The 72,089-nt window shown below is 43.0% G+C and overlaps 1 protein-coding gene across 2 annotated transcripts in view; it reads right to left on the reverse strand.

Annotated features, from left to right (window-relative positions):
• Window positions 1-25, reverse strand: part of MAP1B (microtubule associated protein 1B) — a 73,119-nt gene extending 73,094 nt beyond the window's left edge. For both annotated transcript variants that reach the window (XM_086628939.1, XM_086628938.1), the window contains exon 1: window positions 1-25. This exon is cut by the window's left edge and continues 151 nt beyond it. The gene's annotated coding sequence lies outside the window, so the exon portion shown is untranslated.
• Window positions 26-72,089: the final 72,064 nt, after the last annotated feature.

Here is a 72,089-nt window from a genome sequence, read left to right on the forward strand (position 1 = left end):
CCACTTCCACCACCACGGTGGCCATCGCCGCCGCCCCGCTCCGCCCCGCGGCGCTGAGGGAGAGGGCCGCTCGGCTGCGGCTCCGCAGGCGGCAGGGAGGGAGTGAAGGCGGGCGGGGACGGCGGCGCTTTTATACGGAGACGGTGCAGGGCAGGGACCTGGCGAGGAGGAGGAGAAGAAGAAGGGGAGGGGGAGCCGACGCATCTCCGCACCGCCACTTTTCCAGTATCCACAGCTGATGTCATCTGCGGCAAATCCTCCCCGCAGCGGCCCCCGGAAGCAGGAAGGATGCGGGGGCGAACAACGCCTCGAGGGGACGCCGAGGGGTGCGCCCCGGGCCCGCTCCCGGCCCCGGCGCCGGGACCCCTCGGCCCGCGCTGCCCCGGCCGGCGCAGGTCCCGCGCCCCCGGTCATCCCGCGTCCCTAACTCCCCGTGCCGTGCCGCGCCGCGCCGGGGCGTCACCCTGCCGGGCCGCTCAGCCCCGCGGTCTGCCTCCGCTGCCTCGGCTCCCCGAGGCTCTCCCGGGGTCCCAGCCTTGAAGCGCGGCGGGGAGGAGCCGCAGGTGATGCCCTGGCAGACCCGGGAACTCATCTGGGAAAGGCGGTGTCGGGGCTCCAGCCGCAGCCCTGTTGCCGTCGGATGAAAAAGCAGTTCCCGTGTGCGAGGCCGAGGGTCCTGCCTCGCATCTCGCTATGGCACTGCAGCAAAATTTGAGTCATGCTTCCCCCTACACTCAACCAGCAATCTGGGCGTTCTTGCTACCTTTGTTGATTTGAAAGCAGTTCACTTAATAAGATACTTCATCTATAGACTTCCTGCACATATTCAAGGCCCATGGATATATGACTTAACCAGAAAAGCACCGGTTTTGAACTAGCTGCTGAAACCCACGCTCTTAAGGCTCTAGAAGTTCAAAGCGCTTTGGGTATCTAATTTTGACCAGGCTCAAGCAACTCCAGGGAGCAACGGTATCGGAAAACATCTACAATTACAAAAACAAAGGTTCCGTTCCTCTCCATATGAAAGTCAGATGTCTGCTCCCCCATAGTCACTGAGACTCACTAAAGAGATAAACTCAATCACCTGCTAAAAATGTTTCATCCTCTCCTAAAATGAGATAGAGCAGTCAGATAAATCCACCTTTCTGAGATGTTCCTCTCACTTTGCTGACAGAAGCAAGGCCCTGATTTACGCTAAGCCCCTTGTTTATATGGCTAAAGTGGTGTGGGAGAAATCTCACTGTGACCGAGGAAAGGGTATAAACTTTTATGGCTTTGCGTTTAAGATAACCTCTGGTCCCCGACTGAGAAGGCTCTTCCTTGGTGTGTAGCTCCTTCCGGTACTGACTGCTCAAATTCACTGCCTGCTGCTCAGAAACAGGGAATGCTTGCCTGGATGAGCCGATACATCAGTCCTGTTTTCTAGAATATGTACTTTGTTCCGGGGCACACTGTACTCATCCTAATTGACATGCATTTCAGGTTGTCGCTACTAAGTTATTTGTCTTACCTGCCTAGAGGCACCCACAAAGATTGAAACACTATTGTTGTAGGTGCTGGTCCATAATGTTATATCTGCCTATAGCACCTAGTGTTTTTAATATTAATAGTTCCTCTGCATAAACATGTGGACAGCCTTGGCTAAAACGACGTGATGCATTTGGGTGTTGCATCCAAAGTAGACTGTGTTCCTGAGGTGCCTTATTCTGAAGGTTGCAGAGTGTGGACAGCCGTTTTTACAGCCAGGTCAGGTGGTTGAGATGACAGAGTGATAAAGAGCAATGGTGCTCATTCTTCACCAGAGCTGACACCGCTGATACAACAGATGCTACGGTGTAGATCCTGAAGAACTAGCAGCAGTTTCTAAAGTTCATGAGGTACTTGTTGGTGCAGAGTGTTGCTCTTTGGGTACCCCGTTCCTCTGAGCCCAGCTTTGACTTCGGCGTTCCCTTGCTGTTCCTGGCAGTTTCTATGGGGTAATGTAGATGCATACCTAGAAACAAATGTCCACTCCCCTGTGACCATATGACCTCCACCCTAATAGTCTATTCCAATTATAGGTACCTTCAAGACTTGCCACAAGATGCCTGCTGGAGAAAGCCAGCTTCTGACTTCTCCCACTGCAGTATAGCTTTGAGATAAGCCTTTATTTCGATGACCAGCAAGAGCAGCTGGTCTCTGGAGCATGGAAGGGGCTTGCCAAGGGGACTTGCTAACTGGTTGCAGAATAGACTGGTAGTGGTTTCCGGACATAAAGCTAAAATTACTTGCCTCACAAGCACAGGTTTAAATGCATTTCTCTCAGAAATGCACATCAGTACACAAAATGCGTTATGTGTGCTTTTTAGCACTTTTCTTATTTTAAGAAAAAGTGAAGACATACATAACTGGAAAAATGCCTGTGAATTTGTAAAGTAAGAGGTGGAAAGAATGTATTGTATCTGAGAAGAAAATGCTTACATACAGGTAGGTAATACAGATATGTTTGAAATAGCCTGCTGAGGTAGTCTCTATTTTATATTGTGCTGTAAAATAATATGCAGCTAGAACATGGTGTGATAAAAGGTGAACTGTTAGAGCCATACTTTCTTGTGATGGACGTTGTGTCCACATTAAAACCCTAAGGACAAGCAGCCGCCTTTGGAAGAAAATGGTCTTGTGCTAAACTCTTGAAGGGATGCAGACCTCTGCCCTCATCAATTCACAAGCAGGTGCCGCATCATCTGAGATGGAAGTTGGACAAGACAAGGTGCTTAACCTCCTGGATGTGCCTCTGAGGAAGCTGCAGGTTCCCAGGTGCATGGTCGGTGTTCACGCTGTGACTTGCTCTGTTGGTATCTCACTCAGGTAGTTTTTGTTTGTCATCATCTTTCCCTATCTGGAAACCCATTTATATTCTGCAATATGAAGCATATCAACACATCTGCTGCTGGGTGAAGTGTGGAGATATGCTCTATAAAACTGACTCAGTGTCATGTGACCCTGGCTGTTTGAAAGTGATACAAGCTTCGTGGCTGCAGCTAAATTGCATAGATACACCACTTCAGCAGAAGAAACAGCAAAACTCATGTGGACTGTGGAATGTGTCTTGCTGTTTTAAGAGACGGTGATTGATACTGCTGCTGTCTGGCTTTCGTTTGCCTTGTTTTGATTTGATTTCGTTCCTTTAGTGTGTTCAATACAAAACTGGTGTTTCCCAACTGAATGTGGTCAAACATGACATGTAGACTTGTATTTTTCTTGTGGCTCTAGTATTTTTCAAAGTAAATAGGCAGTTTTAAATAAAGCGCTTGAAGTCTAAAACTAGAACATACTTCTCGGTGGTGTGTGCCATTCGTTACCCATCACCTGGTGACCAATGCCCAGCCCTTTCCTGAGCAGCGATCTCTTTGCCCCTGGCCAACTCCTCAAGTTTATATGTTGAGCATGACATGGTATGGAATATCCCTTTGGTCAGTTGAGGTCAGCTGTCCCAGCTGTGTCCCTTCCCAACTTCTTGTACACCCCCAGCCTCCTCGCTGATGGGGTGGGGTGAGAAGCAGAAAAAGCCTTGACTCTCTGTAAGCACTGCTCAGCAATAACTGAAAACAGGAGTGTGTATCAGTATCGTTCTCATACTGTGTCCAAAACATAACACTGTACCAGCTACTAAGAAGAAAATTAACTCTCCGAGCTGAAACTGAAGCAGCCACCTACAGCAGGTTGCTCAGAGCTCTGTTCAGTCAGATTCGAGTGTGTCCATGAATGGAGACTCCACCACCTCTCTGAGCAACCTGTGCCAGTGCTCCACCACCCTCACAGTGAAAAAGTGTTTCTTGATGCATGATGAAGTCAATAATATTCCACCAATATTATAGCAAATAATACCCATAACATTTTGTACCTTATCTGATGCCCTCCCAACGTGACCTACTGTCACTCTCAGTAACCCACACTCCCTGTTTCCTGCAGTCAGCAGTTCTGCCATTCCAAGATGGTCCAGCCTTCACCTGCCAGAGTCTCCTCCGTGCGTTGCTCCTTTAGGGCACAGCAGCAGAGCATACAGCAGCAGCAGCGCAGGCACAGAGGGACAGGTAGCACGTCGCCCTGACCTCAGCAGAGCAGAAGTGTCATCCTGCAGCCACTGGCCACGATATGACTAGTCAGGAGCTCCACATGTCCCTGCAAGAACCTGGCTGTGTGGTTCATAAAGATGACTCCTCTTGCCTTCCTTCATTTTTTTTAGGCAGGAAGGCATCCTCACCCCTAGCATCCTCAAGCTGGCACTGCTGGAGGAACTTCTCTACAGCAGTGATATGGCACAAGGCCAGGGACACCAGAGAGAGCTGACCTGAGTGAGAAGCCAGGAACTTGGACTACAGGAGAGACTCTTTAAGAGTGGAAATACTTACTTTACTTTTTAAAATGGCAAGCTTTGTGTTTAACTACCCACCAAATAAAAATTACTTGTCTGACATACATTCCAGTCTTTTTAATTTACTACTTCAATTTAATGATTACTTTTTAAACAGCAAAAGACAATTTTTTATTTGCTTGTGTGAAATATCCGTTTTAGACAATATTTCAGTAGTTTCCCACTCCTCTCACTTTCCTCATAGAAAAGGGGGAGTAATTTTTTTTTTTTTTTCAAAAAAGTGAGGAAAGCAACACTATTGCTTTTAAAGTAACACTTTCTCTCACTTTTTAACTTTCTATTTTGAAGTGAGAGAAGATGACACCAAGTAATATTTTGCTTTAGTAACCAATAGAAAAAGTTAATAATTTTTTATGAGAGTGATTTCCCTCTTTTTGTTCAGTGGAAAAAGCAGTTAGAATTTAAAAAAAAAAAAAAAAAAAAAAGGAAAAGTACATTATTTAACTTCAGTGAGAATGAATGAAAAAAAAAAAGAATTTCCTCTTGATTTAAAAAAAAAACAATTTAGAAATTAATGATTTTGACTAAACTTATCCTGAAATTTGCTCTGAAAAAACACATGGTTTTGCATGAAAGTAAAATGATGCTTCTCCACTGTTGGAGAGAAAATAGAGCAGTTTTAAGTAATTAGATCCTGTTTACTAATTAGGATGGCACTTAATATTCAGCAATAAATGATAATAAAAACATTGAAAGCAATGATACTCATCGTACTGCAAAGCTGGATGATGTATAATTAAAACAGCACCAGCAGTGAAAACAACGGTAAGACATTGTGAAATCGGCATCAGGCAGTAGTTTTGAGCTTCCTTTGAGAAGTTTTGAACCCTTCCAAACAAGAGAGAAAATGATCGACTCATACGGAATATAGTTTGGGTTTCAGGAGGTGAGTTCTGCAGGTTTTCAATTCTTTTGAAGGAATGCAAGTTACAGAATTACCTTTGGCTTCTAGGGACAAGGCATAATTTATCTCCTACCACACCAACCTGAGGAGACCTGCAGTCCAGAGGCTCGACATACTCTTCCTTTCAAGCCAGTTTTAGAGCTCCCTCTTGACTTAAGAGGAAGATGAAACCTCTCAAGCCATGGGCCTTGAAACAACTGTATGTACACTATCATCAGCTTAATTTGGGGGGCAGCTGGAAGCTGAGAGTTTCCACAAGATGCTGTTGACTGCCATAACACCCACCTATGTTCATCCTGGGCGTGGGCTGCCTAAAATCTGTCTGCCCTGGCAGCACTCTCTGTTAGCTGGAAGGCATCAGCTGTCTTGTGTGTCAGGTGCTAGTCTTGTAACTCACTGCAAGTGCAGAGGAGCAAAGTACATACAGGCTGTTGATCACACATGGAAGTGCTCTAGAGCAAAAAGTTTTTTGTTGTTTCTTTTTTTGTTTTCTCCCCAACTGAATCTTCTAAAGCTGCCTCTAGGAACCCAACAGCAAGCAGGTATTTTACATGATGTGCTCATCTAGCTTTAAGGACATGCCTTAAAATACTTTGCAGAGGTTGCCTAGCTCTGCTCGTTCTGTAGTATTAAAAACTGATTATTATTATTTTACAAAGCTCCATTTTCATGTTGTCTTGAGCACATTACAATAGAAATGATATATTGCTACTGCATATTAAATAGGAAGCAAGATTGACATCATCTACCTGACTTGTCCAAAGCATTTGATACTATCCCACACGACATCCCTGTCTCTAAACTGGAGATACTGAATTTGACAGATGGACCACTCAGCGAATAAGGAATTGGCTGGATGGTCGCACTTAAACAGTTGTGGTCAGTGGCTCGATGTCCAAGTGGAGCTCAGTGACGAGTGGTGTTCTTCGAGGATCTGTATTGGGGCCGGTGCTGTTTAACATCTTCGTCGGTGACATGGACAGTGAGATTGAGTGCACCCTCAGCAAGTTTGCAGATGACTCCAAGTTGTGTGGTGTGGTTGATACCCTGGAGGGAAGGGATGCCATCCAGAGGGACCTTGGCAGGCTTGGACAGGTGAGCCTATGCAAACCTCATGAAGTTCAACAAGGCCAAGTGCAAGGTCCTGCACATGAGTTGAGGCAATCCCAAGCACAAGTACAGGCTGGGTGGAGAATGGATTGAAAGCAGGCCTGAGGAAAAGGACTTGGAGCGTTCGTTGATGAGAAGCTCAACATGAGCCGGCAATGTGCACTGGCAGCCCAGAAACCAGTGTATCCTGGGCTGCATCAAAAGAAGCATGGACAGCAGGTCGAAGGAGGTGATTCTGCCCCTCTACTCAGCTCTTGTGAGAGCCCACCTGGAATACTGTGTTCAGCTCTGGAGTCCCCAACACAAGAAGGACATGGAGCTACTGGAAGCGGGTCCAGAGGAAGGCCACGAGATGATCCAAGGCCTGTAACACCCTCTGCTATGAAGACAGGCTGAGAGAGTTGGAGTTGTTGAGCCTGAAGAAGAGAAGGCTCCAAGGAAATCTTACAGCAGTCTTCTAGTGCTCAAAGGTGGCCTACAGGAAAGCTGGAGAGGGCTTTTTTCAAGGCATGTAGTGATAGGACAAGGGGCAATGGATTTAAACTGAAAGAAGGCAGATTTCGATTAGATATAAGGAAGAAATTCTTCACTGTGAGGGTGGTGAACATTGGAACAGGTTGCCCAGAGAAGCTGTGGATGCCCCATCCTCAGAAGTGTTGGAATCCGGGCTGGATGAAGTTTTGGGCAACCTGGTGTAATGGAAGGTGTCCCTGCTGATGGCAAGGGAGTTGGAACCAGATGCTCTTTAAGGTCCCTTCCAACCCTAACTATTCTATGATTCTACGATTCTAAGAAAACCAGGTAAGCATTATTTGTAGAGTTCACGGACAGGCTTCTGAACATGGAAACTGGGGAACTGCTGCATGTGCCTATTGCAAAGGTCCAGCAGACCATGGTCTTGCATTGGGAACATGCTAGCTTTTCAAGGCCACGGCGATTTTACATATTTCATAGCTGCAACCAGAGTAGCACATAATTTTACACCCTTGCCCAGGATTTTTGAGCATGCAAACTATATTTCTGCAAAGGTCTTCATAGGGTCTTTCATTCTAGTTCTCTTTTAGCCACTCCAGATTTCACGTAAAAATGTGCAATAAGTTACAATGAAATGTGACCTGTTCCTACGAGGATATTTTGTGACTCTGATACTGCAGGTTTTAGTCATTCTACTGGTGTACCCTTTAGTCTTACTGCCACAATAATCCAATTCTTTAACCATTTCAACTACAACGAAACCTCATACTTTTTGCATAGAACTTGATACTCCCACAGGATAAACAGTAGGAATGGTTAGCTTCATTTTACATGTATCTCAGAACAAATTCCAGAGTTGTCCACTCAAACCACCTACCAAGACTGACCATCTGCTTCCTTGCCACCTTCTTGCACTTTCTGTTGTGGCTTAATAACAACATCGCTATTGGTTCAATTTTGCAGCATCATTTGGCTTTTTTTAGCTTCCTTTTGCTTTCTGTCTACTATTTATCTGTCTGCTTCCTGCACTCCAATAAGATGGTGCAGAGTAAAGATGATTTAGGATGTTTTTCCTTTGATCTTTTCTTTCTTTCTTTTCTTTCTTTCTTTCTTTCTTTCTTTCTTTCTTCTTTCTTTCTTTCTTTCTTTCTTTCTTTCTTTCTTTCTTCTTTCTTTCTTTCTACTTCATCTGTTCTTTAATTTGTCATTCCTAGTCATCTACATTTTCCAGTAGGTTGGGATGTGCTGACTAAGGGTCACACTGCAGAATTTAGTGGATGGCCTGAGTGGAGATCATGCAGCGGGGCTGCCAGAGAGGGCAGCAAGCTGAGCATTTTGCTAAAGGGCTCCTGTTTTGGGAGTAGGCAGAGACCACCACCATTGTGTATACTGCTATACAGGGGGTCATCATCAATGTTGCCTGGCGTCTATGGGAGTGTCTACTGGACCCACCACAGTAGTGCCTCAGGAATCCTTGTGGAGCTGGAACCATGCCATGGGACAGACCAGGGTCTGCCATGATTCCTTCCTAAGAACTGTCTGGATTTTTGTCAGGTGTCCTGTTTGACAGATGCTGCATGATAACTTCTTTGGGTAATGCTAGAGTCCTGTTATTGTATTTCTAAAATATGGAGAAGTTTTGTTCTTCTTCATTACTTGCAAAGGCAGTGGGCAATGATGTTAGAGCCGTTGCTGAAAGGTATGCCTTCCAATCCAAAAATATAGATCCACAACCAAGCAAATTTCAAATGTAGAAAAGGAGCATATTTTTAATGTTATTTTTGAACTGTTCTATTCAGTTTTACTTAAGATAGCTTGAACTTCTTAGGGTTTTGGTTTTTTTTCCAACTTCTCCTTATGCTGGTTCCAACAACTTTTTGGATTCCAAATTTAAAAGGTCATATTTAAGTCTTCAAAACTGAAGGAAGGCAAGATTTGTATTAGCCAGATCTGATTATTCTACTACAGTCACCCTGCATACACACTTTTGAGATAGCAGCTATTATGTTGTCATTATGTAGCACAATAATATGTATTTGTACATATCATGTGGATTATATATGTAAAGCCTCTTTCTCCTCCTAGTAATTCTGCAACTACAACTTTTTACATACAGGAATAATTTTTTTCAGCACTGAAACGCTGCTATTTCTGGGATAACACAGAGTATGCTGCAGTTGCACTCAGTTTTGTGAAAGGCGTGAATAAATGTATCCTTTCCAAGCAAAGTCATGGAATTACATTGCACAGACAGAATGTAATCTCCATTTTCTCAGTAACACAAAGGCTCTGGATTTTATTAACACATGATCAGAGCTGTTTTTTCACATTTCACCGAGAAAATCCCAGTTCCAAAAACTATAATGTGTCAATTCTGTAATAGGAAGTAGGTTTACTAATAAATTGAGGGAACAGTGCTATTTATCTGGACATCCTTACCACAAGCACCGCATGTTTTCTTTGAAAGATTTGTACTGGATAAGTTCAGTCACAGTAGCTTTTGTTGTGATTGAGAAAAAGCACTCAAACAATTCCTTATGACCCACAGACCATAAAGTTGTTCATTGTTATATTCCTGCATTCACGAGTTCTATTTTTAACAGCATTAAAATTATTGTAGATGGTTCATTCAATGAGAAGTTTTGCTTATGATTATCTTCTCATTTTCCAGCATCTCAAAGCTGTAGGCTCAGGCTTCCAGTTTGGCCACAGCATTTTCCTTGGGTTCAATTAGTGTCTCAGTCTCATTTGATGAGTATAAAGCAGCTGTTCATGGCCACTTTTATAGAAACTAAATTAAGACCATGGTAGAAGGACCAGTAAAACTATCCGTACAAGAAAACTGCTAAAACCACCTTATGGTGCAAGGCACTGAGAAGAGTCCTGAGTAGAAGAAGAAAAGATTGGGAGACAAAGTACAAAGGACTTTGGTCAAGTTATAACAAAATGGACAAGGAGCTATTTTTTTCCCTCAGAAACATTCTCTGAAGTCTAGGTTTTGGTTTTCTGCTCCAAGCATGATCGGAGTGGATGATAAGCTTTTTTGACATTGTCTTTTCAGAAAGTCGAGTTAGGCGACTAGCGTGCCAGTCTGGCTCTGAAAGGCATTGCCAACTGGCAAAGCCCATGCTCTGCTAGCATCCAGCACAGAAAAGAGGTAAACATCAAGGACTGTGAAATATTTTTAAGAGGAAAGTTTCTGACTAAGAACATGAAATCAAGGAAAGAGTCATGCTTATTTTGGCTGAGAAGATGCTCCAGATATCGCGCATCTTTCTGTGATAATACTGATTGATACCTTCTTTAAGTCTGTGGACTCTGGGGGGGGGAAAGTAGAGCAAGAGCAAAGAGGTGACCAGCAAGAAGGCCATGGAACTGTCAACTGAATTTGGAAAGTAATTACATAAATAAAGGATTGGCAGCTGTAGGAAGAGATTTTGACAGATGTAGAAGAAATTTGAACAAACATTAAACCTTATAGCTTCTCTTCCATGTGCTCTCCTTGGGAAAATCAATGTCCCATATGTGGGATGGAAATTAATTATTTAGGGAAAAAAGGTGGAGAGAGTTGATTCTGACACAATTCCCCTTCAGCCTCAACCCTTCAAAATCCAAGGCATTACATAAAGGGTAAGTCAAGGTTGACACTGGCCAAAAGAGTCAAAAGAGTCACTTCATCCCCTCAGACAAGAAAAATGATTTCTTGCAGCAACCATCGCCTGTGTTCCCCATGGAGCAGAGCACCAGCCATGCAGTCAGCACCTCTGATGTCTCCTGACTCTCAGGATTTCTGCAACAGCTCTCATTTTCTCCTCTGGGCAAAAGGTGGGTGATAATGACTGCACTCACCAACTGCCCCCAGGATTTTAAGACTGAGCAAACAGCTCCTTATGACTTTAATCCAATTTCAGCCTTTATCAAATGAACGGGCTGTCCTGTCAAGGTGCAGATTACCACGGTGAGAATTTAAATCTATAGACAACAGACCAGATTTTCTGAGTTGCCTTCTGCAGCTCATGAGAGGGAACCTGAAGATTCCCATGCATCTACAGATTGCACTAAAACCCCTGCTGTAATCAACAAGACCGTTTGTCCAAAGCAGGGGCACAGCATCATGTTGCAGGATTGCTATACAGCGTGCTGCTCTTCAACTTCTTTTCAAGCAGTGCCAACGTGCTTTGGCTCAAAGTCCAAAAGCTAATGGGATGCTCTCATGAGTAAGCATTTTCCAGACTGAGTGCACTGTGATCTCTCTGAACTCCGCGTCTTTGGGGAGAAATTTCCCAAGATTGCTTGCAGACCCCTTCCTCCCTCTCACTCGGAATCATGCCACCAGTGACTTGGCCTGTCCATCCGCTATTGCACCAGAAACAAGTGCACAATTACCGATCAGGGGCATCTAACCTATCTCCAACTTGGTGTTGCCTTGCTGTCTTCTCATTCCATGAGAATTGTTTTCCAGTAGCTTCTAGACAAATTTCCATTTAAAAGCTTTTTTTAGAGTTTTGTTGTGTTTTGCTATTCTTTTGCTGAGCATGAGCAGGAAAACGTACACCAGAATCTAATAAACACTGAAAGCCAAGCTGAGTTATTTTGGGTTGATGCATCTACAGTGATATTTTGCACTGAGAATTTAATTAACAGTTCTTTTGAAGATAAACAAACCAGAATAAAATCCAGCTCCTCTTCCAAAAGCTGAATTTGTTCGCTACTGCTAATGGCAGTAAAAATTAATAAAATCTTCTTTTAGTGAGGAGAGTAAGCTTGGGTAATTCTGGAAGAACAAGAGGAGCCCACCTGCTAAGGTAAACAATGTATTTTACATGTCACATAGACGTCTTTATATTAAATCGTGTATTTGACCTTCATTATTCTTCTGTTTTCTCATTTATAAACTGCAGATCTGCTTGGGTTTGGAAAGCTGTTTGAAATACATAGGAGAAAAGGTAGATGTAAGTTCTTAGAGAACAGCAAAACCAGAGGTATTTCTTCTTTGGATTTTTGTTTACATTTGTTTTCTTGTGCTCAGTTTCCTGCATGTATATTTTGCTTTTAAGAAATTTTCTGCTAATGTTACTCAGGTGTTTTTTTGTTTGTTTTTTTGGTTTTTTTTTCCCCTCAAGCATTTATGCTCCTGATGTCATTGATTCAAAAAGCAGGAAAATGTTGTCACTATGCAAATGAGCGAAGGTGAGATTTCATAGTATGAGAGGATGATCATTCTCCTTTTGCTTTCACTTTTGCTGTCTTCTAGCCTGAGGGGTCTCCTCATCTACTCTCCAGATACATTTTAAGCATGCTGTGATAATATTAGCAAAGAGAATTTATCATATCAGAGAGTTTATCGTTCTCAGAGAATTCAAGATCCAGGCTATGGATTTGAGAATTTCTTGGCACTGAAGAAAAGTCTACTGTAGACTGGTGTTTTTTTTTTCTGTAGACAAAACATAACAGACTGAAAAGTTTACTGTGTTGGGGTAATAGTATATTCAGTACAATATAGTAATATAGCTCTCTCTGTGCTTGTGATACAATGCCTCCAACGTAGTACAACCATATATGCAGTACACCCAGTTTACTGAAATTCTGGACGCTGATAACAGTAATTAAGCAATAAGACGTGACAAGAAGTATTTTATTATGCAATCCCAGAATGCGTAGGTGAGTTTTCAGGCACATGGCCAAATGTTTTGAACCACCTGGAAGAATTATTTTACACACATCATGGATAGTGTGGTAGGGAATGATCTGATTCGCTTGCAGCTATGTAGTTATCACATCCTAATCACCCTGGTAAAAGCTCATCTGCTTAGTAACTAGACTGATATTGACTTAAGTAATAATGATCAGGTGTGAACATTGCTGCTGGTTTAACAGTTGTTGGGGATAAACACATGGCCCAAACACATAACAATAGGCCCTTAGTCCCCAGACAAAGCCCCAAAACGCAGCTGTTGGTGTTATTATAAGCTAAGACTGACTGCAGGTGTTTCAGGTTTGGAGGATGGGCGAAAAAGGCAGCATCCTTGGGTAAGTGCAAGGTATGCCTAAGGAATAAGGTGTGCATGAGCTGCACGATTTAAATGTGTGCTCAACGTTTCATCGGGGCTGTAACAGTGTATGAATTGACCTGAACAGCTTCTAGTCTTCTTTTTTTGAAATACTTGATATTTTTGCATTCAATAGATTAACCTGTCCTAAAATTCCAGAAAATGGGATGTCCTTAATATGGACACTTCATCCTCTGATATCCAGTTTAATCAATTATTGCCTCGATTTTCAAATTTGTTTGTGCTCCTGCCAAGCCTTAGCTCACACTGGGTCTAATCAGGGGCATAATGAAGTCACTGCAAAAATCTTGACTGTTTTAATGGGATGAGAATTGAGGCCCTGTTGTTTTACAGCTTCAGGATACTAGCAGGTTAAACATCATAGCATTTCTGTAGTCCAGACCACAATAACTGCATCTCTTTTCTTCATTGCAGTCTTAATAACATAACGATATGTCCTTGTGTGTTACTACTTATGTTGCATACGTATGCCTTTGGGTAATGATCACGTCAGGTTTTCCCAGCAACAACCTTTACAATTTAAGTTTGCAAACTGAACCTTGAATATTGACAACGGTCATGCTCGCTAAGAAAGACCCCAAACTTGGATTTCTAGATTTGGAAGGAAATCTCTCTCTGCTCCCTGTATTGTCAGGAGAGGACAAGATGATGCTCAGAGCAGGAGCCTAACTGGGGTGCTGGGAGCAGCACTGCAGCAGAGCCCCTCCTCCTGCACTCCTTGCAGTGGGAACTGAGGATGCTGAACCTTTCCATTCAGAACACTAGGTTAGACGTCTAAAAAATTAACTGTGGTAACTTACGCTTATAACGTTAAAATTTTGTTTTGTGTATGGAAAGTGACTGAGTTACTAATTTTGAGTGAAGGCTAAAGTAGTTTTGGGTGCTCAGTTGATGACAACCTATTGGTTCTTAGAAGATACTGAATATCTGCCATTGGTGTGTAAAGGAAACCTGGCTGAAGCAAATAAACACTTTGTTACTTGTTCAGTGGTCTCATTGCTGAGTTTCATCTAAACTTAACTGTCCAAACAAAAAGGTAGCTAATGAAATGTCTGGAGATGAACTTCTTGATTTTGTTTCTTGAAATACTCATTGATCGCCAGGATGCCCTAAGGGAAGAAACATTGATATATACTTTAGATGAAAGAAGCTCATTTACTTTGCCTTTTTTCCTCTGCCTCCATGTCATATTGGTAGATGCTGACCCATAACCTCATCCTGTGATATTGATTTGGGTTTGTTCTCACAGAATATTACCTGGTTCTCTAGCAACACACACAGGTCACGGCCATTTTGTAATGCAGATCATTCTATAAAAGGCTTGTTTTCTATCCAATAAGTTTCACTGGTCTTGAAACTGAAATTTAATGAAATAATGGAAGGTACCTCAAGTGTGCAAACAATGACTGAATAATTCATTACTGCGTTCATATATCTTCAATAAAAATTCTTTCCTTCAGACGTACCAGCACTGCAGTTTAGTTTTTCCTCTTTCTAAGGTGGGATCTGCCTCTACCACTCTGTCATCATTACAATGCATAGGATGACCAGAGTAGCAAGAAAGGTTACTTCAGTCTTATTTGCAGTTGGGGAAGTCAGGGAGCTGAACTGAACTCGGCAAGAGCTCCCCTGCCCACCGCTGCATTGACTATACTAGAAGGTGAGAAAGACAAGCCTTCTAACTATGATCTCTGATATAAATGCCTGCAGTGAATATGTACTGAGCACTATGCAAATTATTCTGAATTTCTGAAAACCTTGCCTTAGAATGTGAAAGGCAGAGTTAGCCCAGTCCAGAAGAGAAGGAGATTGTGCCACGTGTTTTTACTTTCTCAATCAAAAAAGCCTGATGGGACTTTACTAAGCTTTCAGCTCTCCCCAAGTCTGTACAAAGAACCAGTGAGTCACTGTACAAAATCATTAATAATGCCATTATTTGGATGCTTACAAGTACTGTCCAATAAGGTGTTTGAAGGAAAATTGATTTTCTGTTCTTAATAAGTCAAGGGCCTGTAAGCAGTTTTGCCTCGAGTGTTGACTCTGGAACATCATTTTGCACTACTTTTTCTGTGCTTCAGAATGCAAATTCGGTAAATGCATTAACACAAAATTGTATGCACTAGTTACAAACTAGGTTTATTTTCTTTAAAAATATTTCTAACTAAAATTGGAATGGAGATGCTTTATAAGTTACCAGTGTTCATGATTAGACAGATAGCTGCAACTCAGCTGCTTCTCCTCTCTACAATGTTAGCCCTTCAGAAAACCCATCATGATCTTTTCCCATTTTTATGCTAAGTGCTAAATGAGAGCCGTGATCATCCTTACCCAGGAGGCCTGACTGGGTCCAGTATTGACGTTATTCCCTTTGTGAGTCTGTGGCTGATGGTGAACATGGTAGATTCCTTAAAACAATGTATTGATCAACCTGACGATAGGAACAGAGCAGGACATAAAAGAAGAGGAAAGCCACTAGACAAGCTGTCTAATTTCTGAAAAAGCTTCCAAACAACTCTTGCAAATTAGTTACTTTTCACATAAAGAAGTTTTGTCTTGGCAGTTTTCTGCTCCTTACCGTGCAGTTCACCACCTATTTCCTGAACTTCACTGGAGGTCAAGCCAAGCCCTTTGGATCAGCTGTTCACCACGTCATCTTTGAATAAATTCCCAAGAGTCTGTGGGAAGGTCTTTCATCCTCATTGCATCATTTTTCTTCATTATTTCAACCTGAGAGTCCTCCTAGCAAGTCCTAATATCGTTACATATTCCAAGGTCACAATACAACATTAATAAATTTCAGACTATGCACATAAAGTTTAATTCATATCCAGTCTCAGGCTAATAGGGCTATATTCAGGAGTTGCAAACACCCAAGCAGTGCAGTTGTATTTACTAGGAATATTTCACCCACTTTATGAAAGGTTTTGAATTTCAGGCACAGTGTCCTCAGCTGTCTCCAGCTCTGGGACCCCAGTGTTAGACAGGGTCAACCTTGATGATCAGCCTGTTGTTCCATGGGCCTGCACACACACTCCTTGATAAGGCAGGAGCTAGCAGCTTTGTGAAGAGATGGCACTTGGCTGCAACCTCAGCTTGACACCGGCTTCCATGGTCTGAACCTCGTGCACAGGACGAGGAAAATGGAGAGCGTCTGTAAACATAAGTGTGTGCGTGTACACTCATAGACATAAGTGTGACGAGAGGATTGTCAGTGTAAAAAGGACCATGTTTGCTGAAAATATTGCTGTAAACTGATGCAAGTCAGGCCTGCACCAGACTCTGGGAGCATGAGAGCAGTGATTTTGAAAGACATGCTCCTGAAGCTAGAGACCCATATCTGTATTTAAAACACAATCTCATTTTTAAGTAGAGTTTCCCCACTGGCTTCCTATAAGCAAGGGAATCTTACTGGAGACATCTATAAAAAAAATTAAAAAATCCTGGCTGTACATATGCCAACATGTATGTCAGTTATAAACACTGGAAGCAGAAAAGACCATGCATCTAACATATACCACTGCAAACACTGTTGTCTCCCTGCATTATATTCTCTAATCTTTTTTGTCCTTGAAGTCTCGTAAATCTGTTACTCAGATTTAAATGAACACAGACTAAGTAACTGATCAATAATAAGTAAGGCGTAGATCCACAGAAAAATGTATAGTAAATCCAGAGTTTTTTCTTTAATGTGTTTACCATGGCATCGTTCTGGAGAAACTGGCTGGTCACGGCTTGAATGGGGGTGCTTTTCACTGGGTGCAAAATTAGCTGAATGGCCAGGCCTAAACTGTTGCGGTGAATCAAATTAAATCCAGTTGGTGGCCGGTCACAAGCAGTGTTCCCCAGGGCTTGATATCGGGGCCAGTTCTGTCTTGTATCTTTATCAGTGATCTGGACAAGGGGATCGAGTGCACCCTCAGCAAGTTTGCAGATGACACCAAGTTGGGTGAGAGTGTTGATCTACCCCTTTAGGGGTAGCAACAAGGCCAAGTGCTGGGTCCTGCATTCAGGTCACAACAACCTCCAGCAATGCTACAGGCTTGGGGGAGAGTGACTGGAAAGCTGTCCGGTGAAAAAGGGCCTGAGAACATTGGTCAACAGCCGGTTGAATAGGAACCAGCAGTGTGTCCAGGTGGCCAAGAAGGCCAATAGCATCCTGGCTTGTATCAGGAATAGTGTGGCCAGCAGGACTAGGGAAGTGATTGTTTGCCTGTACTCGGCACTGGTGATACTGCACCTCAGATACTGTGTTCAGTTTTTGGCCCCTCACTACAAGAAAGACTTTGAGGTGGTGCTGGAGTGTGTCCATAGAGGAGCTACGAAGCTGATGAAAGGTCTAGAGCAGCTGAGGGAACTGGGATTGTCTAGCCTGGAGAAATGGAGGCTGAGGGGAGACCTTATTGCTCTGTCCAACTACCTGAAAGCAGGTTGTAGAGAGGTGGGTTTTCATCTCTTCTCCCAGATAACAAGTGATAGGATGAGAGAAAATGGCCTCAAGTTGTACCAGGGAGGTGTCGCTTGGATATTAGGAAAATTTCTTCACTGGAAAAGTTGTTAAGCATTGGAACAGGCTGCCCAGGGCAGTGATTGAGTCACCATCCCTGGAGATATTTAAAAGAGGTGTAAATGTGGTGCTTAGGGACATGGTTTAGTGGTGGACTTGGCAGTGCTAGGTTTATAGTTGGACTCGATGATCTTAAAAGTCTTTTCCAACCTAAATGATTCTATGATTCTAAGATAATTCCCAAATAAAATGTAGAGAAATATAATTTCCCACTCATCACACAGTTCAGTACAACTGAAGTGCAGAGCATCTTTTGAGCGTTTCTGAGTCCCAGCACTTTCTTGGTCACATATTCAACCCAACTACTGGAGCATCTTTACAGTTGTCCTCCATTTGGTAGACACCCTCCTTGATATTTACCCAATATCTAATAAAATATGAAAGTACTTAGTTGCTGACTGAAGCCCCAGTCTTTGAACGTATTCTCTGTGTGGTTAAATGTCTGCATGGCTCAAGAGGCTAAACCTATCATGCAGTATGGGCAGTCACTGACAAACCTCTGCCCAACCACGGCTGTGAAGGGAGAAGCATTGATGAACAACAAGGGAATAGGTTTGTGTCTACGGGGTTTATGCACCTGCAGTGTTTCAGGAATCTGACCCAACCATCTTCAAGATACTAAAAAGAACTTCACACTTCAATAACAATGTTATAAGTAAACTTATTTTCACTGCTTCTAAACGTTTATATTCTTGGCTTTTATGGCTTTCTATTTCTAAAGCATACATAAAATGTATGAAAAAGACATATGCTTTTCAACACGTTCAGTCTTCAGATAACATGCTATGAAAGCTAGAAAGGTTTTAAAAATTTTTAACTTAAAAGTAGCCAACATACAAGAAAATATTGTTTCTAAACATGAAGTTAAATGAAACTTAAATATAGTAAAATATTGGTTTTATCTTTAGAGCCAAAATTATTGGCTAGAGTTCATTATTACATCTATATACAGTATTTGGTAACTGTAAGCTTTATGCCGGTATTTTATGTACAAGGTTTCTTGACTTGTTTTCCCACCAACTCATAAAGCTGATATTTTATTTTTTTTTTTAGGAGAAACACATTGTCTGAAAAACGAGCTCACTACTCGCTTTTAATTTTCCTTCTGATACGATCAGCTCCTTGGATGTCATCTATCCTACTTGTAGAGCAGCACATAGGATAGCAGGTTTCAGCTAAATCGGCAAACAGTTTGATTGCAGATGTGTTACTGCACTCAGTAGAGCATTAGATAAATGTCTTGTCTTATGAAGTTAAACCAAGCATATTTACTGCATTAGGAATACATTCTCATCTCATATGAAAAGATTTTTAAAAATATTACGAGATTTTAAAAGATAAGCTTTTAAACTGGTTTGTTTGGGTTTTTTAAATTTGCCTTTGGAAACTCAGAGGTCTTGTTTCTAAGCTTTTCTCAAAAAACAAGTAAGCTAGGAACTATTGCTAAATGAAAGCAGAGTCTCATGTTCACAGGACTGCAGGAGCATGCACTTTCATTTACAAGATGCTGAATATTCTGAGGATTATTTCAGTCCCTGTTGGCATCTTTTGCCTCCTTTATTTCAATCCCATTGCAATGACCCCAGCTTTCCCTTGCTACATTTTCTGTGGTACTGCCACCTGAGTACGCCTACTGAGTCTGGCCAAGTGTTACACACACAGCTGAGTGGGACACAGCCATGGACCAGCCAAAGATTACTGCCAAACAGCATATAATAATCACACTTTACTACCTTTCTCCGAAATAAGAGTGCTAATTTGTCCCTCTCTACCCTGCCACTAATGCTCTTAATATGTGCAAGAACTGAATTGTATTTGTGACACCATCCATTCTCTCAAACTTGATTGAAAACTGTCCAGAAGTCTACATATCACAAGGAGGAGGAAGGAGGGAAGCCGACAGATAGACAGACAGACAGTGTGATCACACCAGTCCCACGCCCTTTGAAATCCAGCTGGAAACACAGTTCAAATTCCGTGAGTCTCTGCAAGTCACTGTAACACAGAAGGGAATTCCTAACATTCAGTGGTAATTTTGGTTGCCTGGCTGAGCAGCAGACCAGTTTAGGTGGCTGTCTAACTGCAGCTTGCTCTTGCACATGCTTTGGTCAGGTGGATTACAGCAGAATGACCAGCTGGGGACAGAAGATGACATTTGATTCCTTACCTGTGACTGTATGGTGTGTTAGTTTGCTTGCTGTAGCGCTTAGTAAAATAACTACCTGGCAGAAAAAAAAAAAAAATCAGCATAACTGTGATCAATAATTAGGCTGCAGTAAAAATAGATAAATTCCGCAGCCAGAGCATTGTAAGCCCATACACAGATTAGGGGAGTACAGTATTAACCTGTCACTTAAATCACTCTTGCGAAAGAAAAAAATTCAAGCAGAGCTGATATTCTGCTTTGGGAAATCAGGAATCCGCAAAATTTCCATGTGACGATTAATAAGGAGAGCTTCTGAATGTATAGTTACGTGCCATAAAACCCCTCCATCTTAGAGGAAACACTTAGCAGAAATCTCTTGGCAGACTTTATTCATGCAAGTTGTGGATTGCAGCGAATGTGCGAGCGGCACAGGACGTTGTCTCTATAGTAATACCGTCACCAGCAGCATGCGAACTGTGTTTCCAAGAGCAGAGCTGCACAAGACAAGCAGAGCTATCACAGCTCTCCTTTTCCCAGCTTGGGCCCTGCCCTGAATAGCTGCGCTGCCTCTTGCTTCCATGGCAGCTTAGAAGAAACGCAGCCTGTGACTATACTGCTGCCAGCCCAACGTGGCTTCTCCTTCTCGTTATCAGAACGCTCGACACGGTGTGTTACACTGGGGAGCGCAGACAAACACAGCAAACCTCCTGCTTTAAGTTTTAGTTTGCTATTGTAAGCCCAAGAGAAAGTGCCATCCACGAAGTTTTCCGTAAAGCATGAATGGGGAATGCAATGGAAAAAAAGCAGATTTTCCCACTGTGCTGCTCTCCTTGGTGGCATGATGGGCTCAAAAGCTGGTTTACAGCCAGAGCTTTGCAAGTGGCTGCAGAAGACAAGTGAAGTCTGTACCACCAGACTCTGAAGAAGTTTCCATTTTGATTGCTTAGAAGCAGGTTGCCTTGCAAGGTGCTATACCATCAGCAACTGCTGCCAAATGTGCTCCTCTGGAAGTTTCGGGCTTTTAGCTCTAGGACCCCATCCAACTGGAGGCTCGGCAGTGATGATAAAGCAAAGCTTGCAATCAGCTCAGCTAGACGGAGAGTAGTCTTTTTGATGCAGGCAAGAAAGGTTGCTTGTCTCAAACAACAGCACTTCACATTTCCTTGGTATTTTTCGCTTTTCTCACGTTTTGTCTGGATCAGCAAAATGGAGGACCTTGAGTCTTCTCGCACGTACCTTGCTATGAAAATAGGTTGGTATTACATTCCAGCATCAGTCTTGTACAAAACGAGGGACTGTATGTTATGATATTTTCATCCTTTGCCTCCTAAAAAGGTCAATATTTTCACCTCTTTCTGCTGTAGCCCTTTCAGTCCTCAGTCTTCATTAGTCCTAACTCCTACCGGAAGGCAATGCTGGAGGATGGTTGAACTCCCTCGCACAGCACAGGGAGCTGTGCCAGAACAGATTGCAAGGAGAGTGATGCAGCACAACCCAGCTCCCTCTGTCTCTCCTCAAGATAGAAACTGTGCTTTGGGAAAAAAAACTGAGCCTCTCCACAAGGCATGCTCAGAAGCCACCCATCGTCTGCTAATTACTGTCAGCATCTGTTTACGGCATGAAGGGTGAAACAAAAAGTCAAGCTTCAGCCTTTTTCTGAGGTACAATAGAGTGAATCACTGGTTTTGTAGCCTTGAAAACATAAATAGTTGATGAACTGTAGATTACCATTGTCTCTCAGCCCCTTTTGCTGCACTATATTTATTACACAGGGACCAACCTAAAATCTGTCTCCATAGAAAGGTCACAGATCCACCCCTGTGGAATGAGCTGTTAAGGTAAATGTATTTAGGTGAATCCTAGATGATAATTAAATTCCCGATATCCTGTACTTTGAATGAAAAAAGACTTTGCCATGGCTTACAGATTTTTCTCCTGCAAGAGAAAAATCAGCCCTTTCTTCAGCCCTTTCTCTTGAATTTTTCAAATGTCATCATTGTCAGTGCTGTTAGTTTAGTTTACCATCGGTAAAAAACTGTGAGAAGTGCTACAACAGTGGCAAATTTTATCACCTCCACCAGAGCACTGAAATGATCTGAGATTGGATAAGTAGCCCCAGGTTACTCTTGAAAATAGCAGAGTGTCAAGCTGACGAAATAGAGGTAAGGGTATGAAAAGAGGGTAAGGTCATCAGTGTGAGAAAAGAAATATCACATTCAGAGCAATGCAGAAATCTTAAAAGCCAGCGAATTAACTGAAATTTTGAGAAAAGACTAAAGATTACCAAATTAAAATAAACTTTAAAATTCTTTATTTGAGAAGGCTTATTGAAGGAGCTTATAGCTCCCTCATAGTCACTAGCAGACAGGAGTATTGCCTGTTTATCTCAACACATGAGAAAAATCAAAGCCATCCTGACATCGAGGTCACCATAAAAAGAGGCTCATTTGGTAACACAAACTGTGTGGGTTTTGACAAAGAACATTCATAGAGCCGGGTAGTAAAGTTTGTTCCTTGTTTGGTCTGTGGCTAGAGCAGTTCTCGTGGTTTATTGCACTACTTCACTGAAAACAGTGTACTCTCTGATTTTCAACAGCCCCCAGTTGCACTAGGAATTCCAGCCCAACACTGCTATGTTATTCCATGAAACCCAGTATTATGCATCTTCACAGCTCACACATGCTTTTAATCTGAATGACTTTGTTTAGATTATTGCAGCTAGCACAGAAGGAATCATTATAACATCTCCTTGACGAAGCACACAGCCTGTACAATGCACATGACAGTATCATTGCTCGTGGACTACCTCCCGTGGAACAGCCCCAAGACGGGGTGTGAACCTCATTCTATACCTAAGGAGGCACTGCACAGTTTTGACGTTGCATGGCTTCATATGCTTCTAAGCAGCAATAAGGAATATTCCAGCCAAAGTCATGGATTACACTCAACCCCGCAACAGGATAAACAGTCTCAAATCTACGCACGCCCAAAAGAAATAAGTACATAAAACCCCAAACCCTTTCACTCATGAATATCCTGTCTGTTTAGGGACAAATATCTCTCTTTGGTGATGCTCCTGTAGCCTCTCAAATTTAATGGATAACCAAGGGCAAAATTACACCAAAATGAACAGGAGAGTGAGAACAGACATAAAGTGAGAGTCATACAGCTTCTTTTTTGGTATTGTCACAGACACTTTCAACCCTCAAAAAGAACAAATAATATGTTTAACTCAGATCTCTCACCCTGGATTGTTTCAGTTACTGGGTCTTACTTTTTCGTAATCAAAGCACAGCAAGCACTTTGATGAATCCACTTTTGACTAAGAATCTACTTTAGGCAAATAATAGCTTTGAGTTTCTGAAGCAGTTCTCCCAGGCTTGGGTACATACAACTATAGATGAAGAGCAGGGCTATCCTCAGGTCCATTAGTGAAAGTAAGAGCAACACCATGGTGATCAAGGGAATTATTTTGCTTCAGATGAAAATGATTTTGCAGGGACATTGCAAAGGGACATTAACTGAAAGTTTTCTGATGAGATAAGTGACCAGAATGGTTTCTGTATTGTTTTAAATGCATTTTTGTTCACTTCTATTTTCCAGTGTGATACCAAATGTATGCCTTATAACCACTTGCTCAAGCACAATATTTGGTAATCAGGACACATGATATACAGAATAGTGATTCAGTAGTCTACCTCTCACTCCTGGCACCTGAGACTGAAAAATTCAGTAGCAATATAAATATAGAAGAAATATTCCATTGCTTCTTTTACCAAGACTCCATTTACCAAACAAGAGGCATAAGCCATGAGTATCATTTTGCATTGACTTAAACCCAGCGTATTCATTATTCCCTCTCTTCCACTGAAACAAAAAAATAATGGGATATGCTGGTGATGGCTGAACTAAAACATGGTTTAAGGCTGTCTGCATGCTTGGTGTGTGTGTACCACAGCATTCAATGTTGGAAAGAACGAAGTGGCATCAAATTTAGTTTGTATAAGTGTAGGTTTTTAACAGGAAACAACGTTCTAAGATTCCATAAGACTGTTTTTTGACAGCTCTGCTTTAATTTGCAACCTGGGTGATGCTGGAGCTGTTGGATCGATGTCATCAGTGTAACTCTGAAAATGGCTATCCAGACCATTTTGATCTTGTTCTCAGTCAGTTTAATGATATCCCAGGAGGCTGATGATGGGATTTCTTATGGTTGTGTCAAGTCATTCCTTGTAATTTTGATTTTTATACCTTGCAGTCATAAGCTTATGATCTAAGGTCCTGTAAAGGAACATTTCCATACTTCTGCCTTTCTAGGTCCCTTTTTTTTTCTTTCCTTTTAAGATAGAAACTCGGCCTTTGCATTGTCATTTTACTTGCATTTTCATATGTTATTTAGCGGTTTCTTTCATGTGCGTGTTGGAATTGGTGCTGCTTGTCAATTCGCACGACAAATAGCTCACAGATCTGGTGAAGGCTTACTGTTTGTTCATTTTGTGTTTGAACCACAAGGAGACCTTATTCTTTGTACTTTGTCCTTATTTCTTTAATCATTACCTTACAGACTTTGCTTTCCTTTACTCAAAGGTAGCCCATTAACACAAACTTTTCAATGGTATGATTCCTTGTTCAGTATCAATGTAGTAAAGTCTTTCACTTGATTTGCCAAATCCCAGACACCTTCATTTCACTGCTGTTCACATTGCTGCCTCAGCTGGCAATGCTGGGAATGCAATTATAAAAAAAGTTAGATGCATACAGAGATCTTCCTATAAATAAGAGATATTCTTTGGCTGTCAAAATGGAAAATCATACTGTGTTCTACAGATAAATGCTGTTTAATTTGCAAATGCGTGGGGGATAAAATAAATAAAGTGCTTTTTTTAACGAAGAAAAAAATTGGCAAAATTTAAAAAAACTATAAAGGAGTGGTACTTTCTTTCAAAGCACAGACAGGTTTCATACCACAGTAGTGACACACTGATTCACAGCAGCTACAGTTTCTGTGCCATTCCTCTGGATTAAAGTAACAGAAAATATATTAAATATTTGGGTTCCAAAATATTGACTGGATCTTTTATTTATTCATTTATGTACAAAAATATTGCTTTTCAGAGGATGCAAGGGAAGACTGGTGGGCATTTAGATGCATCAGAATGAAACCCCAGGAACAGAATGACAGAGCAGTCTTTCTTCTGTCAGAAAAAACATTGCCACTGTCTTATTGTCCAGAGCCAATCACATCAGTGTGAGACTGGGCACTGTTTTCAAACGACATTGCACTTATCTATACTAATTTATTAATCCTATCCCTTGAGCAGGCGTTATGTAATTGCGCACACAGACGAAGTTTACTAGCAATTAGATCAGAAAATTCATGGAGGAATCATAATGGCTAGATTTGACCCTAATATTTACACCACTTGTCAAATGCTTATTAATGAAATAAGAAATACTGCAGAGTTTCCACTTTGTGATGCTATTCTGAGACTACACTGGGCTGCCAGAAGTAGTTCAGCAAAGTTTAGGATACAGTGCAGAGAAAACCCATCAAGAGGGATTTTAAAAAAGGGGTCCTGAGGGCTCTGAAGTGACTTAGAAATTTCTGATCCCTCCTATTCAGAATTCAAGAGTTTCAGACAAGAATGGCCTTTTGAACCATCAGACAAGATAACATGCATTTAGCTGTCTGCTATATTAAAATCTCTTCTTCTTTGAGAAGGAGCCTTTTCTTCTCTGTTCCATCTCATCTCCATGCACACCTCCCAAAAACACCCACCCAATAGTCTGAAGGTTGCCCTGCAGCAAGTGCATAGCTTTTGCTCTGTGCCAGTTGCATCACTCACAACAGGCAGGGCCAGTGAGCCCATGTCGTGGTTTAGCCCAGCTGGCAACTAAGTGTCACCCAGCCGCTCGCTCACCCTCCCTCACCCCTAGGGGATGGGAAAGACAATTAGAGGGCAAAAGGGAAAGAGACCTATGGGTTGAGATAAGAATAATTTAATACTACTACTGAATATATACATATGTGTAATGATAATAATACGCACAAACAAGTGATGCACAGTGTAATTGCTCACCGCCTGGTGACCAAATCCAGTCTCGCCCCAGACTAACAACCCCGAAACAGATAAGTGCAGACACCGCAATCCCGGACGAGTGAGAGGCTCGAAAAGAGAGAGAGAGCACTCTGAGAGGGAGACCCCCAGAAGACCAAAGGCCCTTCTTGCTGGTCAACTCTCATCTATACGCTGGGCATGATGCTGCATGATATGGAATACTCCATTGGCCAATTTGGCCCTCAATCCTAAATCTAAGTTAAAGTCATAAGGGAAGTTGTGGGCCCTTTGTCCTGGTCATTTTCCCCTCTATCCTGTTGTGCTCCTGCACACTGGAAAAAACAGGGGAAGCTGAAAGGTCCTTGCTGTGTCAGTGCCAGCTATAAACATCAGTGCGCTTTCAACGTTCTCCTCATAATGAGTCTCAGACTAAAACCAAAACACGGAGCTCTTCTAGCTGCTAAACAGAAGAACTAACTCTGTTCCAGCTGAAACCAGGACAGTCTGATAGAACAACCCAGCCTGACGTGCTACCCAGAGCTGGCTCTTGCTGAGAAGCTCACAGAGTGGCTCTGCATAAGCACAGAGGTCTCACCAGAGGTTCTGCTGCACGTACACGACATCGTACACGTGTCAAACCTGGGCCCAAGGCCATGGGATTGACTAGGATGGCCCTGCTGGTCTTAAGGTTAAGCAATATTTCAAGAGCATGTGACCAATAATTAATAAGTGACAGCTGGTAAGTAAATGAGCACACTGAGCTGTCAGATTCTCGTTGCCATGTTTTGACATCAAAGCCAGTGGAGTTATTCTGGATTCATACTGGCAGAAATGAGATCAGCATCCTGCCTGCTGTATGTGAAGCTACTGTAACTATAGAATAGGATAACGTATTAAAATGAAATGTGTGCCAGTCTTTTATATTTACAGTTTGATTAACTTCAAAGTGGCGTCTATAGCACAGAAACCATCTCATTTACAAAAAAAAAAAAATAAGATAAGAAGAGAGCTCATTTGCCTGGATCCTGTATGTAGTATACTGAGTTGCAGTGTGGTTCTAAAGATAAGAAAAACAGCAGTCCTATATGTACCTTTTTCCAACTGCATATCAATCTGTATTAGATACATTTTATTCCACTTCCTTCCAAGAATATTCCTTTTTCCCCATCCTCGGAGTGGCTATGTGCCTGAAGATAGGCATGTCCTTTGTTCTACAGGATGAGAAGGGAGAGGTATGGAAATATGCTCTGTGTTACTGCACAGCTATGCACACCAGTCCCACGCATGTTTGGGATCACAGGACCTCAGTGATCACCCCTCAGTGGCAGCACAGCCCCCTGCCCATCCCCCTTGCATTCATCCTGCAGCTGCATCCAGGCTGGACAATGGCCTTTCTTCCTCTGCACGGTCGCTGCTGAAGCTCCCACCAGTGGCAACAAAAGAGTATTGGGCATGAGTATCAAGCGATGCCTGATACGTGGTATATTGCGAGCTCCCTGGACACATGCTCAGGGGGCCAGGGAGAGTTTGGAAGTCCGAGTAACACCTCCAGACAGTGCTTTCTTGGGGTTTTTTGGGACCTGAGGCTGGACCCTGCCCAGCTCCCAGTCTAGTGTGTATGTGTGAGGGGACGCTGCCCATCCAATGTCTTGGGAAAGCTCAGATGCAGCAGAGAATCCATTTCCCAAAACACTGCGAAGGGGCTGAGAATAAAAATTCCCAATGAAGTTTACCCTGCTTTCATAGCCATGCTGAAGTCATAAACCTCTTAATTCTTCAGTCTTCAAGAAAGTCTGCCAGGATAAAGAAGATACAGTTTTCTTACTTCAGAAACAAGCACATTGTGCTGTATAGAGCAAAGACACACTCACACAGAGGTCACAAGCCCTTACTTACTCTACCCGGCTAGAAGTATATGTTTTCCCTGGAAAAATATTTATTTATTTTTAAATTTTTTTATTTGAATTATTCAGTTTTGCTTCATCTACACTCAGGAATACTTCATTGTTATTATCATTATTCGTGTTATTCATACATTACCCTCTAGCTCAAATCCATGGTGAACAGTTTGTTGCTGGGTGCTGCAGAAATCTGAAAGGAAACAACAGTGACTGCTTCAGGCAGATGAAAACATCCTTCTCTGGATCAATCCTGGCTCTTCCTATAAAAACATGAACTATGCAGTATTCAAGGCCAACCTTTTCCCACCCATAATAGAATTAAACAATTGCCTGAAACAAATAGGTGCACGAGGAGGAGGATAAAGCAGGGATTACCTGAGCGCTTGTTCATGTAGATTAGCTGTGCACACAGTTTAACTCACCACCTGCCTCCTTGTTACCTGCATGTTCAAGATAGCACTGGGTTTAACAAAGGAGTGAGAATTTGCCCAATGCATTTGGCTGAAATGGCTGTTTCCTGTACGATGGTTTGTTAAAGGTCCTCCTTCCACCCATCTTGATGGCTACATTTCAGCCACACTAAAAATATACACTGTACACTTGCATTGTGGTTCTTTAAATAGATATAATATATATGCTATGTAGAGAGACTCATTTGTCTATCTACATGTGTGCTATCTCTGCCCTCGTCCACAAACATACACACACATAAATGCTTTTCCCTGTATACACACATCTACATATTAGAGTTCTGTACAATGAACTGTCTTTTAAAGGTATATTTAAAGTGTATATTCAAACATTCATGAGAGAGAGGTAGTAATAGAAATCTAAATTCAAGTTCTAGCACATTAGTTATTAATTATTTTAATAAACATCTTGTCTGTAGGGAAAATTCCCTTTTTGCAGAATTAATGGAAAACTAACAATGCCTGATACATTTCATGTGTGAGTTGCCTGTTCAGCTTTGTATCAGAAGGAAACAAACATATTGACCAACCCCTCTTAAAATTACATTTGCAAGCAACTGCTTAAAATAAAGCAGTGGCTAAAAATGTAGCAGATGATGTAATTTTCACTCTTATGGCTGTGGCTCCTGTTTGCAAGCTTGAGACCTGGACTCAAAGTGGTCTCCCTGGAGGAGCTGAACCCATGGCTCCTTGGGTTGCTGTCTTCCAGAGGAAAGGGTTTTTCCTACTCTGAAGAGCGAGCTCCCCCTCTCTCACCCACACATCTCAATCACCCCATCCAGCTTTTATAATGGCTATTCTCTTCCAAATACAGTGAAGCATCCTCGAAGCTCTGAAATAGAAATGAGCAGGAAGGGTCATAAGCATGTTAGGGTCACCCCTTGCTGCAGGTACCAAACTTGGTACCCTAGATTTGCTGCCAATTGCATGGGCTGATCAGCAGTGAAAGTGAATTGATTTCAGGAGCACATGATATCCGAGCTCTCCGTTTGCACTCTCGTAGCTTCGGGGATTTTGTAAGAAAACGTGGTGTTTTGCTATGAGTTTTGAAGGCAAAACGTAGAGCTGAGTAATTCAGGCCTCATATGTTTGCTATGACATTTCAGAAATAGCCCCATCTATATTTTTGACTGCTGTTTTATACTTCACAGAACCCTTTTGGCTTCACAAGGGTCCAACAAAACATAAGGCCACAAACTGTTTCCAGTTTTTTCAGCCATAAGCAATCAAAGATGTCCTGCCCCTGACACTATTCTTTCCCTAGGATATTCCTCCATGCCTCAAAAAAATCTCCTTTTAAAGCCAGGATGGGAAAAAATACCAAGATCCGAAAGACTTCAGAGGAGGCAATACCTGTGCAGGCCAGTGTGGATTTTGTGCGAGCATTGGAAGCCGGTCCCCTTACTCATCACTGAACAATGGGAGAGGAGCAGAGTTCATTGCCTGCATATAAATACACAGGTGAGATCTGTGACAGAGTGCAGGGATGGCTCCCTCTATTACAACAGCCTCCTAGATGGCCTGTGCCTGCAGAAAAGCCTCAGGTTTGGGTTTTGCAAATGCCACTATCCCTGTCTCTGCTGCTTTTTTTCTGTCTTGCTGTGTTTCATTTTTACTTGATTCAATCCATCTTCCATAGCCTCTCAATGCTGCTTTGCTCTCTTCTACCTTTTCTCTTTCCTAACTAGAGGCTTTCAAGATGCCTTATTTTTTAACAGCCTTACATATTGTCTATACCGTCATTTCCAACCACTGTCACTTTGCATGCTTACTGTGGGGAGAATATGAGCACAAAAACTTTTGTGATGAATCAGAGACTTTCAAATTGGATCGAACTTCTTATCCTCATTTTTTAATGGTTATTTTAATATTCCAAATAATATTAAATTATTTTGCTAAATGTGCTTTTTAACTTACTTTTTGCTGTCTATGCTTTCTAATGACTCTCTAATTGCCAAAATTTGTAGAGAAAATTTTGTTTAATAAAGCTGATGTCTGCTTGCTCAACACAAGATGTTTGCTAATAAGAGGGCATTTAAATAATCAGCAAAACAGCCCTCAGGAGCAATGCAAGAAAACAGGAAACTGCAAGTGACAGTGGATTGGTAATGAAACAATATCCTCCACCCTAGCACACCACATGAGAGGAGCACCTGAGCTTTACAAAATCAGCTAATCAGGGCAATGGAGGCCCTGCTTGCTTGAAACAAAATCAACAAACAAATAGCGTCTCAGGACAAGCTAATGAAAAGGGAGGATCTTAAGACTGTCACTGTAGCCTTTTCCAAGGTAAGGGCTCTTGTACACTGCCTCGATGCAGTGACAAGAGGATGAGTCCCATTGCCTGCCCTGCCCTCTAAAGTTTTCTCAGATACTCTCCCCCTCTCATTTCAAAAGCATCGTACTTAACTTCCCATGTTCTGGTCTCTTTTTCCATCAATTCATTTAGTGTCATCTACCAGAATCTTTGGAGACTCTCAAGTTTGCTCATTTTCCATTGCTGTGGAATCCTAAAACTGGAAATGAAGTACTTCCAAGACTATCTCTCACAATGGCCCATTAAGAAATAGCAGCAGGATTTGAATCCCAACATGCCTAAATTTTGCTTGATAACAAAATTTTTCAAAACATTTCTAATACTTTTTGGGACACTGCCACCTGTCTGAGAGCCCTTGGCCATTTGCCGTCACCCTGAAAGGGGAACTGCCACAAAAATCGATGGGAGATTAACATAGCACTCAGAGACAGATTTGGCACACTGCATCTCTAATACTGAATTGGCTTAAATGGTCGTAAGATTTAATTACTGTTCATATCACCCCCCGCTTCGGTCATGAACTAGCAGATTCTGTAACTGACACAGCATTAAAAATTTGAAATTCATTACCCATTGAACCACTCATAGTAATTTTGCTATCACTCACCCTTCTGCAAGTCAACTTTGGCACCATAGATGTTGTTTCTTGACAGCTCTGCAGTTTTTTATAGTCATCACATCAAGTTGCCTCCAGCCTCTTGCCACTTCTGCCTACTTTAAGGTTCTATTTTCAGTACTTGTTTTTAAACTTCGGCCTCTAAAACTGTATGTGAAACATACAGGCATGTATTCTTTTCATGTAAGTGGGTATTCATTCATTCAAATTCATACATTCATTGTTAGATACTTCCTAGCTGGCCTTTGCACGCATACAGAAATGCTAATTCTGAAAGCAGAACTAAAGGAAGGTTCAGCATATGTACACGTGAACTCAAATATCAGTTTAAATCTCACTGACGTTTTGACCTTTAGCACTCACCAGCTCAAATTCAGAGGCAGGAATGTACAAAAATAAGAAGAGAGTTAGGCTCTGTTTTCATGCAAAATATGAGCAATAAGTGACATTACTGAAATTGGACAATCATTTATGTATCCAGAGAGTCATTTCAGAATTATTTTGGATGAAAGCACCAAGTGTTACTAATCTCAACTGAAACAAAGCAGACATAATTACCATTCACTTAGAGAGATAAAATTGAAAATTTACCGAAGTTTTAGGATAGTTAATAATTCTACACTAAACTTTTTCAACTGAGTCCAAATACTCACATCATGGTGTCTAACCTTTAATAACCAGCAAATAAACTCTCTCACACACACACACGCGACATTTCCCTGGGGAGCAACAAATGAAAGCAGGTCTGGCTCTCTAGAGAGTGGCCTGCAAGACCATTTCCAGCTCACTGCCTGTTATCCCACATCCTTACCTTCACAAAGGTCCTTGCTATACCTTCTCTTCTGATTTGCCTCAGTGTTCAAAAAGGCCATGGAGAAAAAGAAGTGTATGATGCTTTTCACTGTCCCTGGCAGCATGAAGATGAAATATGTCCTTTCTGAATGAGAACCCCTGCTGCTGTAATTTCAAGCCATTGGGGCAAAACAGAGCCTGACAAGCTTAAAACTCTTTCCCATAGTTCCAGTTCCTCTTTCGTGGTTTTGCTAGCTGAAATGCTGCTTTTCTAGCTTTGTTACTGGGCTTACATCCAATGTTTACATTGCATTACCCATATCTCCTCTATACTGTTTCTGTCACACTGTTTCAGATAGCATACGTTTTCATTTTATAGGTCTCCTGCTTCCCTTTAACTTATGACCTTTATTGAAAATGAAGGCATTTGTCTGCAGACCGTCAGGCGAAAGGGTTGAATCACGGGGGCTTGGCATCTGTGAAATGCTTTGCAGTCCACTGCAGCTGTATCAGAAAAGCAGTGATGGAAAACCATAAACTGCCTGAGATTAGAAGTTTATTCTGGAGGACTCTAACTTTCCTTTGGAAGGCCAAACACGTTTCAAACACTCACTGAAATAAAAACAAAGGCCTGTTGGGAATGGACATCTAGATGCTTCCCTAACATTTCTTTGTTGACATTTAATTTTTTTAAAAGGATTTCTGTCCTTTTCTTCATATCTTTACAGCTCATGTGATTCACAGTCCTTCTCAGTGGATCCTAGTTGCTTGTGTGAATTGCTCCAGAAGCCGAATGGGGACTGGATGAGTTCCAGAACTCAGCAGCGTTTGGCAGCAAGGACCCGACCACAGCGCTGGGACATTGCATGTTATAAAACAGAGGCAAAAAGCCATTTTGCTTTTATTTCAGCAATTCATTAAATCCCAGCCACTCAGGATCTTACATCTGCATTGTTTCCCCGCAACCTAAAGGATGTTCTCAGTTTAAGAAATGTGTCTTGTGTTCAGAGCAGAGCAGGATGAGCTCTGCACCATGGCCGCTGAGAAGGGGAAGGGTTTACCAGGCTCACCAGAAGAAGGATGGGTAGGTATGAGACTGCTTGCATACGTATGCTGTTGATGTAGATATTCCCCTAACAAAAGCCTCTTCACACCCAGACTTGGAGCTAGGGGAGTTCTACCTGAGAGTGCCAGTTAGGAGATTGCACAATTTTCCAGGGTTTTAGTTGGAAGCTGACACTGGATTAAGTAATTTGTGGAGGGCAACCACAGGTTAAGCTAATCTTCTGCCTGCTTCCCACCACCACCATCACTGGTAATGCTCCAGAAAGGTGCAATGGCAAGGTCATGTGCAGTTGCCCCATCATGGGCTGCAGATGGATATCTTTTCTGGGTGCAGTAGAATAGAAACCTCACGGTGGCTTCACATAAGTGGGCACAGCCTTCAGAGTGGCAAAGAGTTGAAACGAAAAATGGGCAATGAGGTCAGTGGCCTCTTATTTACCTAGCTACTGAGCTGGTTCTTGGGCTCTCCTGCCAGTTAAATGCCAAGTATTGACAATTCATACAAGTTCTAATGACCGTGGCACTGGTCAGAATGACAACAGCATCTTTGCTAAATCTGGAGGTTTGGAGTTGGAGGGCTTGGAGATTCTGTGATAGTAGTATTTGAGACATGTTTCTTAAAAAAAGAAAAAAAATAAAATCAAGAGCCACAGTGAAGAAGTTGACAGTGGCATTTATGTGTTGTCCATGCAGCTAAGAGTTAAGTTTGCATCCTAGTAAAACATGCAATTCATGCTTACCAGAGTTTATTGGAGGCTCAGAGCAACACCAGTTGATCAAGATTAAGCTAGAGTGGGAAGAGGGAGGAGTAGGGATGGAGTGCCACTTGATTCTGCATTCTTGATAAGAGATATTCAGAATTTGGATGCCCATCATTACGACTATGAAAGAAAGAGGGGGAAAAAAGAAAGAAAATTAAGAAAGAACACTGTTCAACCATTTGTTGATCACACACCATTGTTCAGACAACTCCATCTGGTATGAGATACCATGGAGGGTGACCGTATGTAACCACTATTTCTGTACTGCAGTATTTCCCATTGTAATGCCTTTTTATTTTACAGCTGTAATATGGCACCCTGTTGAAAGTAAATAATTGATCTAAAAAATATATGGAGCCCTCAGGACTCTTCTAACTGTTCATATGAGTTCTCCTTTGTCTCAGCAGTTTATCTCAGATAATGGTCTGATCTAAACAGCCCTTCCCCTCAAAAAACCCACCTGAAAACATAATAGAAAATATGAGATAACTTGCCTCAAAGGGACATGTATTCTTACCTCTCAGATCCTGAGATGCAGCCTCAAGGATGAAGGAAGTTTGGTAGAGACCTAGACAATCCACCTAGACTGGCCCATTGGCAAAGAAGGGTTGAGATCTCAGTAGCAGACAGGATTTCTGAAATGTGTAAACTGCACCTTTATGAGGAAAACCCATCCTCAGAACTCAGCTGTGCTATTAGGGTGAATGCTTATCTTCCCTTAGGAAACTGTGCGGGTTGTTTCTGGCACTGCATGCAAGAGATAAGATGCTTTTTTTTTTTTTAAAGGGTATTTTTTCAGTGTTGTTCTCTCTCGTATTTTTTATTTGCAGTTAAACAAGATTACTTGTAGGCTGTGGCATATTTTGTGATCTCTTCTTGGAGTCTCAAACAGCTGGATCACCTTGTAGCAAAATTAGGCTTCATCTCTAAAGCATATTTATTGTTCCTTGCTCTGCAGCTGAAACATCTAACCTTGTCTTCTCTCCCTTTTTTGGTCACTGCATAAACAATGTGCTTCTGGGCAGGCTTGCATTGATCTAAAAAGCCATCATAAATTTTCCAGGTTCAGATTCAAGTTGCATTAACTGGAAAAGGCAGATCATTGTAAAATGCAATATTCTCAAGAATCAATAAATCTTGCTATCAGAACGGAAGGTGGTTTTCACCACCTCCCCCCCACTTCCCACCTCAATCTTCAGAGGAAAGCAGGACATCTTGCCATGCAGGAGAAAGGGTCACAAACCAAGTCTTCGCAGCAGCCACCGGCATCACGTCTTCCCACAGCAGCAGCATCCATGCTCTGGTGACTGGACTCGTCACAGCTGCAGGAGTGAGGGAAGGGCTGGAGTTGGCAAATTAATCCGAGTAGCGTTGACAAAGCATTTCAGGGTTACCAGCCATCTCACTGCCTTAATAGAATTGAGGTGTGCCAGGCCTGCATCAATCATTTGCCCAATTTCCTTTAGCATTCCCCCTTTTTCCTAGGGTTGAGTGTTAAAATTTAATGATGCATGTCAGTGTTTTCTAATTCAATTCCCACAAAGGATTTTTTTCCCTGCAAATATCTTTCAGACATCAAGAACAACAGAGTGCTGTTTTCATTTTTTTCCTCTTCCTGCATATTTCTCATTATAAAATCACTACCAGGGACATCTGGTCATAACAAAATCTCATTGCAAGTGTTCTGGTTTTGACTGAGGCTGAGTAAGTTTTTCTTTTTAGCAGCTAGAAGAGCTCTATGTTTTGGTTTTAGCATAGGATTTTGATCTTCTGAGGCTCTGGCTCTTCCAAGGTCTCTCTTGGACTCTTGGAGTTCTCTCTCTTGGACTCTTGGAGTTCTCTCTCTCTCTCTCTCATGTTCTCTTTTTGGGCCTCTTGCTCCTCCAGAACTGTGGTGTTGGGACTTACCTGTTTTGGGATCATTTGAAGGGATGGGATAGGCATTGGTCATTGGGTGTTGAGCAATTACACTGTGCACCGCTTGGAGAGGTGTCCAGTACAACACCCAACATGGGGCACTGAAAAGGACTGTTGTGATTTAGCCCAGCCGGCAACTCAATGCCACACAGCTGCTCGCTCACCCTGTCCCATCCCTGAGCAATGGGGAATAGAATTAAAGGGGAAAAGGGGAGCAGACTCATGGATTGAGACAACAACAATTTAATAATAATTAAAAAAAAAAAGGAATAATGATAATAATATATTAATATATGCATGTATAATGATAATAATACTTAAAAGTGATGCACAGTGTAATTGCTCAACACCTAGTGACCAATGCCTGTTCTATCCTGGCAAACAATCCCAAAACAGGTAAGTCATGACACCACAATCCCAGAAGAGTGAGAGGCCCAAAAAGAGAGCAAGAGAGAGCAACAGAAGTCCAATAGTTCAAGAGAGATCTTGGAAGAACCAGAGCCTCAGAAGAGCAAGAGCTTCTTCCTGGTCAATCCTCCTCTACATAGTGGATATGATACTGCAATTTGGCTCTCAATCCTAAGTACAAATCATAAGGGGAGTTGTAGGCCCTTTATCCCAGCCTTGCTCCCCCCTAACCTGTTGTGCTCCTGCACACTGGCAAAACATGGGAAGCTGAAAGATCTTTGGTGCTTCAGTACTATAAACACCAGTGCACTCTGAACATTCTTCTCACAACATATCCCAGACTAAAACCAAACCACTGAGCTCTTCTAGCCGCTAAAAAGAAAAACTGTCTCTGTCCCAGTCAAAACCAGGACAGTATCCAATATCCACCCCTTATTCCACACCACCCGTGTCATGATCAAGTCTCACATATGTACATATATATCATTCGCTTAGTCCATGTGTCACCCCTCCAAAATGTCTGTTGACATTAGTCCATTACTCAGGGCTCCCTCTATCATGGCAGTCTTTCAGAGCATGACATGGAGTTCACTTGGTTGGTAGAATGGATGACATTGAATTCAGCAGGAATATGATGTGTAGTCTCTACTGCATGTGGCATCTGGAGCTCAAAGTTGATGTGTGTGTCACAGTCCATATCCGTGGTCCACAGGTTAAAGATGTTGATCTCGTGGAAGTTGCTGAGTGTCAGTTGTTGGAATTGATTCTGGTTCCATTGAAGTTCATTTTTCATTAACTTGGATGACTCTTAATATGATGTCGTTAGTACAATATATGACAACCGTAGCAATGATGGTATGCAGAGGCAGGGTTATTCAGCAGTTAACATCATACAATTCAACTCACTGGCTGTTTATCTAGCATCAAATGCCCTGGAGGTACACCTCAGACCTCCCTGTCTTTCTGCATCACCCACCAAATGCGCCCGGGTCCTTGGGCAAAAGCAATCCCATGAATGGATTTACCTTTACCTAAGACAGGAATAACCCAGATTGTCTTCCCCAGCATATTCCTAATGTGCACTACAGGGATTTTATCCCCTTCTACAGTACATGAAAGTTCTGATCAGGCAGGACCAGCTCAATTGGCAGATCCTCTAGTGTTGCCTAACCAGGTGGCTTTTGTTAAATATGTATCCCAATGTTTGAAATTTCCACCACCCATTGCCCTCAGTGTAGTTTTTAATGGCCCGTTGTATCACTCTGTCTTCCCAGAAGGTGGTACATGATAAGGGAATATGATACGATACAGCCACCCAATGCCGTCCTGTTTGGCCCAAGTATCTATAGGATTGTTTCAGAAGTGAGTCCTGTTGTCTGATTCGGTTCTTTCTGGGGTGCCATGCTGCCACAAGACTTGCTTTTCAAGGCCCAGAATAGTGTTCTGGGTGATGGCATGGGGCAAGGCATGTTTCCAACTATCTGGTAGTTGCTTCCACCATTGTGAGCACATAGTGCTTGCCATGGCAGGTTTGTGGGAGTGTGATATAATCAATCTGCCAGGCTGTGGGAAAATGACTGAAATTGGAGGGGAATGGGAGAATATTGTTCCCCAGAATTCAGCTAATATTAGAGCAGCTCTGACATGAAGCACAGCTGCTGCTCTCAGGAACAAACAAGGCCTCAATATCCTTGAAATGGGGAGTAGAGTGATACGAAGGTATCATGGCTCAGCCTTGTTATCGGGGACAAGAAACAACGAACAAGGCCCATGCAATACCCTTGAAATGGGGAGTAGAGTGGTACGGAGGTATCACGGCTCATCCCTGTTATCAGGGATGAGAGGCGCCTGGTAAAGATAACCATAAAAATGCCATCAAGGAAAGTGAATCACAACCGCTGCCTCAGCAGTGATGGCAAAATTGTGTCCTTCAGCTACTAAGTCACACCTCCACCCGCCTCCGAGCTGCGACCACCCCTCAAACGAGCAATTTACACCAATCCTAATTCGTGAACACCCCTCACGAGAGAAATTTACACCAATCCTAATAAAAGTTATGTATGACTAGAGTCACTCGAGCTCCACCTAAAAGATATGAAAAAAGCATAAAATAGCGGCAAACAAAGGGGATGTTAGGGAGAAGCCCCCCCATCGGAACGTCTGGGATCAGTCGACGGGCTGAACCTCTCTTCTCCCCCCCATAGGGACGCCTATTGGGTAAGAACTCTGTGTTATGTGCACTTACTTAATTACTTACTAACATCTTGCTAGCTATTTAATATTATCACTGATCAGTAATCGTTTTATATTATCACTGCAGTATTTCAATTAAAGTTGTTTTTGTAGTCAGTCACTATCACCGGCTATCCTCGAACCTGTATTCTGTCACAAATAAAATATATATGCATGTTTCCGGAAACTTTTGAATTATTATAAGGAGCTGGCCCATAGTATTACTAGTGACGATCCCTTAATAAGTGGACGAATCACCCTCCGACCTACTGAGCTGCCAAGAGAAGGCAGGGGGAGTCGGACCCAAGGGTCTCGCCTAACTTGGGAGCTGGTATACTGGCCAAATTACCTCCTGTTTGTCTATTAGTGACGGATCCCACGATAAGTCAGACGAATCACCCTCCAACCTACTGAGCTGCCAAGAGAGGGCAGGGGGAGTCGGACTCAAGGGTCTCGATTGACTTGGGAGCTGATAGACTGGTCTTTTGACCTCAAAACGTGACACAGGCCTCTCCATATTTATATTTTCACCACTGTCCTCCATACTAAAGAGGTTTTATCACTGGCTTACTTGATCACAGCACATGTTTCATATTCATGGATAACCTGTGCAATAGTGCCCATAGCTAGGTCCTCGATCACGAGCCCATCTGTATGTTGCATCTCTTCCTTGATGGCCTGAGGCATCACGGGCCCAACGAGCTAAAAATTTTTCACCTTTATGTTGCCACTCCCAATACACCTGAGCCACTTCAATCTTAGCAGCCTGATCCACCTGCTGATTGTTTTGATGTTCTCCAGTGACTTGACTCTTGGGTATGTGGGCATCTAGGTAATGCACTTTTACAACTAGATTCTTTATCCTGGAAGCGGTATCTTGCCACAACGAGACAGCCCAGATGGGTTTGCCCCTGCACTGCTAGTTACTCTTCTTCCATTGCTGTAACCATCCCCACAGGGCATTTGCTACCATCCATGAGTAGGTGTAGAGACAGACCACTGGTCACTTTTCTCGTTCAGTGAAATCTAAAGCCAGTTGGATGGTTTTCACCTCTGCAAACTGACTTGATTCATCTTTTCCTTCAGCAGCTTCTGTGATTCATCATGTAGGACTCCGCACAGCAGCTGTCCACCTTGGATGTTGTCCTACAAGGCAACAAGATCCATCAGTGAACAGAGTGTATTGCTTCTTATTATCTGGTAGTTTATTATATGGTGGGGCCTCTTCTGCACACGTCACGTCTTCCAGTTCTGGTGATGTTTCAAAATCTTTACCTTTGGCCCAGTTCGTGATCAGTTCCAAAATCCCTGGGAGACTGGGGTTTCCTATCCAAGCCCTCTGTGTGATCAGTGTAACCCACTTACTCCACATATCAGTTGCGTGATGCATAGAGAGGACACTCCCTTTGAACATCCAGCCCAGGACTGGCAGTTGGGGCACGAGGAGCAGCTGTGCTTCAGTACCAACTACTTCGGAACAGCTCGGACTCCTTTGTATGCTATCAGTATCCCTTTTTCACTTGGAGCATAGCGGGCCTTGGATCCTCTGTATCCCCGACTCCAAAGCCCTAGGAGTTGACATTGAGGATTCCAATGGTTCTTTTGGCCAGAGGCTCCAGGTAGGGCCATTCTCCCCAGCTGTGGGGAGCACATTTTTAACATCTTGTCCTATCCAGACTGGTCCAAAGACTATTACATGAACTGTTTCTTGTTTAATTTGTTCAAAGGCTTGTCATTGCTCAGGGTCCTATGTAAAATCATTCTTATTTTGGGTCACTTTGCAGAGAGGGCTTACAATCTGGCTGTAATCTGGAATCCGAGGTGATCTTATGCAGTCTTCCGGTACCTGAAGGCAGCCTACAGGAAAGCTGGAGAGGGACTTTTTAGAAGGGCATGCATTGATAGGACAGGGGCAATGACTTTAAACTGAAAGAGGGCAGATTTAGATTAGATCTAAGGAAGAAATTTTTTATAATGAGGCTGGTGAAACACTAGAACAGGTTGCCCAGAGGAGCTGTGGAGACTGACAGTAGAATATCATGGCCTGAAGGAAGTTACACCTGAAGGAAGGCTGCTAGAAGGTTACCCCGGAGCCTTCTCTTCTGCAGGCTGAACAAGTCCAACTCTCTCAGCCTATCTTCTCTCCTATGAAGTGCTCCAGCCCTCAGATCATCTAGGGTCTGATGTGCCAGGCCTGCAAACCCACACAGTCCAGTAAGCTTGGTTGTCCTTTCCTCCTCCTGTCTGGAGGTAGGGCTCCTTTAATATTGGTCAGTGTATCCATAACTCACTTCTTTTGCAGGAACACAACAGGCTGGGGGAAGCAAGGCCAGGAAAAAGGGCCCAAAACTCCCCTTATGGTTGGAATTTAGACTTAGGATTGAGGGCCAGATTGGCCAATGGAATATTCCATACCATGCAATGTCATGTCTAGTATATAGATGAGGGTTGAACAGGAAGTCTGGGATTTCTCTTCTGAGGTCTCTCTTGGACTCTGCGAGTTCTATCTCCTTTGCTCTCTTTTTGGGCCTCTTGCTCGTCCAGGATTGCGGTGTTCAGATTTATCTGTTTTGAGATCACTTGCCAGGATGGGACAGGCTTTGGTCATCGGGTGGTGAGCAATTGCACTGTACATCACTGGTTTGTATATATTATCATTATATATATCTTTTCATAACTTATTAATTTATCATTATTACTTTTAATTTTATGTTATTATTATCATTATTATTATTAAATCGATCGTATCTCAACCCACAAGTCTCCTTCCCTTTTCCTCTTTAATTCTCTTCCCCTTTCCCCAGGGGTGCGGGAGGGTGAGCAAGCGGCTGCATGGCATTGAGTTGCCAGCTGTGTTAAACCACAACAGCAAGACACGTTGCTGCATCAGACTTGCTGCTGGTGGTTTTGCTGTGGACAGCTGGTCACAGAAATTTCATCCCATGCAGCATTTATTCCAGGGCATGGATCTATTTCCAACAAGAGGAGATTAAGTTTCACTGCAGTTACTGCTGTATAGTAGTAGCTATATATATGTAGTAGTTCTGCGGCTTTTCACTGTACAGAGGATTCATACAAAGACATTTCTCACATGGCAACAGCAGCTAAAGTGTTTTGGATAATTGAGAAATGATAAAAGAACTGGTGGTCTTACAGGGAGATTGGTCAGGGGTGAAATCACCAATTCAAATGTCTGAACCTTTTTTGCTTCAGGGTAGGATTTTAATCAAGACTGTCAAAGCCACTTGTCTTTTATTCTTAACACGAGGAAAATGACAGCTCTCACATTTCGCTGGTGCCATCAGCAAGAAGTTACATATTTAACTCCTGTTCCTTTAGTCCCAGTGACTTCAGAGGTTGCTCCGTGAGCATTTGCCTCTCTAACAATCAGGATAATTGCTTAGAAATCTTACTCCGTTTATTTCTTTGCAAGTCCTATAATCAGCACCTGCCCATGAAGAATGGTACATTTCTTTCAACAGCTGAAAACACTGAATTAAAAGCAATGCCTGATTTTGCTTTTTGTAGCCTTTATCACCTGGGCCAAGGTCTGGCATAGCACAGTCCCAACAAGTGCTTATTGAGCGTTAGCAGTAGCAGAGCAGCGGCAAAATTAACTCATGCCAACTGATGGTCTGATGGGACTCACTGTCCCTTCCCCCAGCCATCCTGACGATGCCTTTGCTGGAGGAAAGGCCCCTGCATCCAGCAGTGGATTTGCCACTTCGAGGACCAGTAGTCAACCTGTCCTGGACCTCCAGGCATGACCTGCCGTCAAGGTTTTACCCCATAGGTGGAAGTGAACAGTCTGACAAGCTGATGAAAAAGAACAAACTGGACAGTTGGGTCAGTATCTCAAAGCTCAGGATGGAGACAAACAAAGCAGACAGCTTGCAGCACCCTGCTGGGGCTCAGTGGGATTCCCTCTGTCTACATGGGAGCATTGCCTTATTTCTAAAAAAAGCTTTGGCCTCAGCTTCACCAACCTGGGGCCATCCTGGGCTGCCTTAGTTTTCCTTGACTTACTGTTAGAATATTCTGATGTGTTTTTCAAGGAATCAATAATCTCAATTCAGATCTTTTTGCTTTAACCTACTGTTTTCAGCCTTGGTTTTCTTTCTAGTCCCTATGTTTAAAATCTTATTTATCTTTAAGTTTTCTATTTAATTGATAATTGCTCACTAAAACCAGATGGCAGATGCACCTGTCAAACCTGTTTATTTCTATGGGGGGGAAAAAAATCAATAGCAGCTTTAGCATTAGGGAAAAAAAGAATCACAAAACCTTAGGGACTGGCTGGCACCTCTGGAGATCCTCTGGTCCCACCCTCTGCCCCACCAGGGTCAGAGGCAGCAGGTTGCCCTGGAGCATGTCCAGTTGGGTTTTCAACATCTCCAACAATACAGAATATATTGCTTCATTGTTAAGAAAGTAAAAATATCTACAGAGAGCCAGAGTGAGTTATAAAACTTCCTTGCTAATTCAGTGTGTAAACAAGTTTTGGAAGTATTATCAGATGAGACAAATGATGTCTCATGAATGATTTGGGAATTCCCTCTTTTAATACCAGGATATTTCCAGCTAGTGCATCTTTCCATCTAACCTAAGACAAATACTTCTGTTTTCTTCTTTGTAATAGAACAGTTTTCCAATGCTAAAAATTAACTGGTTTTGTGAATAGGCCATTTTAACCACTTGCGTGGTTCAAATGTTGTTGTGTGCAGAGTTTCTTATAATACTGGGTATTTCTTTAATACCAGATATGTCAGAGTTTCTTCTAATACTTCAGGAAAGAGAGCTTTGGGACATGACATCTTTGGGTACCTGTGCCTGTGGGCTACTTCCTACACTCCCATCTATGGTCTAGCCTCAATCTTTGGTTCTGTGTTTCCTCTGCACTCACGACCACTTGCCTCTCAGATTTTGGTTCAGCCTATTCTCTTCAACAAGTAAGATTTTGCTGAGGTAGGAGCTCTTGTAGTCGTGAGTGTGCCTCCAGTCTCTTATCAGTCTATCATTCAATGGCCCTTGGGCTCCAAACATGGCACAGCAATTACCTCAGAGGGGCCCCAGCATTCACCTGCAGCTCAGGAAAGTGCTCTTTTAATGAACCCTCCTTCCCTTCCCCAGATAGACATCAGTCAAGACCGTGTATACAACCTTCTCCTGCCCTTGCCTGAAGCAAGCGCTGCCTGTTTTGCATCCCATCTGACTTGCTTGTAAGGTCGCTGCAACCTTATTACCCAATGTGAAGGGACGAATTTGCACTGGGCAACCTGCAAAGGCACATCTAGCAGGTTGAAAAATCCTGTTGTTTCTATCTGTTCTGATTTCAGCTGGTGACAAAACCTTGCTAGTGATTCAAAACTCAGTTCTGCAGCACAGAAACAAGTGACCTTTCATTGAAAGTGAGCACTTACATTTGCAAAAGGAAGAACAAAAGACGTGAGAACACGGTGGGCATTATCTGGGTTGGAACGAAGCAGAACCAAGACCTAGGGGAATGCGGGGGTTTCAAGTAGACAATGCTTCTCCCCTACCTGTTAGAAATTTGTAGATGCATTTGTCACCAGCATGGCCAGGCTCAAACAGCAGGAGAAAAAGTAGCCCAGTCCACTACTTGTCTGGGTACTGGTGGGTGACAGAGCACTGCGCTGTGAGACAGGGACTCAGGCAGAGACTAGGGAGGAAACAAGCAGGGAAACCTAACTCCCTGTAGATGCAGAAAATGCTGTAGCAGCAGCTGGCTCCCGTGTAGCGCAGAGCATGGGGTTACAGAGCAGTCAAATGAGTCATAGCAGCGAGGTCTGTCACCGCTCTTGTCTCCTGAGAACACTGGGTATGTGTACGAGGGAGATTTCTGTAGTGAACATGCTGTTTCACACAAAAGCCTACCTGTGCATCTTGAAAAAACAGTCAAAGTCTCTCCAAGTTCTCCTCCAGTCTGCTTGTAAATCTCACAAACTCATCTGTGCCCATGTGAAATCAGCAGACATGATAAATGTTTCAATAAATCGCATGACAGAATTCTTTAGCGTATTCATTTACAATCTGTAAACAAACCCAGGCAAGCAGTAAGCCAACAAACATCAGTATGAAGTTATTTATTTATATTCCTTGAACACCTTTACAACAACAATATAGAAGTCACAGAAATGATGCAGATGACATTTTCTGTTGCTGTTGCAAAGAAACCAGTTAATGCCAGCAGTACTGTTGAAACGACACTGTAGGGCTAGATTTTCAAAGCCAGCTTGCGTTACCTTGATTCTGATCCCACAGAAGGAAATTAAGTCCATTCTGAGAAATATTGAGAATCCCAGCCATGAACGTTATTGTTCGTACCCACAAAGTATATTCCCCTCTGAGAAGGCAATAAGTCATCCCAGCATAAAGCACTTTATGCCAGCCTAACTTTGGACCCTGCCCTGCAGACTGCTGCATCAGCGACAGTATTGCAGCTCAGACCATTCCCCACAGATGCTTTGGGCTGACAGGGCTTCAAGGGTCTGTCAAAAGTCTCAGAGAAAGTCTGTGGTGGAGTCAGATATTAAAAGCAGTTTTCCTAATTTCAGGACCACTGCTGCAACCACTCTTTTACCAGCTTGTCACTCTTTCTTCAGTATTTATGTGTAGACACCATGTTAATTTATGGTGCTTCTTTATGAGGTGTGTCTAGAACAGCTGGATTTGTACCAGAAGCAAAATACCGCATCAGACTGAAGATGAGTTACTAAGATCATAATCTCGTCCACAAACTCAATCTCGTCATCTTAAAGGCAGTCAAGATCTACTTTAATAGCACACTTTTTTTTTCCAATTAAAATATTATCTAAGTGCATTGTATATTAAGAGCAGCAACATTTTGATGATGCTTCTCTTGCCAAAAAACCCACCTGCAGCACCTCTTTTTCCTTTTCAAAGCTTTTGTTTTACTTTATATTAGAAAATTAATACATCAAAATCAGGATTGTCCTTCCAAAGGTACAGCATAATTGTACTCGGTTTTAGCATCAGAATGTTGTTCAGCAACAATGAAACTAATTAACACAAGAACAGCTCACAGCCAGTGTGCCAACTTATCTTTTAAAGTGCCGCTAGCAAAGATATTAACATGTTTCCTCTGACTATTCCTTGGAATACAATCTTTCTTTTTGTGCTCATTTCCCATGATTATTGGTGCAATTTCACTTTAATCCCATGGTACCTGCAGACATCAAATTTTGAATTCACAGGTTTGATGCCCAAAACACCCCTCTCTGAACAGAAGCATCTCCCAAGCTTTTGATCACAAGCTATATCCATCCAGAAAAGGAGTGAAATCCAAAACACAACTGAGCAATGCCATGTGATTGATGCTCTAATCAATGTGCCTCCAGTCTTAAGCACTGAATTCTCACAGCAAAATGTCTGCCATAAATCCTGAGTTCAGGAAGAAAGGGGGAATTTTACTGAGAAACTCAAGGATAGGAAATCAGGCTTGTCTCACCACCATTCTGTAAGCAGAAGACCTGAAACAAATTAAATAAACCGTGCTCTGCTGAATTATTTACTCAGAACTAGCCAGGACATATTTGGAGCAGTATTGCTTTAGAGGTGAGGTTAAACTCAATGTTACTGCAGCCTGTGCTGTCAGTGAGTCATATTTCTTTGGACACTGAGTGGTTTTCTTTTTTTTTTCCCCATGTCTAGAGGGCTTATACCCACTTCTTGTCAGCCAGCCACAGGGAATTGTCTGGCAGCTCTTGAAGTGCAGAGTGACAACGTCAAGAGGGACACTACTAATATAGTAGGAGCAGCCATGAAGGAAAAAAAAACTCTCAACTTCTGCTGAGCCTGTCTCTGATTCTCCATTCTCTGGGAATTAGAGCTCAACAAGGCATTCATAAAAATCAGCTGGATTTTTTCCTGCTGGAAAAATTGCAGCAGGAATCAAGCACGTGACTTCGCTCAGTGCTCTGCCATAAAGTGCTCATATCACAAAGCAAAAAAAAAGTGTTGCTGCTAAACCCCTATCGAATAAAAGTAGGGCAAAGATGTTGGAAGAGAACAAAGGACTTCAGTGGGGGGAAAAAAAAGCGCAGCTTTTCTTTTCTTTTTCCTTGAAACTACCAGTATGTATCTCTCTTCCCAAGGTCCGTAACTGTGCTCTGTGTCACCCTACAGCGCAGCCCAGACGTTTTCGGGAAGCCCAAGTGTATCACTGTGCTTCTGTTAATGTTCTTTACTTTATCCTGCTTGGTGATTTGCCTCCAACGACAGGCAGGCTGAGACGGCTGCTGTGATGCCTCGGAGGCAGGGGTGGCATGCCTTGGGGACAGCACTCCCACCAAGGGTCCCACTGGAGCCAGCCAAATGCCAGACCACATGCCAAAAGCCAGCTCAGACTAATTTTCTGCTCTCCACACCACTGCTGAGCTGTTTCTGAAGCCTCCCCCTCCTTTCTATAGTGCAACAAAGGCTCTTTCACAGGGAGGGGCATTTCCAATTCAAAGATAGAAAGTCTGTGTATTCAGTATTTTTTGGGGGGAGGCAGGGGAAAATAATTACCCAACACCTCAGACAGTCACTCTGGTTTTGTCCAACAGCTTAGTGAGCTTTCAAGGGAAAGCGAGTAGTCTCTATAGAAACTACTACATCATATGGTGGCTTATGCTGCCTCTGAGATATGTAGTATCTTTTTAATGAGACGTTTGTAATTTTCTGTTGCCTTTAGGAAACAAAAAAGAATAGCTGGGCTTTGTTGTGTGGGTTTGTGTGTTGGGTTTTTTTTTTAAAAAATCTTTATTATTTCTTCAGGTTTGCTTTTTCACCGTAAAATGGACAACGATATACCAGGCTTTATTTAGAAATTCATTTCCACAAGTGATAAATGAGCAGTTACATCTGACTGAGCTTCATTTCAGAAGTAACATGAGAACATCAGTTCTTACCACTGTGGAAGAACTCAGACTACAGGATAGGTATAAAAAAAAGAGAAGACAAAAATAGCCGTATTTAAGCAGTCGATTCACAGCTTATTGAGAAGAAGAAGTGATCACATGCACAAAAGTCCAGCAGGCCCCAGTTTGATGACCAGTAATTCGAAACTAAATGTCTACAGAGAAAAAAGCCCTAGCTGTTTGCATCGACTTTATAGATAATTGAGCTGTCACATAAAAGATAAGACCTCACAAAAAGCACTGATACGTGCAAAATATCTAGAGTCAGTGAAGTTCTCAGTAAATACATTAAGAAAAGCACAATATCTGTAACCTCCCAGCAATCATTCACTTTTCAACCATGGTGACCTATTTCTATTTTATTATGTTCCTGACAATAAAGCTGAGAAGATACAGATCATTTGATGGCACAAACCCATTGAACTTTCCTTTTGTTTAAATGCTCACCTCTCAGTACCCAGGTCTAGTTTTTCTTTTATTTCTGCCCACTGAAAGGATGGAGGACTTTTGGCTGAAGTATGTGCTGCCTGGACTCTCTCTTTTCACCCCTGTGAATTCCTCTTTTCTCTCAAGTGTTTCTTGGAACATTCACATGAATAAAAGCATTATGTATTCAGAGGTACACGATTATTTCATGAGATGCTTCTGGGTTTTCCACTCCTTCAGCACTGCCTCCATCTCAAAACAACCTCCTCAACCAACCCCAGACTGCTCCCTTGGTCCCATGTCCTCCTGCTCCATCACACAGGCTCAGGCACCCTTGCTCATCCTCTTACTGTCCGTATTGCTACCTGCTTATAGAATCATAGAATAACAGAATGGTTTGGGTTGGAAGGGAAATCCTCCACTACACCAGGTTGCCCAAAGCTTCATCCAACCTGGCCTTGAACACTTCCAGGGATGGAGTATCCACAACTCCTCTGGGCAGCCTGTTCCGGTGCCTCACCACTCATTGTGCCTCATTGTAAAAAATTTCTTCCTTGTATCTAATCTAAATCTACTCTCTTTCAGTTTAAAGTCTTTGTCCCTTGTCTTATCACCATATACCGCTGTAAAAAGTCCCTCCCACTTTCCTGTAGGTTGCCTTCAGGTACTGGAAGGCTGCAATGAGATCACCCTGGAGCCTTCTCTTCTCCAGGCTGAACAGCCCCAACTCTCTCAGCCTGTCTTCATAGGAGAGGCGCTCCAGCCCTCAGATCATCTTCGTGGCCCTCCTCTAGACTCTCTCCAGCAGCTCCATGTCCTTCTCATGTTGGGGACTCCAGAGCTGAATGCAGTATTCCAGGTGGGATCTCACGAGAGCTGAGTAGAGGAGCAGAATCAGCTCCCTCGACCTGCTGGCCACGCTTCTTTTGATGCAGCCCAGGATATGGTTGGCTTTCCTAGCCCCTCTCTATTATGAAACTCTCCAGCACAGCAACTGCCCTTCTTGCCTGAAAACAGGCTTTTGCCTGCTTAGGTCTGCCAGAGCTACCAAGGCAGCAAAAGTTTCAGGCTGCCCTCTGCACCTTCTATGCCTGGTGCAGAAGCAGCAGGCAGAGGGAGAAACACAATGGGGGTCAGGCTGGAAGCTTCATGCCCACATTGTGGGACTGGACGTCAGAGGGAACAAAACTAACTGCCCCTCCTGGCCCCAGTTACCTGGATGGCAGCTGTCCCAGGAGCTGGGCAAGGAGCTCAAATCAGTAGGTGTAAAAACCAACCAATCAACCAACCAACCAACCAACCAACCAACCAACCAACCAACCAACCAACCAATCAACCAACCAACCCACCCCACACAGCTGACAGCATCTGGTCTAATTTGTGCCTCTGTCCTGCATGGAGATGCAAGCCTAGCAAGCTTGCATTTCTATCTCCATCTCTTCCTTAGAACCAGCACAGCTATCACTCCACTGCTACCAGAGCCAGGGAGGGCTGTTTTGTCGTTTTTTTCCCTTCTTTTTTTTTTTTTTTTTTTTTTAAACATGCCTTCATAACATACTTCATACATAGTTTAACTCCTGGAAAATTACTGTTAATCAGCCACAGGGGACTGGCCATGGTCTGAAGACTGGGATGAATTATGAAGTACGTAGATCCTGGATCTCTACCAAGCATTACTTCAGTAGAGTTTTCAGTTCAGTTTTGAGTCAGACATTGGATAAACTCTACCCACCAGTATAAACTTGGCAGAAGATACCTTTGTGTATCAGTTTGGCAGACCCATATTCAGATGTCTGCCTGCTGCTAGATGTCAAAGTTACAAAGATAAATGATAAATAGAGGCATTTCTGGTAGGCCAAAGGAGTCACTTCACAGTCCTATTTGTGCAGATAGCAGTGCAAATAGCAGTGCTATTTGATGTATTTTCCTCTCAATGATGACAAACATACAGCTGGAAAAGTTGGAAGATGAGGTAAAACTGGTGGAATGGTGAATAGATCAGATCATAACTCCTGTCAGATCTGTATCCCAATGGTAAGACAACATTTATTGATATTAATATTATTAATATGTTGTATTATTCTATAGACAGGCATGTAGGAGTGAAGGCTATAGGACGTACAAAACCAGTCTTAGTCTGGAAAGCCAGGATTCAAAAAGATTCAGTCAAGCAGGTTAACCCACTGACCCTACCCTGCCCTGCTGACATGCCTAACAAAATAAGTAATAAGCACAGGACTCCGACCAGAGGAAGTAGGGAGGTGTTACCCTGTACCTATACGTGACATTTGTATAGGCACTATGGAATCCCACACCTCTGCAGGGAGCCTCCACGATGGACACATTGCACCATTGAAGAGAGCTCAGAGGAGAACAAGGAGAACAATGGGTAGTCCAGGAAAAGCTATTTAACAAAGCACAGTCTAGTCAGTTTAGCCAAGGAAAGGTTAAGAAGTGACTTGCTCCCTGTCCAGGAGTAGCTGCATGTGGAGGTGATTACTACTAGCAGACAGCTCTTCAGCTGGCGGGGACCTAACAAGATCAAACTGGTAGGAGCAGAAGCCAGCTGAATTCATAGTAAAAAAAGGATCCTTTCTAAAAATCAGTAAATGTCATTAACCAGTAGAGCAATTTGCTAGGCCAACATGCTTTTCTCAATATTTAAATCAAAACTCCCTGTCTTTCTCTAAAGATGTATCAGGAGCTAAGCTCTTGAGGTAGGAATAACTCGGTTAACCCCTATGGCCTAGTTACAAAACCATGATGGCAGCGACTGCAGGTCTGACTTAAAGGTCCATGTAATCCACCTCTCTCCCAGAGAGGCCAGTGCAGGTGCCCAGGGAGGGCTTTGAGAGGGGCCAGCGCAGTAGTTCCACAGGACCTGCTCACCAGTCCCATGGCTGGCAGTGCCAGGACCCAGTCTGAAGACAGTTTCACGTCCTTGGGGCAAGCTGCACACCTCTGATGCACCATAAGAAGAGGTGTGGTGACCAACCTGCAGGAAACCAGAGCAGACAGTTAGCAAAAATGTCACCAGGAGAAAGACCATACCAGCAAGCCTAGGAAAGACATTCAACAGCAGTGAGAAGTCTGGGGAAGTGCACCTTTCCACTGGGCCCTCAGGTCAAGGACGTTACACAGCTCAGCCACTTTCCTCCTTCTCTGAGGCCACCTGCCCACCATGGTCAAACAGCTGCTGCTGTGGTCCCTTGGGTCCTGGACGCCCACTGGCAACACCAACATCACTCCAGGCACCCATCTGCCAAAAAGATATCAGACTATTTCCAGATGCTCCCTCATTTCTTCCCTCTTCCCTCATTCATGTTCCAATGTTACCAGTCATTGTCATCTATCAGCTCTGCTTCATCAGGCTTCCACTTGCTCCTTATCACTGTCCTTCCTCATCTTCCCAGTTGTCCTCCTTTTCCCCACACCTTCTAGGGATGTGCAGTGTGATGACGGTTCCAGTATGCAAATCCTGAAGCACAGCTTGTCTCTGTTGCATGGCCACCACATGTAGGTGGACATCTGTTGGACAACGCCATGTTCCTCCAAGGAGCTGGAGTGTTTCTAAAGGGAGTCTTACCAGCAGGGACTTTGGCAAGAGCTTGACACAGAGCTTCTGAAAAAACTAATGCAACAAATGCCATGACAATACATAAAAAGGAAAGTACAGTTAATGTCTGGAGTAAGAAACCAGAAATTATCCAATGTTGTAAAAAACCCGAACCAAACAAACCACAAGAAATAGGAAAAAAAAAATTGCAAAGTAAGATCTATGTGAGAAAAAAGATAAGGTTGAACAAGCAAATTAAGGGGGAAACAGTGAATTACAATAAAACCAAAAATGGTTCTTGTAGATAACCAGAAGACTGTGGCAGTTACCAGAACTAAGGACCTGGTCACTTAACATACCTGGGAAATGTTACACCTGGGTGTCCTGCTTCACTAGGGAAGCTGAACGTCTGCTGAACTGTCCATATAAAAACTCATCAGCTCTTCAGAGGAAATACTGCTTGCATGTAAACACAAATCACTGCTGGGACTCAGTAATTAGCTAGAGTAACAAAATGATCTGCACACCTCCCAGACAAGCAGGTAACCACACCAGAGAGTTGTCTAGAAAACCTCTGTTCATGCATCATTATTTCTTGCAAAATATTAGAAGAGAATTCCACCTCCATCAGGAAGGAGGGCATTTCACCTTCCTTTTGCAATCAGCAGCTGTCTTTAGTGTAGAAGTGCACCATACATCTCAGTGACCAGACCATAACCTTGTGCTTCTCTGGACAGCTGGCCACCAGCCTTCGAAGTCATAGTGAATCCTGCCATACACCACTAAGATTTCCATCCTTGATCTGCACATTCAAACCTGGACAGCATTTGCAGAAGACCCTTCCACAGACAGCCTCACTGCTGTAAATCTCATGGGGGTTTGTAAGTCAGGCTCACAGGTCATCTCCACGCCTGCTCAAGTGTCCTGTGCTGCGGTCGGCATGGGACAGACTTCCACTAGAGCCTACCTGGCCTGGGTGAGAAACAACAGCCTCAGCTGTTTGCATCCTTGCAGTTAAAAGCCATGCAGCATCCTTCAGCAATTAAAAGATGGGTGGCCCTGTTCCTTGTAATCTGTGAAAGCAGGATGCTCTCTATAGATGGATGACAGGAGGCAGTTTATAGTGCAATTTCTGTTCCCCTTCACCAGTTGCAAAGGCTTTTAATTGCAGGCTGTACCCCACAGAGATTGCTTTGCCCATCCCCTTGGTGAGGCAGGTGCTGTTTACCCTGCTCACCCTCCCCCAGTATTTTCCCACAGGAAAATTAACTCTGTAGCAGTGTCCTTGAACAAGGCCAGTAGCCAACACATTGAGGAGGATATAAGCATGTGATCCTGTCTCCGTCTCCTCTCTCATCAGTTTGAGACATGCTTTAGCTGAATCTAGGAAGATACTGTTTACAGGTATCCACGCCTGCTTCCAACAGGCTTCCCTGACTGCACTTTGAGTCGGATCCCGAGCTGTGCCCATTGCCACAAAGGCAGCCTGACGTGGGTTTATGAGGCTGCACCCTTGATAGCTTCATTAATGTTCTTTATAGTAAACTCTCTTTGTTCCAGTGTAACAGCAGTTAGTGCCTTACCTCCTCTGTGCATGCTGGTTGTGAGAAAAAAAAATGATTCTACAGAGAATATAGGATTTCCTACTTTGGCAGATTTATATCTTTTCCCTTTTACAGTTGCTGCAAAATTCTTGACTGGCTATCCTGTAAGTTCAACGTTTTGAGAAGAATACAAATCTTGTATTCTTCAGTTTATACAATTGTTGATTTAATCCTTGATATGTTTTGTATTTGTGTCTAAGGAGCAGTTCACACAGTAGCTGTTCCTGATACTGTGCATTCAGAAAAAGGTATGTGAATTAAAAAAAAATGCAGAGCTCTTTAAAGGGAGAATTGCTTATTTCCATTTCCCATTGAAGCAAACTACAGTCCTTTGTGCAGAAACCTTTCTTACTAAGAAGTGTTCAAACAGATTTTAATAAACATTTAAAACCAAGTGTTTAGGAATTGAGAAACTTCCAACATGCCTGATTGAGCATCTCACTCTGCCCTACTCAGCTACGTCACAAAGTATCTCCCTGCTACTGAGGAAAAACATGCAAAGAATAATTTCTAAAGATTTAATTCAGATATCAGCTATTTACGTTTGTCATTTAAAACTGCCTTGTTCTTTGAAACAGAAACTTCGTTTCTGGAAAACTTACACTTTCTGCTGAGGAAGCATCAAAACAAAGCAGGTAAGGAATTTCAAAAAGTGATTGCATAGGAAGTGCTGTACCAAGTTAGACCAAATCTTCTTCTCACCTTGTGTCCCATCACTGGCAGCTGCCAAAAGCCAGTACTCAGGGCAGGGCACGACAAGCGTGTTGTGAAGCTGCCCTTGAACGCTGCCCAAGAGCCAGCCGACAGCCCAGGGCTTCCTCAGCCAGGGTAGGGGGGTTTCAATTAGCAGCTCCCAGCAGCTTTTGCTTTGAGAAGCTCAGTGCCTTTTGAATCACTGTGGGATTTTAGCACCTACCATATCCCATGCACAGGAGCTCCCTGGCTCATCTGCAGATCCATGTCCCTGCAGTACAGTATGTGATAGAAAAGGCATTGAGATGTTGCTCCTCTCCTCTCCCGCAGCTCTTGAGTGTCTACAGGGCCCTCTCACCTCCACCCTGTCAGCTGTTCTCCAAGGTAAAATCTTCTTATTCCTTGGGCAGGGGCTGTGCCTTTCCTCTGGTCATCCCCTGCCTGTGGCCGGGCTTTTCTGACTTCATAGAATGATTAGAGTTGGAAGGGACCTCAAAGATCATCTAGTTCCAACCCCCCTGCCATGAGCAGGGAAACCCTCCTCTATGCCAGGTTGCCCAAAGCCTCATCCAACCTGGCCTTCAACGCTTCCAGGGATGAGGCATCCACAACTTCTATGGGCAATCTGCTCCAGTACCTCAACACCATCTGAGTGAAAAATTTCTTCCTTATATCTAATCGAAATCTGCCCTCTTTCAGTTTAAATCCATTGCCCCTCGTCCTGTCACTACATGCCCTTGTAAAAAGTCCCTCTCCAGCTTTCCTGTAGGCCCCCTTTAGGTGCTGGAAGGCTGCAATAAAATCACCCCAGAGTCTTCTCTTCTCCAGGCTGAACAGCCCCAACTCTCTCAGCCTGTCTTCATAGCAGAGGTGCTCCAGCCCTTGGATCATCTTCGTGGCGCTCCTCTGGACGCACTTCAGCAGCTCCATGTCCTTCTTGTGCTGAGGACTCCAGAGTTGAATGCAGTATTCTAGGTGGGATCTCAAGACAGCAGAGTAGAAGGGCAGAATCACCTCCCTCGACCTGCTGGCCACGCTTCTTTTGATGCAGCCCAGGATACGGTTGGCTTTCTGGGCTGCCAGTGCACATTGCCGGCTCATGTTGAGCTTCTCATCCACCAGCACTCCCAAGTCCTTCTCCTCAGGGCTGCTCTCAATCCATTCTCCGCCCAGCCTGTACTTGTGCTTGGGATTGCCCCGACCCACGTGCAGGACCTTGCACTTGGCCTTGTTGAACTTCATGAGGTTCACACAGGCCCACCTCTCCAGCCTGTCCAGGTCTCTCTGGATGGCATCCCTTCCCTCCAGCATGTCCACAACACCACACAACTTGGAGTCATCTGCAAACTTGCTGAGGGTGCACTCGATCCCACTGTCCATGTCGCCAACAAAGATGTTAAATAGCACTGGTCCCAGTACCGACTCCTGAGGAACACCACTCGTCACAGGCCTCCACGTGGACATTGAACTGTTGATCACAACTCTTTGAGTGCGACGATCCAGCCAATTCCTTATCCACCAAGTGGTCCCTCCATCAAAACCATTTCTTTCCAGTTTCTGCCATATCCCCTTTGAGACATAGAAACGGAATTGCCCAGACATCCTGCATGTGGGCACACCAGGGTTTTACACAGCATTGCAAGTATATTCTTCATATCCTCTTTCATAGTAATTCAGTTTGTTTTCTGAACTGCACCTGGCTTTTTATACTTTTACAGATCTAGTACAATGTCACGAACTCATTTTCAAGTGGATGTAGCAGTAGTGTCTTCAATCCAGAAGCTAAAGGAAACTGCCCCTTCCCTGTGAAAAGTCTCAGTTTTGACAAACCATCAGACGTTCATAAAACAGGGGAGGCTTTGCTGAAAAAAATTCCCAGTCAGTTTGAGGAAGAAACCTCTGTCTTCCACAGACATGATGCTAAACTATGAGGCTTGCTCACATCTGACCTTTCACAACGCTACCTTCTACCCGGAGAAAAGCTGTGTCAAAAAGCTGTTCTTCTCCCAGCACTACTAAGCAAAACTGGTGCAGCTCCCATCTCTCCCATCATGCCCCCACTAGCACTGCACCCATCACGATGCTAATTAGCCTACAGCATGATTAGCCGGGTCGGAAAGATCAGCATATTGTAAATTGAGTTCTAGAGGTGTTAAACCCTGATATTTGTGTTAACCTTTAATTAAAATCTTCATAAACATGAAACATCCTCTCTCAACAAACTGCAAGACAAGACATGGAAAACTAATTGACCTAGTAAAAGTTAAGGATTAAGCAGCAGTGATAAACAGAAGGACAGCAGATGCTGTTTTTATGGTAGCCTGCCCTTAGTTTACAGTCAGCAGACATCAAGAGGAATGCGGCAGTATCTCCACAAGTCAGTCACTTTTGCTGTAAAAGGTGACAACAGTAACTACAGTTCAGCCAATAGGTCAAGAGAAAACAAATATATTTGAATGGGTAAGTGAAAAGAGTAACATGGAGCACTTCTAAAAATACTACTGACATTAATAGAAAGACATGAGCTAGCAGTTTAACAACAGACAGGGGAGTCAGCGGCTCCTGATTTCCAGCCCCAGCATCTTTTGTGGGCTTTGGCAAGACAAGCTCGGTATTGATCTGAAGCATTTGTAAGACTGCCATTTCAGTGCTTTCCACATAAATCAACAAGTTTTAGCAAAGTCTCTCAAATGCTTTCAGGAGTTTCTGGCACATCTTCATTTTGTCTAAAAACAGCAGACCCCTTCAGTGGGCATTTCTGGAATTTTTGTTATTTCAGTTTTGGTAATGAGGAGCATCCTTAGTTCCTTGACGGATTTGTTGTTGTTGTTGTTGCTAGAGAAATAAAAAAGAAATTACGAAATACTAAGCTGTCACTACCTGGGGACCGTGTCATGCTCAAGAGATAACACTGCTCATTACCTTGCCAGACGCATGCTTATGAATATCTGTGTATGTTTCTAAACTGCGTCACAGATGACAAATACATTTCAGGTTGTGACCTGTGGATTTATTTGGCCTCTGCGGTAAAGGAGACATCACAGGGTAGGTGACAAGCGCTGCTCTTGTGCATCTCTCAGACTTTTCGGTAGTTTTTGCAAGGGTAGGTGGACCATGGGCCAGAACCCTCTTGGCGTGGTGGAGTTAACCCTCACCAGCTCATCAGCTGGGCTGACACAACAGATCTAAGTTTGACCTCACCTTCATATTGTCTTTGACTGGAATCTTGTAGCTCTATTTTGGTCAAAAGACTCAGGCCAGATAACCAGACAAACAATACTGAGCAAAGGGCTGAACATGTGGCTCGTAACTGATTATCCATCTCCCAGCTGCACATTCTTACCTCTTGCTCTAAGTGCAAGGTGGCTTGCATCTACCATGGGGCAAGCCATTACATGTGTCTGCAACCGCTAAAATCTCTCTGAGGTTTGTATTCATTTATCAAAGCATTTATTTATAGCTGAAAAATAATCTCCATATTTTTAGAGACACATTTGCTGGACCCTTTTAGTGACAGCAGTCAGAGCTAAAATAGCCATCCACTTATAAAGACAGGGAGTTTTTTCCATACCCCTCAACCAAGACAGTATTTTTTGCACATAATTAAATTCCATTTTAAGAGCACACACTATGCAGAAACTGCAGGTGTCCCATTTCAATCACATCCCTGCAAAAAGAGTGTGCCAACTCCTCTGAAGGTAGCTGTGGACAAGAAGTGTAATCGAAAGCTGGAGAGAAAATTGTCTGATTGGTAAAGAATAACTTAGGGTAAAACCAAGGTTAAAGCTGAGGTGTCCTGATGGTCACATCTGGGATACCACTTAATTTGCAATGGAATATAACGATAAATTTTGTAACAAAAGCCTGATGGTGTGAATCCACATGTGTTAGCTTGTGAAAGGTGATAAGACAATATTTCTGAGAAAGGTGTGAGTTCTAAGCAGTCTAGAATTTTCTAACACACCGTATCAGAGCTAACCACAGGGACAAAAAAGGCAGGAGAAATGGCTGCTTATATTATCAGTATGGGAAAAGGAATTTTTTTCTTTCTTGTGGAGTTTCCTGCAGGATTGGCTAAAATTTGTGATGAGAGCTAGGTCCTTAAATTCAAGTGGAGTTGCAGAAGTCCACATGTGCTATGCGTGGAAAAAATGCATAGATTTTAGTCATGATGGGTTATTGTTGGCTTCCATTGTGAGGTACTTGTGGATTATAAGGTTAAGTCCTAGAGAAAAAGTACTATATTTGAATTTAGTCCTAATGGAAAGTGTGGAAGTCAATAGGTTACTTGGACCTAATTTGAAACATTTGTTTGTTAATAATTATCAAGAAAATAAAATCGTGATAAAGAGGAGATAGACTGGAAACACTGGCAAACAAGGGCAGCAAACCATCACATCAGTTTAGGAAGTAATGGAAAATGAGCACCAAAAATAGAAGCTAAGTAAGATGGGACATTCTTCAGTGATTGTAAATTATTTTAGCAGTCTACACAGCAACAATCTGAAAGGTAGGCAAGTTCCAAATACTTGTCTGAAGGTGTACCTTTTTCTTCCTATGTCTTTGCCATAGATTTTTCTCATCTCTCTCACCATTGCTATGCTAATAAAAGACTAGCCTCTGTCACTTTGTTCCTGTCAGTGACCCTGACCCCTATTCTTATATGCCATATATTTAATTTAATTTAATTAATCCCTTTTTATAGCAGGAGCTGAAATATTGCCCATTGGGGATTACTTTCGCTTTGCCTCTCTCATTGTAAGCGTAACTAATGTCTTTACAGAGGACTCTTCCATGACAAAAAAGGCATAAAAATTATGAAAGTAAATGAACAAAGACCTGGATGGGAAGATTCACATGTGGATAACCACCACAGCTTGTCTTCATAAAGTGGTTCATGTCAGTGGCAGTTGCAAAAGCTGATTGATTGAAGTGAGAGTGATTTTTAGCAGTCAAGGTGTGGGCATTAGGTGGACCGATTTCAGATGTAATTCTGAGGTTTCTAAGAAAATACAATTGTTGGATGATCGATAGACAGATATAAATAGACATATAGATACTCTTTCCGTGCTCCTATTTGAGGTATTTCCATTCGTGGGTCAGTGTGATCTTGGTTCGTCAGTTTCCCTGTAGATTAATTTTGAGTAAACATGTTTTTGCAAAGTCAGAGACAGAAAGCCTGCTGCATGCTTCTCCACCGTTTCACAATATCCTTTTTCCTTGCTCTCTTGGGGAAATCTTCTTCCCTAGTAAACACAAAAGATACAATCCTGCTTGAGAAACTCAGGCTTGTTGCCTTTGTCTCACAGCCAAATGAATCCTCAGATTGAAAAAGCAAAAGTAAAACCTTGAATTCTGCAGCTGAGACATCTAGTTGCTGCAGATATGTTAGTGCTTTAAAGCAAAAATTGCACCTACTCTGTATCCGTGATTTGTCTTCAGCTGCATTCAAAGTGTTAAAATCCAGCTCCACAACTACGAGCTGGCAGACCTGAGGGAGGGTGAGCCCTGCAGGAGCAGCAAACCTCACCCCCGGGAAGACTCTCTGTCAGGGACACTGATTGAACACACACAGTCTTGGGGAGGGGCAGAAGGAACTGTTTGCTGTACACCTCCTGCACTAAGGACTGCTGAGCAATGAGCAGAAGACGTGTGAATTTAACTTTTAAATAAGGAAGCAGAATACATTGTACAGTTAAGGTCTGAAGGACAGAGGCATGACTCAGGGGTTCAAATATCAGAGAATCACAGAAGTGTTGGCTGGAATGGCACCCTGGAGATCCCTCCTATAACCTCTACCTTGAGGCAGGACTTTCTCCAGCTCTCTGACAGGTTGCTGGGGCTTTGCCTAGTGAAGCCTTGAAAAGCTTGACTCCAAGGATGGAGACCCCTCTGTGGGCCACCTGTGCCAGCGCTGTGTCACCTCCTAGTGAGCAGGGCACCCGGTCTGAGCTCTCAAGCTGCAATGCTGCGACCTCGTCTCACTGGCTGCCACTGCCCAGATGCTCTCATCCCCACCACCTTGGCAGTCACCTCTTGCACAACTGCAGGCAGCTCTTGGTCTGTGCTTCAGAGTCCTCCTTGCAGACCAAGCAAGCCCACCTCCCTCAGCCTCTCCATGTGCCTTAGGACCTGAAGTCTCAGAAGGTCTCTGCTGGACTCTCACCAGGTTCCTCACATCCCTCTTGAGCAGGGGACTAAACCCCCTGCACAGCACCCTAGGTGCAGTCTCACCCAAGGCCATGGAGATGGAGGTCATAGCTCCCCATAGTGCCCTGGCCATGCTACCCAGTACGTGGTGTGCCTTCATCGTTTAGTAGCCATTGGAAAGCACAGTAGGAAAAAATCTGAAAGGAAGATATTTCACAGGATTAAGAGCTATTTTCATGCAAGCAGTATTTGCTGGCGAGAACGTTTTCTGTTACTATTACCTACTTTCTTCCCAAAGTTCACCAGACACTGGACAAAGGCGACAAATTGTCTTTACAGAAGTGACTAGAAGTGTGGGAATGTATACAGTCCTCTAAGACTTGTGACAATCACAGATAAAACCATTCACAGCTATCTTTTTGTAGTATCTTTGAATCATTGTGGAGCATGCATTGACACAACTTCTAAAACACAAAATCCTTCAGCCAGGCAGTGCTCAGGGGAGTCTAAATTACAAAGTCAGGGGAATTAATGATCCACAGCTGAAGGAAAAATACCACCTACAATTGTTTTTAAAGATTTGATATAGACAAGGTCAACCTCATGAAGTTTAACCAGGCCAAGTGCAAGGTCCTACATCTGGGTCGTGGCAATCCCAGGCACAAATACAGACTGGGCGGAGAATGGATCGAGAGCAGCCCTGAGGAGAAGGACTTGGGAGTACTGGTGGACGAGAAGCTCAATATGAGCCGGCAATGTGCTCTTGCAGCCCAGAAGGCCAACCGCATCCTGGGCTGCATCAAGAGGAGCGTGGCCAGCAGGTCGAGAGAGGTGATTCTCCCCCTCTACTCTGCCCTCGTGAGACCTCACTTGGAGTATTGCGTCCAGTTCTGGAGTCCTCAACATCAGAAGGACATGGACCAGTTGGAGAGGGTCCAGAGGAGGGCCACGAAGATGATAAGAGGGCTGGAGCACCTTTCCTATGAGGACAGGCTGAAAGAGTTGGGGCTGTTCAGCCTGGAGAAGAGGAGGCTCCGGGGTGACCTTATAGCAGTCTTCCAGTACCTCAAGGGGGCCTACAAGAAAGATGGGGAGAGGCTGTTCAGGAGGGCCAGTTGTGATAGGACAAGGGGTAATGGTTTTAAAATAGAGGGAGGTAGATTCAGGTTGGATATTAGGAAAAAATTTTTTACCATGAGAGTTGTAGAACACTGGAACAGGTTGCCCAGAGAGGTGGTGGATGCTCCATCCCTGGAGACGTTCAAGGCCAGGTTGGATGAGGCCCTGAGCAACCTGATCTAGTTGGAGATATCCCTGTTCCTTGCAGGGGGGTTGGACTAGATGACCTTTGAAGGTCCCTTCCAGCCCTAACGATTCTATGATTCTATGATTCTAAGGTATTTATATGCTTCTCTAGTGCACGATCCCTAACTGGTGAATGACTTCAGTTACAGAGACTGGGAGCTTTGAAGGATAACAGACTGAGCTTGGAAATCTCTGTTTGAAACGTTTGGTCCCAGGGTTGCTGAAGGTGCAGGAGGCTGATGTTCTCAAGGGCAGAACTAGACTATCGCACGCAGGCGTTGGCACCAAACACGCTCACAACTGCAAAATCTCAGCGTGTCTCCCAGTAATACGGTACACAGGATAGGAAAGGATCGTGGTACTTCATTATCTTCAGCCAGAGCTCATGAAGACTCCTATGATAATTATGCACCTCCTGCGTGTCGCTGATGGATCTTTGCGGTTGTCCGGCAGAAACAGCAGTCCTGACTGATCTACAGGTGTGTTGTGGTTTGACCCCAGACGGCAACGAGGCCCCACACAGTTGCTTGCTCATCCCAGCCCCAGTGGGATGGGGGAGAGTGTCGGAAGGGTAAAAGTGAGACAACTCATGGGTTGAGATCAAGACAGTTTAATAGGTAAAGCAGAAGCCGCGCACACAAGCAAAGCAAACCGAGGAATTCATTCACCATTTCCCATGGGCAGGCAGGTGTTCAGCCATCTCCAGGAAAGCAGGGCTCCATCACATGTAATGGCTACTTGGGAAGATGAACGCCATCACTCTGAACATTCCCTCCTTCCTTCTTCTTCCCCCAGCTTTCGTTGCAGAGCATGACATCACGTGTTATGGAATATCCCTTTGGTCAGCTGGGGTCAGCTGTCCCGGCTGTGTCTCCTCCCAACGTCTTGTGCACCCCCAGCCTCCTCGCTGGTGGGGTCAGAATCAGAGAAGACTCTGTGTAAGCACTGCTCAGCAGCAACGGAAACATCCCTGTGTTACCAATACTGTTTCCAGCACAAATCCAAAACACAGTCCGCTACTAGCTACTGTGAAGAAAATTAACTCTATCCCAGCCAGAAACAGCACAAGGTGCTATTCAAATGAGATGTAATTACAGTATTTGTGTTTATGGAAGACCTGAGCACCAGCAGAAAGATATAAAACATTTCACAACATTTTTCAGGCATGCACTCATGCTAGGTGTTATGGACTGTGCACACAACCCTACTGGAGAAATGCCTCCCCATCAACGAGCAATTCATCAAGACAGAAAAAAATTCCTCCCTTCATTCCTCATTCCAGCAGAATGTGGATGTCACATCAGCTGCCTGGACCCACATGCCAGGTGTGAGCATGTCACAGTTGCTCTGTATCCAGTCTGATATTGCCTGTCGGAAATGAGAGGCTGTCGGGTAATTCTTTGAGCGAGTGTGTGTGCGTGTGTGATGTATATGTGAGCGCACATATGCATACATCCACTTATCTGGTGGACTGATAAATTCTACATGCACACGTAGAATTTATCAGACCACCAGAAATGTTTTCAGGGCAGAAAGAAAGGCATTTTCACTTGAAACACTCGTTTTCATGTGTTTGCAGCTTTCTGAATGAAATGTAATATTCAAGGTGAACACTTGGCATCCAGTGTCTCATCTCGGTGGTGTCTTTTCCCCCAGACATGTCAGTAAGATTTCACACAGTTGAGAAAAGGAGCTTGCACCATTTAAGCACGTTCGTCAGATGATTTTTCCTTTTGACTTCAGCTAAATTTAGATTTCAACTTCCTTTCTAAAAGACCAATGTATCTTGGTCATTGAGGATAAATTAGGGCTTATCAATGCTTCTGTATGTCAGGGCTCCAGCCTCTTTGAGAAAGCTACAACAGATTCCCTAAAATCAGTGCTTATTAAAGAAATCCCTTTATTCTCAAGGAAAGGACACCGGAAAAAGAAAAGAAAGCTGGGGCAGCAACGAGGACGGGATACCCGCAAGTCACAGACAGTGCTCAAGGGCTTCCACCGTCACCTGTTAGGGGAAATAGGGAAAGATCTGATGGCAGCATGGGCTTGCCTTGCTGCGGGTACACCAGGGGCTGCTCACAAAAGGTGGTGATCCCAGCAGGCTGAATCCCTCTTCTCCACTGCATGGAAGAAAGGGATTATTTGCTTGAATGAAGTGCATGTTTAGTACAGAATAAAAAATCTTGGGACTTTTAAAAATAGTTTTAGGCTGGGGTTTTTATGACTCAAGGGAAATACGCAGGTGCATTTCAAATTTTGTGATTCTGGTATGGTAAAAAAAAAAGTTGTTGCACTTGCCACTTTCTTTAAAAGAGAGTTCCAAACAGACACTCAATGTTATTGTAAAACCTTTGTCCTGAATTCACAATATTTTCAAGCTAGATGATGCAACATGCTAGTGCAAAGGAAGCTGTTACTCAGTCTGTCATCAGTGTCATTTATGTATAAGGTGTGGACTCTATACCGTGCTGGTTACCTCTCAGCAATCATGGCTTTACCGATCTATATGGATAATCACAGCCTTTTAGCTGCTATGACAGGCATCATGCTGTCAGGCCAGGGAGCAGTTGCTGATGAACTCATAAAAGTTCACAACGGTGTGTAGTGTCTCACACAGCCATAGTGTCCAGCCCTGTCACGCATTGCCAAGCATTATTTAATAGACTGTTAAACACATTTTAAATTTAAGCTAGAATTGTGATTTAAGCTTTATTTCATTAGCACTCCTTTGTTGCTAGACTTTCAACTAGAAGTTTCAGTTTTTGTTGTATCAAAGAAAGAATCAGTACTCCCATCCGGGGTTCCTGCAGAAAGGTGTACCCTGGTGCAAGGGACACACTTAGGATGCATTGCCTCCATGAGGACAGTGAAGTCACATGATCTTCAAAATACTTTCAGTGGATGGAAGGGCTGGGGCCTGAGACCTGGTAAGGAGCAAAGAACCGGAGTGGGAATACCCACAGGTGCTGACTTTAAGGCGGGTTTTCACCCAGGCAAGCACCCACCTCACTAGAAGCAAATAGCTTGTAAACACATCATGATGCCAGGCATGAACTGAAACATCACATCTGGGCTCTGATTTTTGTGCAATGAATAAAATATTCTCTCTGGTCTACTCTAAACATATGCATATCAGTAAAATACAGATGATTAAAGTGGGTGTAATCTCCTTAACACAAATGAGATATGCCCTTCTCTGTGCAAAGCCAGACATTGCTGGCATGCTGCAGTTATGGGGGGGGGGGGGGGGCGGAGAGACAGAGCACACGCAAGAGCTATCAGTGGAAAAAAATCAGACATTTTGTCCAAGTCCAATAAATCACAGCCCAATTCAATAGAATGAAGTATGCCTAACAAGCGATCAGAATACTACTTAAAATAAAAAGCTAGATAAATGATACCATGTTTCACAATAACAAGGACTGCATAAACCTTGTTTTCTTTTAATAATAGCAGATGTTTCTGAATAACACCCTTTTAGCTGCCTGCTACGCTTGCGCACACTCAGAACAGTGATCATGAAGCTATTTTCCCAGCAGGTGACTTTTCAGTAAGTCATTCCTGTGTGAAATCTCACTTGTAAATGAGGAAGTGGATCTATATGACCATAAATTTGATGGGAGACAAATTGCTGGTGGTGTTATTCTAGTGGTTGCTCTCTCTACACAGCCCCGGTGTGAGATGAAGCATGACACATTGCTTATAGATTCAGTGCAATAAAGTGTAAATAATTGAAAGCTTTTTGATATTATCCTGTCTTCTTTTAGCATATGTCTTCAATAATTAATTTCTTTGTATTTTAAAAGTATCTTGCTCCATATCTTCAGTCATTTCCACAGTTTTCCTTATTAGCCTTGCGATAGCATGATCTGCTTTATACACGCCCATTCTCTGTTGTGTTGCTGTATGTATGCTCTGGGAGCTTTCCTCTTGTACCCACCAGTTTCCACATCACATGTGAATCACCACATCTACTGCCTCCAGTAGCCATTGTTAGCAATGATAGGTAACATGATTACAGCATTCAGTATTTTAATTAGGATTAGGATTCATGACCTGCAGTTTCTTCCTTCCTCTTACTGAGGATGCTCTTACTGTGCCTGAAGAATTCAACCTGCCCCTCCGGGTGCCGTAGAGCATCACAGCCCTGATGCCCAGGTGACATCTGACATAGAAAACATCCTTCAGGAGACTAGACGGGCCCCTGGTTCATTAACCTCACTTTATATCCTACTACCTATTAAAAAAACCTTTTAAAAAGGTTTATTAATCTGCTTGCAAAATGTTATCACTTTTTAAACTTCCAGGTTTTGTAGGAGAGCTTTTCCAGGCTAGAAAATTCATTTCAGGCTAAAAACATGTCACCTACGATCTGTAGATAAAGATATTTCCTTCATTCACCATTGTGATTCGATTTACTGTGTCTGTTCCTGCTCCTATTTCGGTCACCAAAATCTGCTGCCCAACTGAATAAGGATGGACTCAATCCCTGAAAGTTTCTTCTTTTTAAAAAAAATTTTAGGCTAATTTTCCATGCTTTTCACCCCCCATTTATTGATTGATTCAAGTTGTGTGTTTCTTTGAACAGAAATTTTACACTGGTTTAGTACTTCAGAAATACTCTTTCTCTGAATGGGTCTCTTTTGCTGAAGCTTTTCTAGTTCTTACAAGACTGCTTCCAAAAACACATGAAGGAACAATACGGAAGAGAATAAATAGTGGAGACAGTGGATAGGAGGCTCAGACTAAAAATGGTTTCAGAATAAATTCTGTTAGGAAATGGATTGCTCCTCACACTTTGTAATTAGCACTTTGCTAACCTTTGGGAAAAACAGACCCAGAGCAAGGCAACATTCAGCTTCCAAAGGCAGAAATAGAAAGAATTAATGAATTTCCTAAAATGTCTCATTTACATTTTTACTTTGTTTCATATTGTCCATTGGATATTTCTGTAATAGTTAATGATTGTGGGCATTGTGCCATGTTATATCTATCTAGCTAGCTCTGTGTTTGTGGTTATACAGATGTGCATGAGCATGATCCACCTTTCACAGGTGCTTTTATATGCCTAAATGCATTTCTTAACTACATAATATCAGATATGAAATATATGGTTTATTTAATAAGTACATATCACACAGACTGAACATAAAAATTCTATCAATTCCCATGAATATATGTAATACACATGTTTCTGACACATATATTGTCTCTGATTTGGCACCACAGCCCAGGTCAATCTATGGGACCAGACAGCAATGTCTTTCATTATCTTTGTGGGTCTAAAATGATTGATACTTTAATATTTATTCCATAAAAAGGAATGTTTAATGTATAATTCACAGAAATACACCCATTTTTATGGGTAAAGCTGGAAGTCTACTCACTGTTACTAAATTTCTTCCAGATTGGTGCTTTGTTTACTAAATCCAGACTGAAATGTAGGATTAGTTTTCAGTAAGATCTCTCTTATTGTGAATTTTAAGGCTCTTCAAAATGCATACTTTTGCAGTGTTAGCTGCTTTGCTTATGCCGATGGATATATGTCATTCAGTGCACACAGATATTTCTATATGGCTGAACAAGTTCATGACATGTGTCAGCTCAAACACTGCCTATACAATCTGCTGAGTGAGGACATTGTTTGCATGGTGTTATACACTTAACTTTCTTCCCTTAACCTGGCAGCTTTTCTAGATCAGAGGTGGCCCCTGCTAGATGTCTGCAAATGCCTGCTGTTTCTAGAATACAATTATAGATGAGTGTTACTGATACCACTAAGTAAAACACTTGCTGTCATACATTGGTACAAAAAATCAGGCATACCAAAGCAGTGATAGTGAAGCAATGAGGGTGAAGAAAATCAGTGCACAGCAGCATCGAAATAGGACCTGAGGCATAGACATTTTTGTAAAAGGTAGCTTCATCTTAGATCTAAACGGACTTGTTCGCACAACATATAAACCTCTATACAGCCAAGATGAACTGTAACAAGGGCTTTGAAGTGGTCTATTTTTTGCACTTTGCACCTAAAAGATTTGTATTGGTCTTACAGACGTGGTGGTCCTGAATCAAAAATGGAAGCAACATTCAAATGAGGAACAGTGAGATCATTTATCCCCTTCCTTTAAGTAACACATGGTGGAGAGGAGAGAAGTTATTGATTCCGTCCCTTTCATAGACAATTACATTGACTGATAGCATAATATGAGTAAGAAAGATTGCTACCAGCCTGACCTATTGAACATCCAGAATAAAGCAGTTAATTTTGAAGAGAAGTCATCAAGAAGAGAGAGAAGGAAACAACTAGTGCTAGCAACCCACCCCACTCCCCAGAAGACAGAGGTCCTTATGGGCTACATGGTGGTGCTGGCTTTGAGCTTATGCCATTTTGGAAAATATTATCAAGCTGTGCCATCATCAGTCCAAGCTTTGCGGCGCTTTAGCTACACAGACTCATTTGTGGCAGCAGGTCTGCAGGCTTAGTGAGGGGAGAGAGGGATATTAGACTCACAGATAGAGTTCAGGGTGCTTCAGAGGTGCTTCAGAAACAGCCTCCTACACTGAACAGAAATGCTTCCATGAAAAGTTTGTTACCACATATAACCAGTGTTCTGCAACAAGGCTCCAGAAGAAGCCTCCCCATAAGATGAGCACCATGCATGCAGCAGCTACCCAAACTCAACATCAGTTATTTCACACTTCTCCATGTAAAGTTTGTATAAGAATGAAAAGTGAAGAGCTCTTAAAAGAAATTATTAAATATACAAATGGGATCTCTATCACCAGATGATAGTGCTAGGAGAGGCCAGGGAGAAATAAGAGGTATAAGCAAAGCAGTAGATTTGCTCACTACGCAAAGCAGGCATGAGGCAGAGATGCCTGTCCCAGTATCCAGACAGCACAACCATTGGAAAGGAAAATAGGAATGAGAAACACTACTGTGAGTGAAGGGAGCTGGTATGGAGTCAAAGCACCATAAGTGATGCAGTGGTAGGCCTGCCTGCCCCCGGGTATGCCAGCCCCGGGATTTCTTCAGGCTGGTGGCCCCCTGTAGATGGGGCTGTAGGGAAGACCCTTCTTGGTAAGAACAATCCTAATGAAGCACTCTGTTTTCATACTTGTTTCTGGGATTGTCAGCATAAGTATTGACCCTTTTTGATAGAAAGCAGCATACTTAGTCTTTTTCCTTCATTCCCAGGAAACTGAACACAGACTGCTCCACACTCAGAAGGTGGGAAATGTGTCATCAAGGGGTGGATGGCTTGTGAAGTCCTGTGCACACTTTGCAGGTTTAGGAGAGCCCTGGTTGTGGGCTGGTAACAGCAAACACCAAGACTGGAAGGAGATCTCGAGATTCAGCAATGAGTCCAAACTTATCACAGTTATCTACAAAAATAAAGTCTGACTTTACTTTGCTAACAGTCTCTGGGCTTTAAAATTATAATAAAGAGTTTTGCTTGCACACACTACAGCTCAGAATGCAAATGCAAAAAATACCCAACCCCAAACAGCCCGCCACCAACCAACCCCATACTGTTCACAGTACTTATAAAATGATGTGTTTGATAAACAGTTTCCAAATGTACAATCATGAAATACGTCAGAGACTGCAGGTGTGACAGAACAGGCCAGTTACGCTCTTTGAGTGCTCCCCAGAGGCTCTGGATGTGTACCTCTGAGTGTCATTGCAAATCCTCCCCTTCCAGCTGACTTCTGACGTGACCTTGAACAAGTAACTTAATTCTGCTGCGCCTCAGATAGCCAGCTGTAAAATTACACTCTCGTACCAAATCGTTTACTGACCTTGTTTATTTACACTGTAAATTTATCAGAACAGATGCTGTTGCTTACTATGTGTTTGTATAGCAGGTAGCAGAGAGCCTGACCTTGGCTGAAGGTCCCAGATGACCCACCACGTTGTGAGGAACAGGAGTCGTGGGGTGTATCTTACCAATGGGAAAAAAAAAAAGTTTTTTCTCTCTAGTCTCACATTTCTCTCTAGTCTCGCACTTCTACATTCATGAATCCACAACAGTATACAAATCAGTTCAACAGCACATTGGATATGCATGGACAACATGATTTTCTCTGTGAATTTCTGTATTTACTATCAACATGGAGAATGGAAGACAGTGTCCTTGACTTCTCTAGTATATGGGGATATTTGTTACACTCAATTCTTCTATTTCAACAGCAGCTTCAATTTGGCATGAATCCTCTATTACATGACTTGTCTCTGTTCAAAGAATTGAAATGCACTAGTACTCCAGGTCCTTGTACTAAGTTTAGAGAGGATATTCAATACTGTAGTTTTGTTGTCTTGTCAAAGGCAGAATAAGAAAAAAATCCCCATACAAAGCAGAATATTACCATGCCTGTGCCTGTTAGTTCAATGGAGGATGGAGGCAGCGAGTGGCTTCTGGCAGAGGACACCAGTGGAAGAACCAGTGACAACACAGTTTACAGCTCCAAAAAAGCAAGTCCCAGTACTGCATAGTGAGTGCTCCCCTGTAGACACACACAAATAGCTTAGTTTGTGTCTTTTTACTGGAGTCGTAACAGCACTGCGCTGATCAGCACAGGTAGCAAAACCCTTTCTCAACTGCAGAGTCCGCAGACAGTGTGTGTCCTGAACTAAGTGCTTTTCCTCCTTTGCTGCTACAGATGCTTAATATCACCAGGCCTGAGCAGGCTTTGATCCCTAAACTTATGTTGCTCCCACACCTCTGGCAGCACTGCACACAAACCTCGAAATGCATCCACTCTTGTTTCCTCTATGAATTTTATTAATTATTTTCCCTAAAGGCAATTTTAAATTACTTGTAAAGACCATACGTGAGGAGTTCTGCCTTCTGAGCATCCCTAGGTAGATCTCAAACTTAGGTAGTGCTAGACTCACCAAGAAAAGTAAAGCCTTTAACTTTCCTCTACAACAAAATAGCAGCACCGTGCTGTGACCCAGGTCTGTGCAGCAGAAGCAGGGAGAGACACGGAGGCGCTCATGGACCAGCTTTGCATTAGGTGAAATAAAGGTTAGTTTAGCCCTGGTACTATGGAAGTAGCAAGGAAATGCTGGAGGGGCTGGAAAGCAAAGAACTACAGGAGGCAGACAAGATCCCTCCAGTACAAAAAATAACAATAAAAAAATATTTGAAGCAGTATAATTGGGTTCACTGGAGTCAGCAGTTGAAATTTTCATGCTACAGGTTTTGGGTATACAATCTGAGACATTCAGTTGGAGATGCTGGGCATTTTCACTGCAGTCAGTGGCTGCCAGCAGTGTTCATCATCCACTTTTTGCAAGGAGGACCCATCCTTCTCTCTCCCTTCATCAGTAGAGAGTCGAGCTTCACAGTTATGATCAAAATTCCTCTCCTTTCCGGGATAATTAAAAAAAAAAACCCACCTAAATTCAGCTGCAGTTCTCACTGACCTGCAGCCTGACCAGTGGAGCAAAGAGAGTGAAATTCATCCAGGCTGGCAGGCAGCAGCAGGGCAACGATTTGATGTTTCATCCTCATGTCAGTGGCTGCGTGCCAACGTTGAGTACCGCACGGTGGTGCTTGGGTCAGCAATGACGCCAGCAGTGAATGAGACCAGGCAGAGGCAGGAGAAGATGGGATTAAAGCCCTTCCCTGCCTTGCCTCCATTGCTCTGCAGTCACTGGAGCTGACAGGAGAACACTGCCACAGGTCCTGCTCCATTGTAGGTCTTCTCCTGTCTTGCTTTAGAGAAATCACGCCCCTCTCTGCTGAGACACCTTGCTATTTAAGACAGTTATTCTGCTGTCTTTATTTTTTTTTAGAGAAAACGTCAGTCTACAAGCCAAAGACTTCTGTATCATGCTGGCAGCATTTCTTGTAGATGGCCTCAGCATTTGCTCATTCTGACATCACTATCAGGAGCAATATAATTTTGGCTGGTGTCCTGTGTAATGCTTTCTGGGCAAATTTACAAGAGAAATAAGGGCATGTGCTCTCTGGACAGCGAGCTACTATGATGTACTTACCTTTCCAAACTGTCTGTGAATAGTAATGAGCAGAGTTTCAAATATTCCTTTCATCCATCAAAAGATTCGCTGCTAATCATTTCCAGTGTGTTAAGAAAGGAAGGGCCAAACCCTGAGGCCTTCATATAATTTTCTTATTTTTGGAGTAAATTCTGGAGCAGAGATCTTCAAATAGTCTCAGAGCAATTTTCATCTTATGCAGAATTAAAAGTCACTTGTTCAACAGTTGCTGAGCAAAAGAAATGTTGGTTGAAAAAGCAGGTAGAAATGGCTTCATAAAGTCAACCCTTGTTTTTTTCTGAAAAGAAAGAGAGTGACTTGAGCTCTAGCTCTCCCAAGGAAAAAACCTTGCCCCTTTTTGATATACCCCATCACCTCAGAAAAATTTCCAGCCTTGTCTGAGTGAGCATTATATCATAAAAGAAATAAGGACATCAGAAGCTGGACCAAACTAATTCATACAGTATGACAAACATATTGCATGAACATGTTGTGCTAGTTAGCAGAAAACCAGCATTTTACTATTAATAGGAACTGTCACGCACTTTTTGATATAGAGCACTGAACACAGCACAGCACTGTACCTGTGTTTCAGACGTGAAATCACTAATTCAAGTTGCAGTTCAATCGCAGTTAACTGAAAAATCAGCCTGTCTAGGTCCCAAGGACTGCATCCTCCCAGCACCTCCGTGAGAGCCAAGGGAGCCATGGCAGTTTATGAAGGTGGTAGATTGCAGTCATGCTTCCTTCACAGTGAGTAAAATGCAGATGCCATTTAGATACATGCAGAAGTGAATGAGGAGAGGAGTTTAAGGTATGTCAGAGCACCTCTGTTGCAATTATTTTATATCCACCCGCAGCTAGAAAGGGTGAATAATTGAGGCAAAGACCTCTCCAGCCACCATCCTTCATGCTGCATGCCAAGACACTACCTGCTTAGGAGAAGTCTCGGTTCCTATTACTGGAAGGGACTCCTCCTGTTTATTGATCCAGCTTCAAGATGTCTTTTCTCCATTATTATCTCTAGATTCCAACAAAAATGTACAGTTAACTAGAGCATACCAGACAATGTCTTTGGTGACTATCTCAATGGCACAGAAAACACAAGACTGCCATTAAACTAGATGACTGGATATGATACTAAGGGTAAGAAATGCATGGAGATCCAAAACTCCAGTAG

This window comes from Tauraco erythrolophus, chromosome Z (genome assembly GCF_009769465.1).
Source record: "Tauraco erythrolophus isolate bTauEry1 chromosome Z, bTauEry1.pri, whole genome shotgun sequence".
In the NCBI taxonomy this organism is placed as follows: Eukaryota; Metazoa; Chordata; class Aves; order Musophagiformes; family Musophagidae; genus Tauraco; species Tauraco erythrolophus.